This window comes from Chlorocebus sabaeus, chromosome 1, assembly GCF_047675955.1.
Source record: "Chlorocebus sabaeus isolate Y175 chromosome 1, mChlSab1.0.hap1, whole genome shotgun sequence".
Taxonomy (NCBI): Eukaryota; Metazoa; Chordata; class Mammalia; order Primates; family Cercopithecidae; genus Chlorocebus; species Chlorocebus sabaeus.
The window spans coordinates 112,398,860-112,470,948 of NC_132904.1; positions in this window are offsets into that span (position 1 = coordinate 112,398,860).

Consider the following 72,089-nt stretch of genomic DNA (forward strand, 5'->3'; position numbering starts at 1 on the left):
GTAAAACCATAAGACATTTAGAAAAAAATAGGAGAAAACCTAGAGCTAGGAAAAGAGTTCTTAGACCTGATATCAGAGCAAGATTAGAAAAGAAAAAAAATGACAAACTAAATTTCATGAAAATCAAAAACTTTTGCTCTGTAAAAGATCTTGTGAAAAAGTTAAGACAAGCTACAAAGTGAGAGAAAATATTTGCAAACCACATATGCAATAAAGGACTACATTTAGAATATATAAAGAACTCAAAAAGCTCAATAGTAAAAAAAACAAAAATTCAATTAGCAAATGGGCAAAAGACCTAGAGAGACATTTCACCAATGGTGATATACAGATAGAAATTAAACACGAGAAAAGATAATCAACATCATTAATCTTTAGGGAAATGCAAATTAAAACTACAGTGAAATATCACTACATATCCATCAAAATGGATAAAATCTTAAAAATAATGACAAAATTCCATATGATTTGAATGTCCGACCCTCCAGATCTCATGTTGAAATGTGATTCCCAATGTTGGAGGTGGAATCTGGTGGGATGTGATTGGATCATGGGGGTGGACCCCATATGAATGATTTAATACCATCTCCTTGAGCATAAGTGAGTTCTCACTGTATTAGCTCATGAGAGATCTGGTTGTTTAAAAGCCTGGGACTTCCTGCCCTTCCCCTTCCGCCATGACTGTAAGCTTCCTGAGGCCCTCACCAGATGCAGATGCTGACATCACACGTCCTGTACACTCTGCAGAACGGACAACCAATTAAACCTCTTTTCTTTATAAATTACCCAATCTTTGGATCTTTGGTATTCCTTTACATTAATGCAAATGGACTAATACAACATCAAATGCTAATGAGAATGTAGAAATACCAGATCACTTGTACATTATCGGTGTGTATGTAAAAAGGTACCGACACTCAGGAAAGCTCTTTAGCAGTTTTTTGAAAAACCAACTGACAATTACCACACAACTCAGCAACTGGACCTTCTGAGTATTTATCGCAGAGAAATGAAGAGTTATGCTCACATAAAAACCTATACATGAATGTGTATAGCAACCTTATTCATAATAGCCCCAAATCAGAATGAACCAAGATGTCCCTCAATGGTTACATAGTTAAACGGTGGTACATCTGTATCATAGAATATTACTCTGGAATTTTAAAAAAACAAGACTATTCCTACATGCAACAACCTGCATGTATCTCCAAAGAATTACGGTAAGTGAAAAAATTCTAATCATAAAAGGTTACACATTGCATAATTTTCATTCATATAATATTATTGAAATGACAGAATTATTGAAATGGAGAAGAGATTTGTGGTTGCCAAAGGTTAAGGTGAGGTGGGGATAGGGTTGGACATGGCCACAAAAGGGCAACACAAAGTATCCTTTTGGTGATGAAAATTTCTGTATGTTGATTATATCAATGTACACAGCCTGATTGTGATAGTGTACTAATGTTTTGCAAGATATTATCACTGGGGGAAACTGGTTAAAGGGTACCTGTGATCTGTCTGTACTATTTCTTACAAATACATGTGAATCTACAATTATATCAAAATAAAAAATTTAATTAAAAAACATTGTTTAAAACCCCATATACAAAGACCATATATTGTATGATTCTATTTATATGAAATGTCCCAAATAGGCAAATTATATAAATTGGAAATGGTTGCCTAAGGCTGAGGGTGGGAAGAGAAGTGAATATGGGTGGCTACTAGATGAGTACTAGGTGTCTTTGGGGGATAATGAAAATGTCCTAATATTAGATAATGGTGATGGCTACACAACTCTGTAAATATATTAAATATTGAATTGTACACTTGAAGTGTGTGAATTTATGCTGTATAACATGTCTCTATAAAGCTGTGAAAAAGAACGAAAGCTGGAGTGATTATATTAGACAAAGTCAATTTCAGTGCAAAAAATATTACCAGGGCTATTTTCCTTTAGGTTTATTTCATAATGGAAAGCGGGTCAGTTCATTAAGATAACCTAATAATCCTAAATGTTTATGTACCAAATAACAAAGTTTCAAGTGACATAAAGCAAATACTGACAAAACTACAAGAAGTACTGGGCATATCCATAATTATAGTCAAAGATTCAAATATTTCTTTCTCAGTATTTGAAGGAAAAAGTAGAGAGAAGGGCCAGGCCCCGTGGCTTACACCCCTAATCCCAGCACTTTGGGAGGCTGAGGCGGGCGGATCACAAGGTTAGGAGATGGAGACCATCCTGGCTAACATGGTGAAACCCCGTCTCTACTAAAGATACAAAAAATTCGCCGGGCATGGTGGTACACACCCGTAATCCCAGCTACTCCAGAGGCTGAGGCAGGAGAATCACTTGAACCCAGGAGGCAGAGGTTGCAGTAAACCGAGTTCGCACCACTTCAATCCAGCCTAGGCGACAGAGCGAGACTCCATCTCAAAAAAAAAAAAAAAAAAAAAAAAGCAAAGAAAGAAAGGAAAAGAAAAAGGAGATAGAAAGGCACAAAAGGTATAGAATATTTGAGAAGCATTATCAAACAAATTGACCCAATTAACGCTATAGAACACTCTACCCAACAATAGCAGAAGGCAATTTTTTTCAAGTGCAAGATTGTTTCATAAGATGGAACGTATTCTGTACCACAAACAAATATCAATAAATATAAAGGAGCTCAAGTCATACAAAATATATGTTATCAATTTAATTGGATTAAATTAAAAATTAATAACAGAAATATCTCTAGAATGTCCCCCAAATATTTATAAACTAAATAACATACTTCTGCATAACCTGTGAGTTACAGGTAACTCAAGAAGGAAATTAGAAAATATTTTGAACTGAATAAAAGTAAAACACAATCTAACCAAACTGTGGGAAGCTATTAAAGCAATACTTGGTGATGGTGGAGGGGGAAGGTATAATATTTACAGCAATAAATGTCTACATTAGGAAAGAAGGAAAAAGGAAAGTATCTAATCAGAGAACTTAGCTTTCACCTTAAGAAACTTAAAAACAAAGAGTACATTCAACCCAAAGTAAGCAGTAGAAAAAAACTATTAATAAAAATTAGAAATCAATGAAATAGAAAACAGAAAAATGGTAGAGAGAATCAATAAAATCAAGATCTGCTTATTTAAGAACATCAATAAAATTGATAAAATTTAACCAGGCTGATTAATAAAACTAGAGATTAGACAGATTAACAATATAAATAATGAGAGACATTGCAACTGTACAAATTCCACACTTGTTACAGAGTAATGAAGGCATATTATAAACAATATGCCAATACATGCAAATAAATTTAGGAATTTAGATAAAATTGATAAACTAAAAAATTCAAATTACCAACTCTCACTAAAGAAGAAATAGGTTGTCTGGGCACGGTGGCTCACACCTGTAATCTCAGCACTTTGGGAGGCCAAGGCGGGTGGATCACGAGGTTAGGAGTCCAAGATCAGCCTTGCCAAGATGGCGAAACTCTGTCTCTACTGAAAATACAAAAATTATCTGGGCATGGTGGTGGGGGCCTGTAATCCCAGCTACTTGGGAGGCTGAGGCAGGTAATTGCTTGAACCCAGAAGGTGGAGGTTGCAGTGAGCCAAGATTGCGCCACTGCACTCCATCCTGGGTGACACAGCAAGAATCCATCAAAAAAAAAAAAAAAAAAAAGAAGAAGAAGGAGAAGGAGGAGAAGATGACGAAGATGACGAAGACGAAGACGAAGACGAAGACGAAGAAGAAGAAGAAGAAGAAGAAGAAAGAGATAATCTGAATTTCAATCTATTCAAAAAATTGAACTTGTAGTTAGAATCTTCTGACAAATAAAAATTCAGTACCAGATAGGTTCATTGGTGATTTCCACCAAATATTTAAAGAAAAATAATACAAATTTTATACCTTCTTCTAGATAATTGAAGAGGAGAATATACTTCTCAACTCATTCTATAAGGTCAATGTTACCCAGTTACCAAAATCAGACAAAGATATTACAAGAAAAGAAATCTTCAGATCAATATCACAGATTAAACAAATTTTAAACAAATTTTTGGAAAGTTGAATTCAACAATATATTTAAAAGGTAATAATTATGACTAAGTGGAATTTAGTCCAGGAATTCAAAGTTGGTTTAACATCTAAAATTTAATATGCATTTTAATGTAATTCACTATAGAAACACATTTTGAAGAAAAGCTGTATGATTTAACTGATGCAAATAAAGAATGTAACAAAATCCAACATTCATTCAGGACGAAAATTCACAGCAAAATAAGAAGAGAAGCAGCTTCCTCAACGTGATAAAGGATATCTATAAAAAAGATTAATGCTTTCGCACACACACATCACCAAGACCAAGAACAGCAAAAGGATGTTCTCTTCCATTCAACATTGTGCTGAAGGTTCTAGCCAGTGTAATGAGAATAGGAAAAAATAAAATAAAATAAAAGGAATCAAGATTGAAAAAGGAGAAAAACTTTCTGTACAGCCAGCATGATTGTTTATGTAGAAAATCCAATGAAATCTATGAAAAGCCACTAGAACTAACAAATGAGTTTATTAAGGTTGAAAGACACAAGATAAATATACAAAAATTAAATTTTAATATACTAACACTATACTAACAATAAATCAAAAATAAAAATTGATAAAACAATATTATTTACAAGAACATCAGAAAATATAAAATATTTAGGGCAAGATTTGCAAAAGTTGTGAAAGACATGTATACCAAAGATCCTAAAATATTGCTTAAATACATTTTTAGACACCCAAATAAATGGAAATATACATACTATGCTCATGAATTGGAAGGCTCAAAATTGTTAAAAGTAAAATGTCAATTCCTTGCAAATTCATCAATAGATTCAATGCCATCCCATTTAACATCTCAGCATGCTTTCTAGTAGAAAGTTTTAAACTAATTCTAAAATATTTCTAGAAATGCAAAGAACCTGAAATAGACAACACAACTTTGAAAAAGAAGAGCAAAGTTAGAGGATTAGCATTATCTGTTTTCAAGAGTTGTAAAGTTGTAGTAATGAGAATAGTAAGGTATTCGTGTAAAGATCATTGTGACAGATTAGAGGCCAGAAATAGACACAAACATATATAGAGATAGCTAAGTTTTGACAAGCTTGTAAAAACAATTCAGGGGAAGAAGTTTAAATCTTTTCAACTAATGGTATTAGAACAATTGTATATTCACATGCAAAACTACATATGTTGATCCATTCCATGCACCACGTACAAAAATCAACTCAAAAGGGTAATAGACCTAAATATAAAACCTCAAACTTTTACACTTCTAGAAGAAGGCATAAGAGAAAATCTTTATAACCTTGGATTAGGTAAAGCCTTCTTAGATATAATTGCATAAAAGAACAAACTTGTAAATGGAACTTTATCAAAATTTAACATTGCTCTTCAAAGACACTGTTAAGAGAATAAAAAGACAAGCCACAGACTGAGCAAAAATATTTCCAAACCATATATTTGGTGCAAGATTCATATCTATGCTATATAAATATCTTCAAAAATAAATAATAAGAACATAAACAATGTTATTTAGAAATAGACAAAAGATTTGCCTTCACCAAAGAAAATATACAGAAAGCAAAGAAACATATGAAAAGAAACTCAACATTATTACTCATTAGGGAAATGCAAATTAAAGCCACAATGAGATACCCCTGTACTCCTATTAAAATGGCTAAAATTAAGAAGCCCGAACATACCAAGTGTTGCCAAAAATGTGAAGCAATTGGAATTCTTATACACTGCTGGGAGAATGTAAAGTGGTGCAACTAATTTTGAAAGCAGCATGGCAGTTTCTCAAAAATTTAACCACCTACTATATGATCCAGTCATTCTCCTCTTAGGTACTTACCCAAGAGAAGTGTAATTGTATACCCATGCCAAAACTTCTACACAAATGCTCACAGAAGCATTATTTGTAACAGCCAAAAAGTGAAAACATCCCAAATGTCCATCAATTGGAGAACAGACAAACTGTGGTATATTCATATAATGAAATACTATCAGAAATGAAAAGAAATGAACTATTGATATACACTACAACACAGATGGATCTCAAAATAATTATGCTGAGTGAAAGAAGGCAGACAAAATGTGTGCATATTGTAGCTTCCATTTATATAATTGTAGGAAATGCAAATGAATCTATAGTGACAGAAAGCAGATCAGTGGTTGCCTAGGGACTGGGGGTGGGGGATGCAGGAGAGAGGGATTTAAAGGGGCACAAAGAAACTTTTGGAATTGATAGATATGTTCATTATCTCAAATATACATATGTCAAAACTCATCAAATAGTATAGTTTAAATATGATCAGTATATTGTATGTCAATTATATTTTAATAAAACTTAAAAGGTAAAGGGATCCATGAAGAGATACAGGAGCAGTAGGGAAGATTGTTTCGTCTCTTCCCTTCTCATATTCTACCTTCCCAGTCATAGCCTGGGGATGGTGAAGGAAGAGAAAGAGTGAAGATGAAGGGACACTGGGGCTTGGGCCAGCCCCAGGACAGCCACAGCTTCCCTGTACCTCCTACCTGCTACCCTGTACCCCTCTACAGTCTGTTTCTTAAATTGATGTATGAGAGCTGGCAGGGACCTGAGAGATGATAAAGTCGTACGCAATAGTCAGCAAATGTTTGTCAAACACTGTATTGGTCAAAAAAACAGAACCAATTGCATATATAGATATAGACATAACTCTATATATACGACTCTATATATATAACTCTATATATGATCACATATATATAGTCATATGTTGCATAACAATGTTTCAGTCAACAATTGACTACATATATGACAGTCATTCCATAAGATTATAATGGATATTTTATACTGTACTTTTAGTGTACGTTTTCTATGTTTAGATACACAAATAATTAGCATTGTGTTACAACTACCTGCAGTACTCAGTACAGTAACATGTTGTACAAGTTTGTAGACTAGGAGCAACAGAGAATACCATATAACCTAGGTATACAATAGGGTAAACAATCTAGGTTTGTGTAAGTACACTCTATGATATACGCACAATGACAAAATTGCCTAATGATGCATGTCTCAGAAGGCAACTCCGTTAAGTGACACATGACTATAGACACACACACACACACACACACACACACACACACATATATATATAAAGAGAAAGACAGAGACAGAGAGAGGTGTTTATTAAAGGATTGGTACGTGCAATTATGGAGGATGACAAGTCCCAATATCTGCAGCTAGCAAGCTAGAGACCCAGGAGAGTTGATGGTGTTACGTTGCAGTCAAAGGGCAAAGGGCTTGTTCCAGTTCAAGGCAGTTAGGCAGGAGAGGTGACCTCTTACTCAGCTTTTCTGGTTTATTCAGGTCTTCAACTGATCGGATGAGGCCCAACCACATTAAAGAGGGCAGCCTTCTTTTCTAGTTCACTGATTCAGATGTTAATCTCCCCCAGAAACACTCTCAGAGATACTTAGGATAATATTTGACCAAATGTCTGTGGTCCAGGCAAGTTGGCATAGAAAATTACCCATCATGCTCACTGTGGTGACTCTTGTCAAAGATGTGGGCAGGGCTAAGAGGAAGTGACAAGGGATGGTGCAGCACTGTGGTACTAGCAGTTTGAAGGAGACACTGCCACTCCTAGGCTAGGAGCTTGTGGAAAGCAGCTACCAGCACCCAGACTCAGTGGCTATAGGAGGTGAATGTGAAACTGGGGTAGTGGTCTTTTACAGAGAGATGCAGACAACCCACTGCTCAGTAGGGCGAGAGCAAGGGAAGTCCGTATCTTAACCTCATTCCTCTCCTACTTTTCTGTACTGGTACTTCCCACTAGCCAAGCCAGAGGGAAAGGGAGCCCATTGAGGCAGTCCATACAAATCAACCTCCTGGTGCCCAGAGCAGGGCAGAGAAGGCTCAAAAGTGGCTCAGGAGGGGCCAATGGGAAATACACAGTGCACTCCATTACAGGCGAGGCCATTAAGGCTCAGAGCAGTTAATTTCATAAGGAACAATTAGCAGAGCCAGAACCAAACTGGCTTTTCTGACACTGAGTCCAAAATTCTCCCCAATCTCTCCTGCTGGCAGTCTGCTTTATTCTTCCTCCAAGATGAGTCAAGGGGCCTCTTTGGGACTCAAGGCCTAGCTATTGAAGGGCCTCTAGTTTGATCTGCAGTTTTGATTGGGGCCCTGGGATCTGCATTTCCCTATTGCCCTAAGACCTCCCACTCCTGACCTCTGCCTATTTCACCAAACACCTCTTTTTTTTTTTTCTTTTTTTGAGACAGAGTTTTGCTCTTGTCACCTAGGCTGGAGTGCAATGCTATGATCTCAGCTCACTATAACCTTTGCCTTCCAGGTTCAAGTGATTCTCCTGCCTCAGCCTCCCTAGTAGCTAGGATTATAGGCACGCGCCCCTATGCCCAGCTAATTTTTGTATTTTTAGAAGAGACAGGATTTCACCATGTTGGCCAGGCTGGTCTCAAACTCCTAACCTCAGGTGATCCACCCCACCTTGGCCTCCCAAAGTGCTGGGATTGCAGGCATGAGCCACTGTGCCTGGCCTCACCAAACACCCCTTTTCCCTTTAGTCACTCCAGTTGCTGTATTGTTCCAGTTCCTCAAAGGCACCAGTCTTTCTCCTGCCTCTGAGCCTTTGAACACACACTTCCCTCTGCCAGTAATGTCCTTCCTCTCACTATTCTCCTAGCTCAGTCCTCCTCTTCCTTCTCTTGCAGAGATACCTCCATTACCCATCCACCCACCATTTGAATTCAGCCACTTTCTATTCACTCTTATTGCCCCCTGTTCATTTTCTTCATACTCTTATAGAATGGGTAATTCTATTTATATTTAGAAATGCTAACATTTGTTTCATAACTGTCACTCCCACTGGCTTTTAAGTTCAATTACGGCAGGAACTATGTCTGTTTTGCTTACTGCTGTTAACCCAGTGATTTGCACAGTGCCTGGCATACAGCAGGTGCTCAGGAAATATTTGTTAAATGAATTAAGCAACTAACTGCATAACAAATCTTAAATCCCAGCGAAAGAGAGAATCCATGAGAGACACTAGCCATCGGGGGCAGGTGGGGGGGTGGTTCCTAGACTCAGCTTCCCTTATGAGTAACCTATCACTTTCCAGAAGAGATTTTGGGAGCACCCCTCTGCTTCATGACAGGCTTACAGAATGCCCCCATTAGAGCACCAAACCTTTGGTTTAAGAAAAATTAGGTATTTTGTCCCCTCGAGAAAATGACAATCCCCTCAGGAGGAGTAGAGATTTTAAGCTCATCAGTCACTTATACCTCAGGGTGGATGTTTATTGAATCCTTTGATCCTTTAAAATAAAAGTACGAGTGAAATGATGCCAGGAGGGATGTGGAGGAAGAACCACTACTAAGAAAAAGGAAGGGTAGAGAGTGAGGAGGCTAAGGCAGGCTATGCCTAGATTCAAATTCATTTGACCATTTGTTGAGCACAAACTATGTGGCAGGCATGTGCCTGGTGCTTTGCAGACGTTCTTTCTAATCCTTACAAATTCCAAGAGAAGCAAGAACACCACTGCTATCTTGTCCATGAGGCCCTCAAGGCTCATGAAGGTAAAATAACTTGCCCAAGACCACACACTATGCAAGCAGGAGAACTGGGATTTCAATCTTGATCTGTCTGGCTCCAAAATGCATGGTTTTTCCCTATAACTTGACAATTTCCTCCAAAAATCATGGGATAATCTAGGGAGAATGTCGTAAATTTAACCCTCCCTGTGGCAGGCCAGGATAGACTCAGGCAGATATTCCTTCCCATCAAGAGCAATGGAAGCTATAGCTGAGATCCTTATGTATTTAAAGAGAACAATCACAATGGAAACAACAACAATCATAATAATAGTAACAGTAATAATAATAACAGTAATAGCAGATGCTTATGAAGCCCTATGGCCAGAACCATATTAATGAGACCCTCTCATGTAACCTTCACCTCAACCCCAGGAGATGGGTGCCTTTATGAGCCTCATTTTACAGAGAAGGAAGCTGAGGTTTAGTGAGGTTAAGTAATTTGCCCAAAGTTACACAGCGAATAAGCCAGGAGGCAGGCCCCAGAGTTCAAGCTCTGACTGTTCTATCCCATTCAAGGAGTATAGCTCTTAAACTCTCCATTGGGGTGCTGCGATTTTTCTGTGCAGGGGGCTTCCTTCCCAAGCAGCTGCCCACTGTTTGGGCACCTGGGGCACACCATGCCCCCCCTTCTTCCCTGCACCACCCCACAGCCATGTGGGCAAACACTCTGCCTCTCCCCAGGCAGGGGACGCCCAATTTGCATAACTTAATTAAATTCTGCATTCTCGTTTTCGGAGGAGCAGGCCTATGAAGGATGCTGAGTGCATGGTCTTAAGGCAAATCAACGCAGATGATGAAAGAGCCTATTTCGGTTAAGCAAATTATGAGGAGGCGGGCGATGTCCTCACTCTAATAATTTCCCGTGAATTATTTATATGGAAACTGCAATTACATCGGGCAAAACAGTGTTGTATGCATAAAGCTCACTTAATTACCCAACCACCTGTTGGGACACAGGGTCCTCCGCCAGCCCATTTCTTCCCCCAACAGGTCCTTTCTTTGGAAGGGCAGGGGAACCAGAGACCTGAGTAGGGTGGTGCTGGGAGGAAAACCATGGCTGCAAGGACAGGCGGTGCGACCTCCGCTCAGACCCCAGCCCCCAGCCCCCAGCCCCCAGCTTCCAGCCCGGCTGCCTCTGGTCCAGCCTGAAACGACACTCCCCATTCTCTAGGGCCTGGGCAGTGCCTGGCCCTTTAGTGCCTCTCTCTCATCCCTGAAAAGGAGACAGGAAAGTGAGGAGTAAGAAAGGGAAAAACAAGAGAGGAAGAAACGCACTCCACACCCTTCCCAGCAAACCCTGTAACCAAAGCAAAAGACACTCCTTTCATCAGTGCCCGGTTGTTTAACTGGAAATGAGGGTTGCCATGGCAACCATCCTGTCACATAGTATTTCTTACCACTTGCCAGCGGGAGAGGCGTTGATGTGGAGCGGAGAACTCCGACTGGGTGGGGAAGGCCAGAGAGATGCGGGCTGCATTGTTTGTGATCCATTTGTTGAAACACAAGGTCGCACAGGCTTGTCCCTAACCTGGGGCATCTCAGGTTGCTCTCCTTTTCCAGGATCATGTGGGTGGGGCATGGGAAAACGGCTCCTTCTACTCACCCCCCAGGGGAAAAAAAAATTGTAAATGTCAGAAATTTGATGAAACTGTCAAAAATATATGACATCGCTAATACAATAAATGGTGAAACATATATTCTTTTTTGCTTTGTGACTGTAAAAATTACAAAATTTTCTCCAAGTAAAAGTCAAAACAAAGAAAATTTATGACTACTGGGAGAGGTTGGACAGGAATCACGAGTGTCTGTCTCAAGATGGGGGCAAGTAGCCCTCCTTCAGCCAGGCATTTTAATCACAATTAGTCCAGGGCCCAGGCAGTAGACATGGCTGTGATTTAAGGTAGGCAGAAGTAGTCAAGTATGCTCTAGACTTGGGGGGAGGTGGGGTATGGAGATCAGGGCTGCCTCATAATTTCTGATTATCAAAAGTTACTGGAGATCAAGAATCCCGGCTTCTAACCCTGATCTATTGCTTACTGCTAAGCAACCTTAAGAAACTGATTAACAGAAAGATCTTTTAGTTAGCTCTGAAGTTCAAATACAATGACTGCTTTACTGCCTGATTTACTTCACAATTAATGATACACATAGCAAGTGGATAAAATAATAACTGTATTTAATAGCTTAAAATAATGATAATAGTTCACATGTATGGAACACCACATATATGCCAGCACTATACTGGGCTTTATATACATTTATCATAAATCCCATCTCAGAGACTGAAAAACTGAGACAGAGAGGTTAAGTGATTGGCCCTAGCTCCAAAGTCAGAAGTGACAAAACCAACCTGGAAACCCAGAGTTCTCAGACTCAAAACTCATGCTCTTCCTGGTAGGAGGAAGTTTGGAGATCATAATCCAAGTTTTCTGACAGTCAAGCTCCCAGCCCACGTCTCTACCATAGTTGGTCTCCATCCAGTCTAGGACCGGCTGCTTAACAGGGATGAAATGAAGTGTTTTTTCTCCTTTAAAGATTTACCATGTATAAATGTATGAGAATATTAAAGGCAACAATTAACTTTATTGGAAACCTTATATTCTCCAGCCTCATTAGAGCTGCCAACAAGATCTATTATTAGTATTACTATGCAGATACTGTAATAAAAAGGGTATTTAAAGTGGATGGTTTGGCAATGAAATAAAATAGCTTTTCTCTCTCTTTCTTTTCCTTTTCAAGATATATGTGTGTATCAGAGATGGTCTGGAGCAAGGCAAAAGCCCATGGGACCTGAGGACTGAAGAGCTCATAAAATTTCCCTTTGCCACCATTGCAGACAACTAGGACAGTCAGGTGGGGGCAGGAGCTGGAGGTCATCAGAGCCCTCTCAACCTCTCAGCAGGCTCGCCCCAATACCACTTGGAAGAGAAGGATTTCTGTGAGAGAAGATCCTGTTTATTCGAGCAGAAATGTGCCATAGGGTCCAGCCACTGTCTTTGCACAGTTGCGGACATCTAACCAAATCCTTCTTGGGGCCTTCAGCTTCTTTCAGCTTATCCACTCATCGCAAAGATGGGAAGCGATTCCCCTCACCCCTTCCCCCTCTCTTCCTCTATTTACTACACATCCCGTCCCTAGGTTATGGAAAGTCAGAAAAAAGGGGAGCCTGGCTCCTTGCCTTCTTTACCCTGGCTTGCTTCCCCCACTAGCTCAATTCTTTCTTCTGAACTCAAAGGCTTCCTGGATGAGGTGAGAATTTCTCCCAAGTCGGGGTCAGGAACACAGCGAGCATGGGATGCCTGGGCCTTCCCCCTCCTCAGCCTGCTTGCTTCCATAACACAGAGAAGATGCTGCCCTCCCTCCCAAGGCCACCTGTTCCTCCTCCCTGTGCAGTGGCTGCCTCCATCCCCACTGAGCATCCAGTGATGCCGTTTACTAAGAACCTGGGATGGGCGAGTCAGAAGGGGCAGCTGGTATCTGGTCTTTGACTCACCAGAAGCATCCCTGACCTGCTGAATGGAAAAGTCTCAGCTTAATTGGAGGTTCAGTTCTCCTGTAAGGGCTCACAGAGCTGAGCCCACGCTTATGATTATTACTCTTTTTATTAATGCTAATAGTTATCATTTATTGCATGCCAAATACTGACTCATTTAATCTCCATGGCCACCCTATAAGTTAGGTACTCTTGTTATATTCATTTTGTGAATAAGGAAAGTAAGTTTCAGAGAGCAGATATAATATATCCCAGCCTTCATCATTGCTCACCTGGACCTTTGCAGTAGCCTTCTCCCTGCTGTCCCTACTGCCACTCTTGATGACCTGCAATTCATTCTCCATACAGCAACACCCTATAAATCTATTGAATGTGTCAGCCCTTTTTGTGCCCCAGGGCCTTTGCACTAGTTGTTTCCTCTGTCTCAATAGAATGTTCTTCCTCCATATTACCTCTTTTTCATCATTCAGTCTTCAACTCAAAGAGGCCTTACTTGACCACCTTCACAAGCATGCACCTGCCTGTTCTATACTACACACTGTATCACTACATGTCTAGTACCTAGAATAGTATGTGGCACATAGTAGATGCTCAGTAAATATTTCTTAAGTGAATGTTGATGAACTTATCCAAGGTTACATACTAATCAGAGTTAGAGCAGAGAGTCAAATGCAGGACAATCTGATCCTTAACCACATCATGTATATGTGTGCAGTTTGGGTGTTCAGGAGGAAGAAGAGCAGGACGGGGGCTACCCAGGGCCACTCAAAGACAACTCATCAAGAGACTAAGGTCCTTTACAGAACCCAACTAGAATCTAAGCAGTGGGAAGGCCAGATAAGGACAATGAACCTGAGGAAGGAGGCAAGGAAGAAGGGTTGAGCATGCAGTCCTGGGGCACTGATGGAGAGGTGAGAAAGGCTGTAGACTGGAGGCCAGGGCCACAAGTGAGCACTTCTTGGCTATGTGATCCCCACTCCAGGCTACCAAGACCCACTAATCCTAGATGACAATTACTGCCTCTTACTTTCCCTTCTCACAGAAAAAGAAGACAGGACTGTGGGAGGAGCTGTGGGAAGCCTCAGGACCAATTCTCATGGGCTGGGTACCTGGCTTGAGGGACATGCTATATGAGTTCTCCAGTTCTGGACTTCCCTCGGGGACCCTTTTACCCTGAAATGGCAGTCAAGCTACCTGGGGATTGCTCTTCTGTGCCACAGTACCAGTAAGATTTTACAAACCCACCTACACCCAGGCAACACCAGCTGTCAGTTGTGCCTTCTGCCTGTGACCCAGGGAAGGCTATTCTACCTCTCACTTTTAATTTACAACAAAGTGTCTAACATGCCCGATGGTAATCACTGAGCTCTTACTACTGAGTATAGTTTTGAGCTTTGGGAAGATGGAAGGAATGCAGAAAACACTATCTCTTTTGGGAGATCTATAGTCCACCTGAGAGAGAGGACACACACACAAGGCATACTACTTAACTGCTTAAGAACATGGGCTACATCAGACCAGACAAACTCACATCTGAGTCATCACTCAGCTGCTTCCTGTTTGGGCAATTGCATTCAACCATCGAAGTCTCAGGTCTCCCATGTGTGCATACACAAAGGTGTACGCATCCCTCACAGCACTATTGTGCGAGTGAATAGCAAAGCACTTCATGAGCTTTCTGGCACCCATGTGCTCAATAAGTGAGAGGAGTTGTTGTTATTGTCATTGTTGTTACAGGAAACAACCCACAGGTCACATATTGAGGAGTACACATTCATTCATTCATTCCAAGCGAATATAGCTCATGACTGCTGAGAAGACCCTGATGAAGAAATATCATTGAACGATGCTGTGGGGGCGGGCAGACTTCTTGGAAGAGGCCAGTTTTGAAGCTAGGAGATGACTCAGAATATTAGCATATCAGGAATGATTTCTAGGGCTTCTCAACTTTTCCTTTTCTACATTATGGCACACAGAGAAAATGGTAATATTTGCTCTGCATGCTGAAGTCAATAGCACAGGCTACACGCAGTTAGAGGAGACCCCTCCAGTGGCTGTCCTGACCCACCCAGGCATCTCAAGGGCCAAGGAACTCGCCATCTCAACACACAGGTAACCTAGTTGTGGCTTGGCAATGTGACACAGCAACCTAGTGGGGAGCTCTGATTTAGAACAAGCACATCAATTGACAGATGACAAAACAGACTTGGGGAGGAGAAGTAACTTGGCTGAGGTCACCCTGGGCCAGCACCAAGCAGAGAACCAAAGGCCCTGTGCTATATTGTCTGCTCTCAAAAGATAGGAGGACATCAGGTCATGTGAGAAGGTCAAGGAGCTCAACCCAGGGCAAAGGAGTGGGGCTAAATGGCATTAATGGAAGAGACCTGACCAAGTAAATTCTAAATCTAACAATAGCTAAATTGAGCATCCAGGGTCTCTGGCACTGTGCTAAGTGCTTGACATGCCTTACTTCATTCATTGGAGGTAACGGCCCTGTGAGAGATCACTATGTTAATCAAGTTGTGATGCCAGCTTTGATGGTCACCAGAGGTGCAAAACCAGGGTGGGCAGCTGTCTGCAGGGCCATGCCAGTCACACTCAGCTGGAGCAGGAAGCAAGCTGATCCTTTGGCCTCAGACCTCCAAAGCCAGGGCCAGAGAAGACAGCGCAGACAGAAAGGCAGACCCTGCTCCATCTGAGCTGAAGGAAGCCTCCAATCCCACCCACTCATTCTCTTCCTCTACCTTCCTTATCTGCTGCATCCACGGGAGCAACATGCTTGGCCCGGCCACCTTGCCGTATGCATCTTCTGCAGCCCATCTCCCAGGTGAGGAGAGTGGAAGCATGGCACGCACTCCACCTGCTATTTAGAACACCTGGCCAGGACTCCTGGGGGCACCAGCAGCATGCAGGGAAGTAGCTCACAGACACTCAGTTTAATCAAGGATATGCTTGGCTCACGCTGAGGCCCAAGTCTGGCTTCCTCCATCTGGCTCTGTTAAGGCCCTGGCTGGTTAGATGATGCCTCTTGGACCCAATCCTTGGATGTACTGAGTCATTTCTGGTGAAACTGCCTTTTCAGTTGCCACCTGAAAGCCTTGTGTGCCAGTCTCAGGGCTCTTCCTCCAGGGCCTCTTTGCTTGTACCCACTTAGCCTCCCCTCCCTTGGCTGAGTGCAGCTCTACACGCCCTATGTCCTACCATTGTCTTCAGAAGCCCTCTCCTTCTCATGCTAAGTTCCTGCATTTTCAGGCTGTGTTCTGCCCCTGGCCTTCCCCTAGACTGTGCCACAGGCTGTGTTCTGCCCCTGGCCTTCCCCTAGGTTGTGCCACCTAAACAAACACAGCTATGACTTTTGGATTGCATGGCAGAAATGGGAATAAAATCGGCATTCTTCCACTTGACTCAGGGAGGCCTACTGCACGACCTTGCCCTTGCCTCATTCTCCACCCTTATCTCCTAGCACCTTCTCTCGCACTCTGCTCAACCACGCTGATCCTGGTGGTGGTTGTTCGTTTCTTCAATGATACCAAACTTTCCTCCTGCAGGGCTTTGTGCAGGCTGCTCCCTCTGCCTGGAACACTCTTCACCTGACCCCGGCTGATCCTGCTTATCTAAGCTCAATATAATTGCTTATTCAGGTGAGTCTTTTCTTACCACTCTTTCTAGAGAGTAACACCCTACTCTGCTTTTGTCTTTTGTATCATCACCCAGATATTTTCCTTCGTACCACTTGTAAAAATCTAGGATGATGTGTTCACCTTCCCACACTCCAAGGCAAATTCCTTGAATGTAGACCATGTCTTCTCACTCTCCATTTTACCCTTGGCTCGCATAGTTCTTTGTATATACTAGACATTTATTAAAAAAATCTACATAATGAAAGATTGAATGAGTTACATATCCTAAATTTCAATTCCAACCTCGCTGCTGACTAGCTGTGTGAACTTGGCAAGTCACTTCCTTTTTTGGGACCTCAATACCTCCTCTGTCAATGGGGAGGGAGATGGCTGAAGTCATCCCAAAGGTTCTTCCAGCTCTGCTCCTGCTGCAGCCAGGAGGTAACCTAGAAACCAGTATTAAGAGCACAAAGCACATCTCATCCAAGGAAAGATTTCACTTCCCCATCCTCAAAGTAAGGAACCAATAGGCAAGAGGTACAAAGAATCCTTCCATTATAGGAGAAGTAGCTCACACCAGCATGAACAGCCTGCAATGGAGGCAGCCCTGGGGCTGGTAGGTCTTGGCAGAGGCCCCAAGGTCCCCTGGGCCACAGCGTGGAAAAAGATGGGGGCCTTCAGGAAAAGCAGCCCCAGGCCTTGTCCAGAGCTGGCTGGTGAACCGAGGAAGCCTCTTAGCCTGGGTCCTTGCATTCAACAGAACTCTGTACCTCTGTGAGGGAGCACCCTGGGACCTGGGATAGACACAGTACTTGTCATCAGAAAAAGGAAGCTATTTAATCTGTGTTTTAAATTTTAAATGACTCCATCTGAGACTAACTGCTCCTGCCCCCTCTTATCTCCCAACCCAGCTCTCAATACTTCATTCAAATTCTATTACTGTGCTGACACCCCTCCTGGAGTTGAGTTCATTACAAGGAGTCCCCCACTTATATTTCCACGTAGGTCTCCCCCTCTCTATCTCTGCAAAGCTCCTTGACCCAAATTCAGCAGAAGTCATGCTGGGATACCTCACTCACTATCTAATGGGGATTCTGGGCATCCAACAGGTGAACCCCAACCCCAGTAAATTATCTGAGAGGCTCTGATGTTCTCAGGGCTCCTGAAATTTGGTATCCCATGGCACATACAATGTTTTATCTCCTCCTCCTACAACTCAACTCTTAGAATTCTTTTATCATGCTGAAGTTTGGGGCAGGCGTCAACTGTAGATCTGTGTGTTGGGCCTAGGGTATTGCATAATCTCACAAATAAGTCTCTTCTACATTAGCTCTCTAAGCTTCCAGTGTGTGTCCAACCTCACCACATGGTCCTGAGCCTGCAATGGCTCTATGGGTGCTTGCACCAGCCACCATGGTGTCAAAAAGCTCTGGGGCTTGGGTAGCTTTGACTTTCCAAAGATCTTCCTTTCTCTTCTCATACTTGATCCCCATGGCACCCCCAGCAGCATCCTGCTGTGGTCAAAAAGCCAGGATGAGGAGTTAAGGGCCTGATTCTGTCCTTCCTCAGCCATGAGATCAGGCAGGTCACAGCCTCTGCTCCTCCCTCCATCAAGTGAAAAGGTTGGGCCAAGTGAAGATTAGGTCTCTCGGTACTAATATTGTAGAGAAGCACAGCAAGTTTTAATAAGAGAAGATGAAACTGGGGCTCAAATTGCAGATGTGATTTGCCTGAGATCGCAGGATGGTTGGCTTAAGAACCAACCCTAGAACTCCTCCCTAGATCCCCGTTCTTATTATCTCCATGGGACCACAGGAAGCTCATGGCTACTACACTGGACAGCAAAGATATAGAACATTTCCATCAAGACAGAAAGTGCAATCAGACAGTGCCAGTTTGGAAATCATCTATATCTGCCTTTCTCCCCTCAATTAGATTGGTCTCCTTAAGGGCAAGAACCTCAGCCTCCACATCTTAACACCTCCAGTGCCTGGCCCTGTGGTTGGTATCAAAAGTGCTCAAACATCTATATCAGATGCAGCTGTTTGCTGGCAGAAAGCCTTGCCACCCAGCTGGGAGCTAGGTCTCAAGTTCAGGCGAGGGGACGCTGTGCTGGAGAGTGGGGTCTGTATGGGATGGATCATCCCCAGCCTCGGATGGGGTGGCCAGGAGCCTGGCTGTTGGAACGGAAGGCCTCAGTAATCCATCTATATTCTACAAAGACAGGTGAAGGGAGCACCTGGCACCGAGGGGATCCCAGGTGGGAGGGAGCAGACACCACCCATGAGGGAAGCCAGCAGAGGGCACTGCTTCCTCCACCTACATAGACAGTCCCAGCTGGGCAGCACCCTTGTTAGCACCAGGAGGCAACCCTGCTAATTACCAAACCCAAACTCAGGATTTGCATTTTTATGAAATGCTCACACAGGAGGCAAATCTTTTGCCTAAAAAAAAAAAAATTCAAGATGGATAGGGGGAGAAAAACTCATACCAGTACATACTAATTCAATCTAATCTTGGTCATTTCAGTTTCTATAAGAGAGTGCTTTCATAAAGCTACAAAGTTAACATCCATAACTCTCCAGTTTCCCCAGACAGGATATCTCTGCATTAAGTTTCCCATTTATCTTCAGAGATGGCAAATCATCCATTTATAATGGGATCTAATAAAGCGAGCTCCTGTTGCAGTCCCAGCCACAGGAATGCACCTCAGATCCAGAGACGCTGCTTTGGGGCCCATGATGGCTTCACCTTCTAGGTGTCTGAGTGTGCGGCTGGGGCATCAGCACATGACTTAGTTGTGGTGACATGTGTGTGCTGGGGGGAGGGTGTGGCCTGCCGAAAGCAGCTACCCTACTCCCACCAGCCCCAGCGCATACATCCCCCTGCCAAGACCAATGGAGGAGCTGGGCCGGGCTCGAGACTCGCTGTTTAAGGTAGGCAGAGCTTGCTGTAGGGATGACAATTTGGAAAGGAATAGGGCTTGGCAGGCTGATGCAGAGGCTTAGCTGAGTAGGTAGGGATGATGTCCCACTGTCACAGGTCAGGGTGCCTGGGAGCAGCCCCTGAGATGGATGGAGTTTTGCCAGCAGGGTGTTGAATACGAAGTGGCATGGGGCCCACAGCAGTGGTCAAGCAGGGTAGGAAGTGAGCCTGGGTAGAGGGACGAATCCAGCTTTTTGTAGCCCAAAGGCAGCGTTGGCACTCCACAAGGAGTTCTGGAGCTGAGAAGGGCCACTGGGAGCCATCCTGAATCCAGCCAAGATGGCCAGGCCTTCCTACTCCCACATCAATCTGTCAGTGGATGTGGGCCACCCCAGAAGGGCACAACCCCGGGCACGAGGCCGTCTGAAGTGATCTCTGCAGAGACGGATTGCGGAAGCCTGTCTGCTGACTTTCCCAGCAGCGGGTCAACATGTTCTTCATTGACAGGAGATCTGGGCTGGGCTGCGTACTACAGTGTCCACCACACCTGCTGAACAACGTGTGTCTCTCCCCTTCCACCCAAAAATGTGGTTTTATCGTCTGTACCTGTGTCCTATGGTGCCAGGCCTTGGGGGGTGGCAGACATTGAGCCCAGCTTGCCGTTCACTCAGTTCTATACCCTGAACTTTCTCTGGACAGGTGTCATAATAAAGCCCGTAGACCAGGCCTGATTGGCCCCTGGCTCAATATCTGTGGGAAGCAGAAGGACCTTGGGAGTGAAGGGGTTGGGGGCCCAGCCCTAGCTAGAGCTGGCACAGGCTGAAGGGATGCCAAGATCAGGCAGAGCCACGTGAACAAACCTTAACGCAGGGTTCTGGGTTCAGAAGTTACAGCTCCGCTCTGATGGAGCACAGAAGTCACCGGGCTTATCCCAAAAGGGACTTAGCGGACTACTGTCAAGGCACCTCCTGACCTGGTAGGGAGGCAGGTTTGGCATCTTCTGATGTTTCATATGGGTAGGAAATGTCCTCTGCCCAATCCCCAGGCTGGGACAGGGAGTTCCGGGTTGAATCTGGTGCCATTTCCAAAGTCCAGTAGGAGTCTAGCAGTTCTCAAGTGTTAGAAATGGAAGGAGGGAATCCTCAGAGGTCCCAGCATCCATACAGGGCAGGGATCCCCTTGTCTTCCTTTGGGGTCTCCCAGAAGCAGACATGGAGACCAGGACTCAAATGCAAATCATCCATTTTGGAGGTGAGATCAGGAAACATCAGAAAGGAAGTGGGGAAGAGGTACTGGGGCCGGAAGGCAGCCGGTGAAGGATTCATTATCCAGCAAGTTTCCACTGTGGGGAACCCGCACTTAATCCTGCCGGGAACTCTGAGAAACAGTGGAAAACATTTGCCTCGATGTGATCCCGTCCAAGGGACGTGGGAACTGGGACATTTGTGTACCAGCTCCAGTCAGTCATCACTTGAGGGCTCCTCCCCGGTGGGGCATTAATTCCCTGGTGTTTGCAGTTGATGAATGGGCAGCAAAACAGACTCTGGGGACAGAGAAGGCTCTCGGACAGAGAAATGCAGGTGCTGGCTGCTGAAAGCTGGCCAGTTTGCACTGCAGAAATAAGGGAAGGAAATATGGGCATCCACAGAATCTGCTGTCCCCTCCTCTGCATCCCCAAGTATGCTCACGTTGCCTCTGATCAAACTCTTCCAGAAACAGGGGGCTTACTACCTCACATGACCACACTTTGCATTGCTAAAAAGTTCTAGTTCTCAGAAAGTCATTTCTTAGGTTTAGCAAAAATCTGCTCACTGCCCAGTCTTGGTCCAGTGCCTTCCACTAGAACCAGGGTAGGAATTTTTGTCTATGTTTCACTGCTGTCTCCCCAGCATCTATTTAAAAAAAAAAAAAAGCACTTGGCACGTGTTAGGTTTCGTCAACACGTTTTGAATGAATGAATGCCTGTATGCAGGCTTGGCCCCTCCCTCTTAGGAGTCTACAGCTTTTTCCTGTTTCTAGTTTGCTTTTCCACTTATACCCACGTATTTAAGCACACAGCACCGTAGCTGGAACAAAGCTGAGCTCCAGTGCTAGTACTCACCCATTCAACAAGCAGCTGGTGAACTCCTACCATGTGACAAACACTCTTCCCAAGTGCTCTGGGCTCTGGCTCTCTGAGGCGTAAAGTATTAAGACAGAGGTAGAAGGAAAAACAAAAAACAAAAAACACCAGGGATTGTGATTTTAGGAAAGATGCTAGGTGTTGAGTTCATCAGGCACAACGAGTCAAGGCACACACGTACACACTCCTGCTCACAGCTCACTCACGTATTCCCTTTAACAGAGCTCACTCTCCCAATGTGGACACTGAGGCCTGGCCAGCACTTGAAACACAATCTTCAGAAAAATCAGCCCTTCAACTCTCCCGCCAGATGCTTCAGGAGAAGGCACGAAGAGTGGTTTTCCTCCCAGACCCCAGGACACACTTCCTGTTGCCCATTAGATCTGGAAACTTGGCTCTCAGAGCCCCTCCCAGAAAGAGTCACAGCTCCCTCTGCCATTTGTGTTTCCTTTGAAACGTCTCTGTGTGTGCATTTGGGTGGGGGGGCGGATTAACTCCCCTGACTGAAATATGGCTCAGATGCCAGGAAGAGCAAGCTCGAAGCAGCAAGGCGAGTTAAGCTTTCTGCCTCTAGCCTAGGGCTTAGCGGTGCAGATTACAACAGCAGGTGATGAGCGACGTTAGCCGCTGCTGTGGAGACTGTGAAAATCCTGTTACAGGGCAAAGGCGTTTTAGCTACAGCTCCAAATTTCAAAGAATGATTGAGTTGGAACGTGGCAGGCAGGAGGCAACTAGGGACCAAAATTATTTGACTTAAACTGAGAACCAGGCCTGAGGGGGCCGCTGAGGTACAGAATTCTGGAGAGGGACACGGGCGTACTGCCCCCCTACCCACCATCCCCTGGGTAAAGACTTGGTCCTCTCTCCCCAACAGCACGCCCCTCCCACCACCCTCCTCCCCTCCCCTCCCCTGACCATCCATAAGCGTAAGGAGCTTCCATCTGCCTTGAATCCTGTCGTCCTCACCGATCTGTAAGCCTCTGGAGACAAGAGCCCACGGTGTCTTCAGCCCTGTGGGGTTCAGCACAGCTCCTGGCACATGTAAGTGCTCAATAAAGTTTGTCAAATGATCAATTGGTTACTGCCTCAAAGCTGCATCTTCCTTGCCTTGTTCCACCTGGTTTCCAGATTCCCCCCACCACACACAACTCCCCAACACGGAGCACTCCTGGGAACCCTCATCTTTACACAGACACCCCTGGTTCCTTGAAAAAGAAACAGCACCTGGTTGCAGACCAGAATCCAACCGCAAATGAGTCACTTAGAGCAAGGAAAATATTTGTGAAACCAGGAAAAGAATGAGGCTTAAGTATTTGCTTTACCCTGTTCAATGGGAAAATCATAAAGTCATGGGATTTAAGAGTCTTTTCTAGAGTCTTTGAGTTCAACACCCACCACCACCACCACATCGACCCTCCTACTCCCCCGCAGCCCATATTGGCCTTAAAGGGAAATAGCTTGAAGTGGAGGAAAGCATATTTGGGGTCAGAGGCCATTAGGAATCTAGGTTCAAATTCTAGTTTTTCAAGTCACTTAACCTTTCTGAACCTCTGTTTCCTCATCACTAAACTGCCCACCTTATGAGCCATACACTGAGACAACATCCACAAAGAAACTCCTCAGTGGTTAACCCATAGGACAGAGTAATCCCATAATAATGGCGTTGCTATTGCAGGAATCCTGGTTCCCCATATGCTAAACCTCCATCCCTAAGGAAACTCAGTTTGAGCATGGCCTTATCCCTAAGGAAACCCATTTTATAGAGGACATGAGGTCCTTTGATCTGATTTTATCCTCACAACAACCCTGTGTGAGGTGAGTGATGATTATTCCCTCTTACAGAGTGGAAACTGAGGCTCACAGAAACAACTTCTCCAAGCTTGCTGGACTAGGAAATACAAAGGCTGGAACTGGAACCCATGTAGTGAGGCCAGAGCCCAGAGCTGTTTTCTGTAGCAGAGTAGCCCTCAGACAGGAACAGCTGACTGCTACAGGGAACCCTGTTCCGGGTGAGGACCTATTGTCTGGTAGACAAAGATGATGAGGGTAAGCCTTTCCTCCCTCCCCTCCTCCCTCCCTCCCTTTCTTCCTTCCTTCTTTCCACCATGCAGTGATTAAGCGCTTGCCATCTGCTCAGCTGCTAGTAGTGAATATGTGGGATAGAGATGGTCTGGTCCCTGCTGAAGGCAGCTCACAGTCCAGCTGAGGAAATGAAACAACAATTACACGTAATTTCAGAGCACTGGGTCACATTCTCAGAGGACTATCATGGCGCTTCACGTAAAATGCATATGTGGGATCAGAGGAAAAGAGGAATGGTCCGCAGTGCCACAAAGCAAGGAGGAGAAACGCTGCAGGGCTCTGAAGACCCTGGAATGATGAATAGAAGATTCTAGGAGGCTGCTTGCCTAGGAAGGAGCTGTGTGAAGATGAAACGGGCTGCCTGGGAAGATAGTGAGTTTCCCATCTCTGCAGGTATTCAAGGAGCGTCCGAGTGATTAACTTCAGACCCCTCCAGCCCCAAGACTCTCCAAACTGATAACAATGCCTATTAAAGAGTCCACTGTAAGAGAAGCAAGGGGATCCAGAAAGGTCAGCTCACGCTCCCTCCAGAGAACCCAGAGCTTCTCTGAGCAGGGCGCAAGTCAATCACTCTTCAGCTCAGCTTAATACAACTTCAGTCTTCTCATCTCACATAAGCCATTCCCCCCTCCAACTTCCTGTGCCTGACCCCTCCAGGCCAACATTTAGAGGACCCGTAGCTGCTGCCTCTTCCTCTAAGGGAAAACAAAGGAGAAAGCAGGCAAAGACCATCCGAAAATCCCCTTGTTTGCTCTCCTCTTCAGAGTCTCTGCAGAACACAGGCTGGCTATGTCCCAAACAAACAGGAAGCTGGGCTACACTTCTGCTGTGCCCTTTGCAAAGGCTCCTGTCTACACCTCCTTTGCCAGCAAGGTCTTGCCCTCTCAGAACAGGGTGGGAGGGACTGCAGACCATGAGATGCTGGGGAGGTAGGCCTCTCATTCCTCCACTTCTCCCTTTCCTTGGTGCTGCAAAAATGAAGGCATCTCAGGCTACCTGCTCTGGAGATCCTCCTATGGCAGCTAAAAGGCTTTCATGCATAGGATCCCAGAGCTGGAAAAGGGAGCCCTCAGGAGCCATGTCCTCCAGCCTCTTCATTCACTAGCTACTGAAGATGACATAGCAGTGTCAAACCTGCAGTGACGCCCTTTGCTGGCTGCCAGCTGGGCAGAGCTACATTGTTACTGTTAGAATTATGTTAAAGCTGATTATTGCCCCTCTGCCTTTACACAGTACAGTTCGCAGAGCCTGCATAGGTACATAACAACCCAAGATGTAGCAGAAAGAGGAGGGTTTGGAATACATCAGCGCTGGATTCAAATCCTAGCTTCTGCAGCTGGCAGCTATTTGACTCTATGCTTGTGACGTCAACTCTCCATGCATTAGTGTCCTTGTGGTTAAAATAGAGATGAGACTGACGGGCCCATGCTAGGTGTTTGTGCAGCTTATAGGATAAGATGTATGTTGAGCCTCTGGCATCTAGTAAGTAACCCCCTTCCCTCCATCTTGGAGGCCCCTACTAGGGACTACTGGGCATGGGGAACAGAGATGGAAAGGAGTTTTCTTACTTCCTTTCTCCAGAGGTCAGTCCCAGGATTTTTATTGGCCTTAATCACTGTGATTCTTGTGACTTACCAAGAATGGAGAAGGACAGGGAGGAGGGCTCTTATCCTGACAGCCATTTGTTTTCTTTAAGATAGATCCAAGCAGAGCTAACCAGCATCACCCTCTCTGGCCAGAGCACCCTGATATGTGCCAGCCAAGCATCTGGATGTGCTGGGGGGTGGGAGGGCTGGGCAAATGACCCCTCTGGCCCAGCTGAGGAAAGGGGAGCCAGTCACTGCCCTATGGGGAGAGGCAACATAATGGGAACTGAAGCATCTTCCAGCTGGGGCACCCGGGCCTCCTCCCAGGAACAGTGGGCTGGGCTGGACACTGGGCCCCTTTGAGGGGCTGGCCCTCCCTGGAAGACCAGATAAGGTAGACTAGGCTAAGTGGGGAACAATAGAAAGGAAGGGTAGTGGTTAATTTTATGTGTCAACTTGGCTGAGTCACAGGGTGCCCAAATATTTGGTTAAACATGATTCTGGGTGTTTCTGTTGAGGGTGTTTGGGGATGAGATTAACATTTGAATCAGCAGACAGTCAAAGCAGATTCCCTCCCCAATGTGGGTAGCCTCACCCAATCAGCTAAAGGCCTGAATAGAGCAAAAGGCTGACCCCCTCCCCTAGTAAGAGAGAATATTTTCTGCCTGGTTGCCTTCTGGGACATCAGATTTTTCCGACCTTCGAATTCAAAGCAAAACATTGGCTGTCCCTGGGTCTCCAGTTTGTGGCCTTCAGACTGGAACCTACACTATCAGCCCTCCTGGTTCTCAGGCCTTCAGACCCAGGCTGGAACTTACAACCTCAGCTCTTCTGCGTCTCCAGCTTGCCGACTCACCCTGCAGACTTGGGACTTGTCAATCTTCATAATCATGTGAGCCAATTTGTTAGAATAAATGTCTTTATAACACACACACACGCGCGCGCACGCATACACACACACCCTATTGACTCTGTTTCTAATCCTCACTAATACAGGAAGGATCCTACTCAACACTGGAAAAGATATTTGAACACCCTGAGCTGCCCAACCATGGGATGAGCCATAGTTGGGAGAGGGAGGGAGCAGCCCCAGCCTCGAATGCAGAAAAAAACAGGCCCTATCTGGCATGCATGTGGGTTCCTGACTTGAATGAATCCCAGGCCTCTCCAGTGTGCCTTCCCTATCTTCCTCACTCTGGGGCACTATCCGGCATCCATCAAGGGCACAGTAGGAAGGTGAGTTCTATATTTTCCAAAGACCCTCCCAACTCTTAGAGACTATGATTTTAAGACAGAGACAGGGAGGCTGTGATGTGATCATTCTCCACAGATATGGTCCAGTGCAGTGTCCCCAGAGGGAAAGGAGCCATGGGACATTCGTCATTGCCACAAGCGCTTTCTGCTCTCCCCCGCTTAGACCAATGGCAAGTGAGGTGAGTTCTCTATTTCCTAACCCTGTGCTCTCTTCACACCATAATGCCAAGAGGTGTGTGAATGAGGAGGGAGGAAGACAAGACAGGAAAAGCACACTGGAGAGACCTGGGATTCATTCGAAGCAGGAACTGAGAGAACAGTGTGTGGGTCACCCAAAGGAACAAAGAGAAGGGTTCCCAGGAGCCTTGCCCATCTCCACAATTCAGGGCTACAGTGAGACCTGAGGGCCTCCTGATTACAGCGGCCTGACTTCCCCATCTCCAGCAGGAAATGATGGGAGAATGATAAAGATATGAGGGCTACTCAACCTAGAAAAGAAAATTCTTTTCTTTGTGTACTTTAAATAAAGATTTAAAAGAAAATAGCATTTCTCTTGCTTGAAATGTTTTTGGAATAAACCTATTATGAAGAAAAAGTAGGATAAGTGTTTTCTTCCTGGCTGTGACAGCAAGTTTGGGATGAAAGAATCTAATTGCCACTGGTCTCTCTTCTCCTCTCCTCCACCACTTTCCCACTTCTATGCCCTCCCCACATGCCCCATGCCCAGCAACATCAAAAATATGCCCCTTCTCGCTCTCCAGCTGGCTCTGCCCAGATATCTTCAAGGAGACCTGAAATGAGCAGCTGAAGGCTATGGTTCAGAGACGAGTCAGCCAGGGTGGTGGTGGCTCTAGTGGGAAAGCTGACAACACAGGTGCAGGAATAGCAGTGGGAAGTGGAGCTGGCAAGACATAAGGCGGGGCTGCTGAGCAGAGCCTAGGGTGCCCTGGGTTCAGCCTCAGCACAACTCCTGAGGGGACTCTGCCCACCTCTTCCCCCAGAAAACCCAGCAGATGGTGTCAGTGAAGGGGGACACACTCGAGCCACCAATCTCTTTTGTGATGGATTCCAGGGTGCTACAGTGAGCCAGAAGACCCAGAGTGTTAGGAGTTGAATTGTCTCCCCAAAACTCATATGTCAAAGTCCTAGTTCCCAAGGTCTCCAAATATGGCCTTATGTGGAGATAGGATATTTACAGAGATCATTAAGTTAAAGCAAGATCATTAGGGTAGCCTCTAATCTCATATGACTGGTGCAATGGACTTGGGATGTGTCATTCTTCCAAAATTCATATGTTAGATGCTTAACTCCCAGTGTCACTGTATGTGGGGACAGGGCCCATGAGGAGGTGGTAAAGGTTAAATGAAGTCGTAAGGATGCAACTCTAATCTGATAGGGCTCATGCCCCTATAAATAGAGGAAGAGACACACGCGCTCTCTCCACTCCATGTGAGGACACAGTCAGAAGGCAGCCGTCTGCAAGCTAGGAAGAGTTCTTGACAGAAACTGACCCTGACAACACCTTGAGCTTGGATTTCCAGCCTCCAGAACTGTAGGAAATAAATTTCTGCTGTTTAAACCATATAGTTTGTGGTATTTTGTTACAGCAGTCTAAGCAGACTAATAGAACTGGTGTCCTTATAAAAAGGGAGAAATGTGGACACAGAGACACACACAGAGAGAAGATTATATGAAGAGACACAGGGAGAAGATGGCCATCGGCAGCCAAGGGGAGATCCTGGAACAAATCCTTCCCCTCACAGCCCTTAGGAGGAACCAACCCCGCTGACACCTTGATTTCAGACTTCTGGCCTCCAGACCTGTGAGATAACACAGTCCTATTGTGTAAGTCACCAGTCTGGGGTGCTTTGTTAGGCTGCCCTAGCCAACTCTCATGCTGGGCTAGATGGGTAAACTACAGGTCAGAGGCAGGTAGGATCAGGTTTGCCCTGCATGCAGCCCTCTGCTCTCAAACCTCCCCCTGGCCTGGAGGGGAATGGATTCTCAGACATCAGGGTCTTTCTTTCCTATTGATGTGTCCTGGGTCCCTGGAGTTCCAACTTTCCATCTCATTCGGAGGTGGACTCCAGACAAGGTCTTAGTTTGCTCTGCAAGAAGAAATCATTTTTAATCAGGAAACAGTGACTCTCGGAGAAAGAAATCCATGGAGACAGCGCAGGCCTGGTGCCAGGGAGAAGGCCAGTTGCCAGAGCCCAGTTCCCTGTTTTAATTCCATGGCTCATGGGGGAGGGCATCTCCACCCTGCTGAAGGGGAGGAGAAAGACAGGGGTACTTATCAGCAGAAGCAGATGCCCTCCCAGAGGCCTGGCTGGTGCCCTCCTCTCACTGGGCCTGCCTCAGCACGATGGAAAGCTGGATTGGAAGGAACTGGAGGCAAAAGGAAGGGGGTGGGTTCAGAAGGGAAAGGTGGTGGTCGGCACCAGCAGCCTAGCTGCGCCCTGCCCCTTCTTCCCTCCTCAGTGCCTGCTCCCCCATCACACAAGGAAGGAGTCCCTGACACACAGTTCCAAGGAGAGACAGAGATAGGGCACGGAGTCACATAGGCAGGAAGAATCTGGTGGGCATCCAGAGGAGGCTGGCATGAGAACAAGGGACAAAGATGGCAGTTAAATGCACTCACACGAAGCTGCCTCCAAAGGCTGCCACGACGCTTCAGAAAGCACGTCAGTCCGGCTTTCCAGCTGTCTCTAGACTACACCACCAGCACCTTTGGGCTTCTCCCATAACTAGACATTAACAACAATGCGGCCATCTGCCCCCACCCAGCTGAAATGCTCCCCCCATCAGCCCTGAATGTGGTCCGTGTGATGGTTGAAGAAAGGAGCCCACTCCCAGGAGTGGGGAAGAGGAAGAAGGAACATGGATTTCCAGATCATAGAGTGAAATCCCTAAGCCATCCGGTTGATTTGGGATTCTGGCAGACAAGCAAATCTGCAGAGGGGAAGATGCTAGGGCAGCTTAACAAACAAATTCAAAGCAAAAGACGACAGCATTGACAACAGTCCTCCCCATCACAGGCCCTCTTACAAGAGCTTTGAATTCTCAGCGATGGATCCAGAAGACGGAGCAACAACATCTTAGCCAGTGGTGGCAGCAGCCTGTGTTTGCAGGAGCCAGGCACATCAAGTTCAGTTCCAATAAGTGCACTGAAGAATCTGAAGCTTACCGCAGTGTTTTCAAGGCACTGTGGAAGACAGATAAACTTGGAGTAGGCAGACCTAGGTTTGGATCCTAGCTGCACTTCTTACTAGCTGGGTGACATAGACAACTGACATAAATATCTCTGAGCTTGCTTGATTTTTAAAATAGGGGTTTGAGCATCTACATTATGGGTTTGGTGAGTGGATTAAATGAGATTAGTTCAGAGTCAGGCACACAGTAGGTAGATACTCAATAAATATTCTTCTTACCCCCACCCACATACACTTCCTTCCTTCCTAATACACCCAGCTCCTAGATAAGACTCATGGGAAAGGGTTGCCCTGGCTCTGTTTGAAAATCTCTAGGGCAGAGAACTCACCACCATGCAAAGGGGACCACTGCATTTGGAAAGCTCTCCTGGTCAAAATGTTATTTTGCTTATTACAAAATAAATCAAAATCAGCCTCTTTATAATGCCTCATTGGTCTTCATTCTGCCCCGCCCCGATACACTGTCACAAATAAGCCATACAAAGAGAAAGAATATGCTCTCCCTCACCTTTAATAACAATTCCTGCTATCATATGTACCTTCTGCAATCATACCTCACTCCATCTATTCACTTACTCACCTATTCAACAGATGACCAGCTAACTCCCCCAAGACACTGCGGCAGGGCACAAAGATAATGGTCCTGAATTCATTGTGAACCAGGAATCCCCAGCTGGCTAAAATCTCAGAGTGCCTTTGCAAACTTTTTTCTCTCCAGAGGGACTGCAAAGGGAAGGAAAGGCATGAACTAACTTTTGGCAGTGCCTCTGGAAGGAAGGCCATGCTCTCTACGCCTCCAGAGAATCTGAAGGTTGGCTGCAGAGGAATCATGGTGATCCTAATTTCTCGTTCCCAACAGGGCCTAAACTCACCTTACATGGCAGGAAACCGCTCTTTGCTTTGAGATGAGCCAGCTCAGTCTTATTGGCAAAGCTGTCCCCAAAGTCTCCATAGGAAGTATAATATCACCATAAAGAACTCCTATCTTCTTATATGACTACTTCTCGCTCTTTAAAGAGTCTGAGCTTGCAGTGAGCAAGCCTCCTCCTCTCTCCCCCTCCTTTACCTGATACTATTTTGGCTCCCGATGATTACATTAGGTATAGAAACTGACTTTATGTTGCTAATAATTATACATGCTTACAAAACAGATGGGTCTGGGGATCTGGAGCGGGGAGCGTTTATGGACTCGGAAATGAGATGTTTTGTTGGTAGGAAATGGATAGTTATTTCCAGGTTTTATTGCTGTGTTTTGCAGGACTCTTCTTAAATCTTGTTGATAATACTTTGCCTGTATTGCCTTCCGTGCATTTTGTAAGACTTAGATCATCAATCCTGGGTATGTGGGAGAAATGGCATTAACTGCCTGGAGCAGGAGGGGAAGGCAGAAATGACAGGGACAGGCCGGTGCCACTCAGAAGAGGCCTGCACTGGGGAGTCGAGAGATTCTTCTTACCAATGGAAGACACTTGGTAGAGGGGGGATAGCCCATTAAATATCTGAATTAGAAGGAATATTAGAAGAAGTCACCTGGTCAAGCAGTTAGTGTGGTCCCCAGACTGGCAGGACCATCATCAACTGGAAACTGCTGGAAATGCAAATTCTCAGGCCCTACACAGAACCCTGGGGGCAGCCTCCAGGAATCTGCCTTTCTGCCAGGTGATTCTGAGGACTGCTAAAGCTTAAAAATCACTGATCTTGCTCAATCATGTTGTGTGTAAAAATGAGTAAACTAAAGCCAGGGGGACTAAGGGATGTGCCCCAAGCCACCCAGCCAGTTCATGGAAAGGCAGGGCTAGAACTTACAATTCACCACGTTAGTTCTCTCCCCGAAACACCATGCTGCCTCCTAGGCACCAGGCACATGATCTAGTTAATGTGCTTCTCAAACACTGGGGTGTGTGGAAACCATGTCGAGATCTTGATAAAACGCAGACTCGGATTCAGAAGTTCTGGGCTCTGCATGTCTAACAAGACCTCTAGGTGACAGGCTTAGAGGTCCATGTAGGTCCATCCAGACTATGGCCCCTGTGTCACAACTGGACAGCAAGGTTCTGGGATTAGCCAGTTGTGGGACTTCAGGCAACTCACTTTCCCGCTTCAGCCTCACTTTCTCTATTTGGACAGAGAAGGAGCTCCTGCCTTTTATGTGCCTTTTGCAAGGTAAGTCTGTGCAGCAGTGACTTTGGGTCCACTACTCGGCTCCGGATCATTCTCTCCGGAGCTTTGGTCAGTGGGCCACAGCCCAACCTGTCCTTTGTCTTCTCTATCCTCTCCAGGCTGCCACATTAACTTCAGGAGGGCTGGTCATCTCCCATTTTCTCCAAAATCTACAGGACACACAGATAATAGGCTCCGGGAAAAATGAAATATGTCTCCCCTTCTTTCAAGGAACTCCTGGGTAAAAATCCCAGGACCCGTTCTTGGTCTCTGGTTCGTATTTCTCTTTGCTCATTGGTAGTGAGCTCCTCGTGATAGCTGACCTAAATCCCTCTGGCTTTAAACCCCCCGGCATTTAACTATTCACTCAACAAGCACTTTTTCAGTGTGCTTGTTTTTGAGTGCAAGCACTGGGATAGACACTAGGTAAGTGACCTTCCTCTTCCCTACCTTCTTTTCCCGCATCATTTGGGGCTCCAAGTGAGCTATGTTCAAACCTAAAACCCTAGCCAGGGCCACTTCTTGCTGGACATATTTGCTGAACATCTTCTAATTTCATCTGACTGACTTCTCTCCCTCCCCAAGCAGGTAGACTTGCCTTATCCTCCTAATTGGGAACACCCCATCTCTCTAGCCCCTAAACATATCCATTTGTCAGCTGCCAGCAGGCTCGGCTCCACCTCTTTCATATCCCGTTTCTCTTGGAATCTCACTCCCTCCCCACCAGCTCCCTTTCTTTCAGACAACATTGATAAAGAATAAATCTCTTTCAGAGTATAGAGTAGGCTGGCATGTCCATGGGGAAGGCCCAGCAGACACAGGCAGGATGGATGGCTGGTGGGAGCGGTGCCGTCGGCTCTAATTAACGTATTGTTCTCTGGGCTCCTGCAGGATTATGGATGAGCTCCACAAAGCGGCCCACTTAACCTGAGCATCCTAGTTCCAATCTATTACTTTCTTCACTGGCTTCAGCCTACAGTTTGGCCTGGTGTGGAGGGGCTGGGTGTGGGCGAAAAGCCAAGAGAGCTCAATTTGAGGAGCTCCCCAAATGTACACGTCCAGCTTGCTTCTACCTGATAGGTTAGCCTGCTGGAGGCCTGGGCTTATTCCCCGCAGGAGGCAAAGAAAGTACCACCAGAAGTGCCATGAGGCTCTGATTTGAGATCTCATCTATATAGTTTTGCAGATAGACATAGAGGGTTACCAGCCAGCCAAGAGGTGGAAGCTGCCTCCTGATTGCTGGCTGACAGAAAACAATCAAAACAACTTTAATGCTGGCCTCTAAGCCAAATCTTTCATTTGCATATCACAAAAAGTCTCTCATCTTCTGATCATTTTTTTCATGCATTAACTTTTGTCCAAGGGCTGTTCTATCCAAGGGTATGAACTGCAAGACTCGGCTCTCACCTTCATGAAGCTCACAATCTAGTAAAGAAGATAAGACACATTTGTAGAAGCCCCCAGCACCAAATGAGTGTCCAAGGGAAGTGCTGCATGGAGTACAAGTGCAGTGACGTGAGAACGAAGATGATTGTGGTGTTAAGAGAGGGATCTTAGAGGTGTAAACAGGTAGGCAAGAAGGAGAGCCACTCTGGAATGAGGATCCCCGGGGAAGGAAAAGGACAGGCTGGCAGTAGTATTTGCTGTGCTCAGGGGAGTCAAGGGTGAGTCATCTGGACAGGTAACCTGGGGGCAGAGTAGAAAGAAAGGGCTCCACTGAGGAGTTTGGGCTTTATGGTAGTAGAGGGTCATGAAATTATTGAGCAGAAGAAAGACATGGTGAAAATGCATGTGTATGATGGAGAAGATTAATCTGTCAGGGATGTGCAGGAAGGATTTGAAGAGGAGTTATGTGGTGCTGGGGAGACTAATCATGAGGCCATTGCAGCCTGAAAGGTCTGGAATGATGATAGTGGTGACAATCTTCAATTCATAGGGGAAAAAGGGTGGTGGTACTGAACACCACAGACTTTCAGTGAGGTGTCCAAAGTTACATAGTTAATTATGGTTTGGTCTTGGCATGACTCCTAACCGAAGATCCTTCGCTCAAGGTCATATAATGAGAAATCAAGGGAGCTGCAGCAGCTCCAACTGGTTGTCCTGGCGCACGAGGAGAAGAGGCTATGCGTTCGAGGCCAACCTGGGCAAAATTGGAAAAAAAAAAAAAAAAAGGTGCAGTGGCTCACGCCTGTAATCCCAGTACTTTGGGAGGCCGAGGTGGGAGGCCAAGGCAGGTGGTTTGAGACCAGCCTAGCCAATATGGTGAAACCCCATCTCTACTTTAAAAATGTAAAATTTAGCTGGGTGTGGTGGTGTGCGCCTGTAATCCCAGCTACTTGGGAGGCTGAGGCAGAAGAATCACTTGAACCTGGGAGGCAGAGGTTGCAGTGAGCCGAGAATGAGCCACTGCACTCCAGCATGGGAGACAAGAGTGAGACTTCGTCTCCAAAAAAAAAAAAAAGAAAAGAAAAAGAAAAAGAAAAAAAGGAAAGAAAAGAAAGCAATTCCCAGCACCACCAATATTCCAGGCAATATGGTTATCAACTACACTAAGCTACAATGGCCTAGGCTCACACATGGTTTCAGATGCTCCCCAGAACAGCGGGCTGCAAGGATTCTGCCCACTCCTGACATCACTAGTAGAATTACTTAAGTTTCACCAGGAATGTCTGCCTTGCAGGACAGAGAAGGCTAACTCTCCACCCACCCTACCTCCAACCCCACGCCCAGTGGGGGCCATAGCAACATAGGAGATAGATGGGAGTTGGGGGCCAGGAAGTCCTGGATTCACAATCTCTCTCCCACAACCTCAGAAAAGTTACTTAATCTCTCTAAGGTAGATTAGAGAAGGTAGTGTTATCTACATACCTGATGGGATGGTGGAGAGAATGAAATGAGAGAGTGTACACAATAGAACAGACAGGAACCCACTAAATCATTAGATATTACTGTCATTATCATTACATTCTTATAAACATAAGGGCTTCCAGACCTAGAACATACATCAGGAGCAGTGTTCTGTTGGTAAAGCTTTATACTTCAAAGTAACATGCTAGAAGGGGAAGGCACAGCCACTGGAATGGAAGACCCAGGTCTGAGAACTGATTCCACCTCCATTAGCTGTGTAATTCTGGGTGTGCTGGAAACTGCCAGGGCTCACCAATATCTGCATTCAACTCTTCTTCCTGGACTACATTTCCCAGCATCCTTTGTTGTTAGCCATAGCTGTGTGTCTCTATTCTAACCTATGGAATATGAAAAGAGGTGATGTGTGCTGCCTCCAGGCCTGGCCCAGAAAAAGCATTCCACAAACAACCCTCCCCTGCTGTTCTCTATTGATCAGCCAAATCAAGAAACTCCAAATACCTTGAGGACAGCAGAGTCACAGGCAGAAGCAGCCTGGGTCCCAGACCCTACTGCATCAAGCAGAGCATCCCTGCTGACTCCACTGAAGAGAGCATACTTGAGAAACTCTTACTGAGCTAACCCACTGAGATCGGGGGGTGTTTGTTACAGCAATTAGCCAACCCTGACTAATACACTTGGCAAGTTGCTCACCTTACCTAAGCCTCAGATTCCTCATCTATAAAATAGGCCCTTTAGCTAATACCTGTCCCATTTTTATTACAAGATGATTATGATGATAGAAACGGTGTAATGAAGGAGGAAGCATTTCTCCAAACAGCCCAGGATTCGCAAATGTCCATTATTGGTACTGTTGGCATTGAGCAGTCCACCACTAATGTCATGTCATGAGCCCCTCATCCAGCTCACTTGTGCTTTGAGCCCTGAGTGTGAGTCAGGACAGAGGCTCCAACAGGGATGGGCATCACAGTTAGCTATCTCCTCCTACTTTCTTCTGGAGAAAAGATTCAAGTACTTTACCTACATCCTCATGCTCCCATTTCCCCATCCGTACACAATGCACATCCATAGAGATTTCCTAACTCCCCTGAATGGACCCAAGGCAGGTACCAGATTGGTCCTGCTGCAGCCATTGTACCCTAGTCTGGGATAAGGAAGGTACCCCTCAATCATCTTTACTGTAAAGAAGTCACAGGGGGCTGCCACCCCATGTTTGATTCTGTCATTGCAAAAGTCAAGAGGGAGGCAAATCATCAAGTACCCATGTCCTCATGGCAGGAAGCAGAAGTTGAGAGTGGACACAGGTGACTGAAAAGAGACTAGCACTGCTCAAAAAGGCACCCATGCAAAGGAACGTGAATATGCACCTGTGTGCATGTGTATACATGTACATGTTTCAGATGTGTCAGTATGTCTGCATGTATTTGAGTGGTACGTGTAGATATCTGTGAAAATCCATTTGAGATGTCCAAACACATGGGTTTGAGTGTGCATGTTTATGAGGTGTGCTCACGTGTGTTTGTGTGCTCTTGAAGACTGTGTGTTTCTGTCTATGTTGATGTGTTTGAGATGATCACACACGTGTATGTGTCTGAGAGGTGCATGTGTGTATAACTGCATGAGTGTGTTTGAGATGCGTGCATATATGTATGTGCCTCTGAGGGGTGCCTGTGCATGCACCTATGTGGATGTGTGTAAAGTGCATGCACTCATATGCCTGAGGAGTGCATGCGCATACACTTATGCAGATGTGTTTGTGGTACAAGCATACACATGTGTGTTTAAGGGGTGCATGTTCATGTATATATGTGCATGTGTTAGAGGTGCGTGCATTTGTGTGTGTTTCAGGGGTGCATGTGTGTACCTATGTGGATGTGTCTGAGTGGGGTGTGTGTGTGTACTCTGTGGAAGTGTCTGAGGGGTGTGTGTGTGTGTGTACTCTGTGGAAGTGTCTGAGGGGTGTGTGTGTGTGTGTGCTCTGTGGATGTGTCTGAGGTGTGTGTGTGTGTACTCTGTGGGTGTGCCTGAGGGCTGTGTGTGTGTACTCTGTGGAAGTGACTGAGGGATATGTGTGTGTGTGCTCTGTGGATGTCTGAGGTGTGTGTGTGTGTGCTCTGTGGATGTCTGAGGGGTGTGTGTGTGTACTCTGTGGAAGTGTCTGAGGGGTGTGTGTGTGTGTGTACTCTGTGGAAGTGTCTGAGGGGTGTGTGTGTGTGTACTCTGTGGGTGTGCCTGAGGGCTGTGTGTGTGTACTCTGTGGATGTGTCTGAGGTGTGTGTGTGTGTGTACTCTGTGGAAGTGTCTGAGGTGTGTGTGTGTGTGTACTCTGTGGATGTGTCTGAGGTGTGTGTGTGTGTACTCTGTGGGTGTGCCTGAGGGCTGTGTGTGTGTACTCTGTGGAAGTGACTGAGGGATATGTGTGTGTGTGCTCTGTGGATGTCTGAAGGGTGTGTGTGTGTGTGTGTGTATTCTGTGGATGTGTCTGAGGGGTGTGTGTGTGTACTCTGTGGATGTGTCTGAGGGGTGGGTGTGTGTATGTACTCTGGATATGTCTGAGGGCTGTGTGTGTGTACTCTGTGGATGTTTCTGAGGCGTGTGCATGTGTGTGTAGTCTGTGGATGTGTCTGAGGGGGGTGTGTATGTGTACTCTATAGGTGTGTCTGAGGGGTGTGTGTGTGTACTCTGTGGGTGTGTCTGAGGTGTGTGTGTACTCTGTGGGTGTGTTTGAGGTTCTCTCATTGTGTGTTTGTGCATATGAGTGTTGTGTCTTAGACAGGAGGTGACAGTGGAGAAAAGGTGTACGGACCACCTTTCTGTAATTCCTTCAAGTCACTCCTAGAGGAGGAGGAACTACATCCTCAGGGAACAGCATCACTGTTAAGAATATTCTCCTCCCCCTTCCTACATCTTTTTCTTGGAAATTTTACAATACGAACTTCTTCCCTCCAACCCCTGAAAAAGGCAGAACCATTTCCTTATTCATCTGCTCTTTCATGCATTCACTAAGTATTTGTTCTGCTCCCACCTGCACCAGGCCATGAGCTAGTCTCTGGGCTCCAGCACCCTGGGCCCCTCAGCCCATCCAGCGTCTCCTTTCCAGCCCTGGTTGAGTGAAAAATGTATGAGAAAATTTTCTTAGAAACAAAGAAGCCTGGGAGGCCAGGTTAGTGGAAGAGTGGGGTAGGGAGGAGGTCTACAGCCCCTCCTGGGCAGCGAGGGGAACAGAGCTGAGCCAGCTCTCAATTCTCAGCCCTGCAGGAGGCCAAGGGAGAAGCAGCTCCCAGCATGGCGGGGCTGCCAGGTTAGTAACAAGCCCCTGACACAAGGGGTTTGCACAGGCGCACAAATGAAAGAAAATCAGAGGAGATGAAACCATACAAATTTCGGGTAATAGAAAGAGAGGAAAGAGATGTGCGTATGGCCTGGGTCTCGGCTCAGAAAGGTCGATTCCAAGAAGAGGCTGCCCAACTTTATATTACTTTTCAGAAAGCCAGTGAGCTGAAAAATAACTCTCACCTTTTTTTTATATTATTATTCGGTTTTTTTCAGAGCTTCTTCTTCACATTGTTTTGTGCATCTCAGTTGTTCATTTCTCCCTGGCCTGATTTCATTTGGAGATTTGGCCTGGAGCCTGGAGGGGAAGATGGCCCTTTATTTCAAATTCTCGGCAGCCTTTGCTGGATCTGCCCAATCTGGGCGGTGGGGGTGGAGGGGAGAGGGCCAACCCCCTTCTCTTGTTCACAAGAGTCTGTGTGTTGTTCATGGTGGACACAGGTATGCATGAATGTGGGCGTGTTTGAGTGGGCCTGAGGTTCCTGAAAAGGCATGCACGTGTGTTTGTACATAAGTGTGAATGTGCCCACTGAGTTTGCGAGTGTGAAGGAATCCGTAAGCATGCAAGTGTGTGTGTTTGAGGTACTCTTAAGTATGCATATGTGTGTGAGGAGGACTTGTCAACACACATGTGTGCATGTGTGTGTGTGAGGTAACCGTGAGCGTGCATGTGGTAGGGGAAGCATGCATGTGTGCATGTGCGTGAGTGTGTGCGTGGACCCATCTCCCCCTCCAGGTGGGAGGGACCTAGTGTAGCTAGGTATTCTGTTTCACTCGAGTCTACAGTGGCAGTAACTGGCTCCCTCACCTTTCACCAAGCTTGGCGAGGCGCAGATGTTGTTTGAACCAAGGAAAATGTCAGCCCCCAGGAGGAGCCCAGCTTTAACTTAGAGTGAGCCCCTAGGAAGCGTGGCAGTGTATTCCGGGTATTGTGCTTTGGATCCATTTGCATTTGCTCTTTCCAGTAACTAAGGGCTGGTGGGTGGTGTGAAGAAGGGGGGAACTTTTCCTAAGAGTCCCCTGACCCTCCCAGCTTCCCGAGGCCCTGGTGAGCTGGCACCAAAGGATGCCACGGAATAGCAAGAACAAGAGCCCTAATGAATCCCCACGTCTGGACACCCCAAGCCAACCCAGAAGGATTCTTCTAGTAGCCTGAAGAGCCGGCTACTGGGTTTCAGGTGAGAGACCTCACAGCAGAATCTGGGTGCTCCAGGTTAGTCACAGTTCCAGGGCAGACATATATGGAAAGTGCTCCTGGGGTTCAAGACTGAGTGTTTTATGGGGCAGGTGGCAGAATGTCTGAGCTTTGCTGGAGCCAGCAGAGGAGAGTATACAAGTGCCTTCCCTTCCTCACTGCCAGCATAAGCCTTCTCCAAAGCCCCAGACTTAGGGGCGCTATGTGATGTCCAACCCCTCCCAGGGGGCAATCGATGCTGTACAAGAGGACAGCACTTACCAAGGTCCCCTTGGAAGGGAACTGCACCTCCAGGGCCCCATCACCCCAGGGACTGGGATTCATTAGGACCACCCCACTATTTAAGCAGATGGGGAAATGCTGGCTCAGATAAGCTAAATTACTTACCTGGAGGCACACAGCCAGTAAGCAGAAGAGCCGAATGCAAACTCTGCCTGAGTCTGTCTCATCAGAGGCAACTGATATGCAGGGCTCACTCCTAGACCAAGCAAGCTGGGAGGAGACAGAGCTCAGGGAGAGTAAAAAGGAGAAATGCTTTAAGCTTGAATTTTACCAGGTCACAAGCAGACCTGGGCCCAGCCCCAGGGAAGCCCAGTGGCTGGTGAAACAGGACCTTCAGCGGGACTGAAGTCACTGGCATCTCAGCTGCAGGAGGCCCACCAAGCTGCTTTCCAGTCTAATACTCAGTTGCTGTCATCAATCTATATCCACTGAGTGCTGAGGGAGGCAGTGGGGGGTAATGAAAATATTCTGTGTGACCACGTTCAAGTCACTTAAACTCTCAGCATCTGCAAAACGGTGATGCAGACGGAAGCCTCATTCACAGGGTTGGGGTGAAGCTGAAATTTGCTGATAGGTGTGGAAATACCTTATGAGTTTCCAGGCACACGGCAGACTGGGTACATTTCTCTTCTGCTTCAGTGGGCCATCGTGGCCCAGGGTGAGTTTCACTAGTGATCCCCTCTCTGCTCAGCCTCTGCAAACCACTCACCAACATCATCACCATCAGAAGCTGGTGGGGAATGGGTGGCAGCCATGGAGGTCAACTCAGTCAAGGTGATGCCCTGATGTGGGCAGTCCCTGGTCCTTCAACTCGCTTTGCTGATTCTATCGTGTTACCAGCCAGGAAACCTCGCTCCCTCTCCTCTCTGTTCAGGACCAGAAGTAACCGACGGCTACATCATAAAGGTTCCAGTTTGCCCTCCAGAAGGTCTCAAGAGAGAGGATGGCCCAGGAAGCCCACCTTTCCCTTAGCACCCTGGACCTCTATGCACCAAATGTGACTCTTCCATTTGGCAGAAATCCCCTAATCATAACTGACATTTTAAAGCTCATTATCATTGAAAAGCATCTTTGCAGCATAGCAAGATATTCGGGATATGGGTTTGGGCTGCAAAGAACTTGGGTTAATTTGGGTGGTGTTGGCCTGTTCCCTGCTATGTAAACTGACTGCAGTGATTCCCAACCCAGAGGGATGGTGAAAGAATTAAATTAGGTAATAGATGAATTCATGTGACCCAGCAGCCTAATTAGTCTAAAATGAACATGATTAGCACTAGCTGTGTGACCTTGTGCACATTACTTGAACCCTCTGTGTCTCCATTTCCTTACCCGTAAAATGAGGCTAATAATAGTATCCACCTCATAGGGTTAAATGAGTATTAAATGAGGATTAACAGAGGATTACGTGAGTTAATATTTATAAGGCACTTAGAAGAGCACCTGCCACATGGTGAGTGCTCGACTAATTATAATCATAATACTTACTAGAATTGTTGTTGCCATCACAACTACCCTTTGAAATAAAGAGTGTTGCTATTCTATTTCACAGATGAGGAAACTGAGGTTAGGGGGCTCAGTCTCTAGCCCAGGACTTGCACTGTAGACTTTCTGGTGCCAAGTGAGGCTTCTTCACCCTCCCCTTCTCCGGTGGCTTCAGTGGCTTTTCCTCTATGGGAGACTGTCGAGGAGGACTCTGCCTCCCTCAGTGTTCCTCACAGCCCCGCCAAGACATCCTCCCGCTGCCACCTCCTGCTGAAGCCACTACCATCCAGATGGATGCCTGGGTCAGGCTTCCCCTCAGGGAGACAAGGACATCTGCTTTCTCCCCAACACGGCAGCAGCCTCAGACGAACGGGTCCACCAGGCTGGCTTGGAATGACTCCTGCGCCAGCCGTGGTTTTCTAATACCCTCATATCAGTAACAGTCCTCTGGATCTCCGTCCCTTGGCGGATCAGAGGCTGGAGGGTCAGAGCTGACACTGCGGGCGTACACAGGTGTCTGTTGGGGTGGGGAAGGTGGAAATGTGGGGGCTCCTCTTCCCCAATCACCCCCAGGCGCTCAGCTGCAACTGGAGCCCTCGGTGAGGGTCTACATGACACAGCCCCTTCAAAGGCATCTCCTGGAGGGGGTGGGTTGGGGGTCCTTCCCCAGCCGCCCCCACTCACCCCCAAAACACATGCGGGCACGCACACACACACCACACAGACGTACACAGCGGAAATGATCAAGCACAAAGAATCCTCGTGCTACTTTATATGGCAAATAATTGAACCGTACCCTTGTGGTCTCAGTGAGGAATTTCATCCATATTCATGCCTCGCGTTTCCTGTGGAAACGAACACGCCAGACATTCCAGCACAACGCAGGAGCAAGAAATCTTAAGCACTAATTCAACGTCTCTCCATTCCCCATTCCCGGCTCCGGCTCCGGCTCCGGGGAGAGCAGATTTAGATAGTGTCCAACCAGCAGGGAGGCAGCGCGTTCGCCACGGAGCCTTGTCCATCCTTCTTTGTCCCTGCTCTCCCTTTCTCAGCCTTGTCTCCTTTCTCCTTCCTTTACTCTCCCGCCTTCTTCTGCTGCTTCCCCTGCCTCTCTTCTCTCCTGCTACTACCCTATTACCCCTGCTCCTGCCCCCTTCCTCGGTCCTCTCCCCCAGCCTTCCTCCTGCCTGCGCTCCCTCCGCCCTCCTCGGCCTCCCAGGCCTCCTCCTCCAGCTCCTGCAAAGTTCCCGTCGGAGCTCGAGTTTCACTTTTCCTGGTCTGGTTTTGATGGGGAGGGGGTGCGGCCCGGGTGCTGGGAAGCCGGTTTGGCGAGTGCGTGTCCATGAATACCAAGCATGTTAATAGGTTAAAGTAAATCTAAAGTAACATTTGAAAGCAGAGAGATGAAAGCAGATCACAGGCCAAAGATCAAACAATCTAGAGCCACTTCTAAGCCTTTTACAGCTGGAGATTATTAGCATTTGAAAGTGAAGAGCATTAGAGGGAGAGAGGGAAAAAAAGTTGGAAAGAATTTTTGTTGTGGAGATAAAAACTGAAATAAATGACAGTGGAAAGGGAGAACTAGAAAGAGGCTGACTTATTTTAAAAATCACATTAAGACAGTGGAAGGGGGGATACCTGTCGTTATATTTTTAGCTCATCAACCAGCATTGGGCTTAGTGCTGAGTGAGGCTGGAGGCTGCCCCGCCTTCCTCTCTCCTCCTCCCTTCCTTGCCTTCTCTGGAGGAGGTGTCCAGTTCTGCCATACTCTCTCTTCCTTCCAGTGGTGAGACAGAAACCCCTGCTCTGGGTAGCGAGTGTGGCAAGGACGAGGGGACAGGCACTGGGGCTGAAACCAGGCCCTTCCTCTTTGCTGCCACCAGGACCTTCAGACCACCCCCTCTGGGAGCTGTCCAGACAATCTTTATAATTCTAGAATATTTGAGTTGGTGAAACCAAGAGGTTATCCACCTGTGAGGTTATCCACCTGTGATTCTTTTTCTGCGATCACAGGCATAATCCCCTTCCCAACCACAACGGCAACCCCCAGATCCCACCCAGCCTCCTTATTTTACAGAGGAGAAGACTGAGGGCCCCGCCTCCAGTTCAATAACGTTATTAAATAAGAGAGCATATAAAGCCTCCCAGCTGCCGTACTTTTAATTTAGCTGATATCTATTTCCTAAGACCTCATATGTGCTGGGCACTCTGCTAGGTGCTGGAACAACCATGCTGAACAAAACAGGCAGGGTCTCCATCTGTGAGGCTCTTGTAGGCTACCGGGGGAAGCAGATAACAAATAAAAACTTCAGGTGAAACAATGGGAACGAATCCCAATCGTTTATCACAGTTCCCTCCTGAAATTACACTAACATGAGATTCAAGCCACTAAAACTCCATCAGAAAAAAGGAATGGAAGAAATGACAACAGCAGAGGAAAAATGTCTTCCAATTTGGGGAAGATAAAAAGCAAATGCAAATGCAAGAGTGACAGCTCGGCTGGGCACAGTGTTTCATGCCTGTAATCCCAGCACTTTGGGAGGCCGAGGCATGTGGATCACCTGAGATCGGAGTTCAAGACCAGTCTGGGCAACATGGTGAGACCCTGTCTCTACTAAAAATACAAAAATTAGCCGGGTATGGTGGTATGTGCCTGTAATTCCAGCTACTCAGGAGGCTGAGGTAAGAGAATCACTTGAACCCGGAGATTGGAGGTTGCAGTGAGCCAAGATCATGCCACTTCACTCCATCCTGGGTGACAGGGCGAGACTCCATTAAAAAAAAAAAAAAAAAGATTGACAACAGACTTAACAGAACGAAGGATGTTTAAATGGTCAGGTCTGGGAAGGGAGGGGTCTAAAAAAGATGACATGGCCCCTGTGAATCCCCAGGAAACCAGAGGGAGTCAGGGACACTGGCCGTGGCAGAAGGTAGGATAAGGCATTGGTTAGACCTCCAGGTTCCCTTACTCAGCCTATGCAGTCAGGCAAGAACCCTCCTCCTAACCTGGGTGAGTCGAGGGGCAGGGTGGGTGTCTCAGTCTCTAAGGGAAATGAATAAGAGAGGACTGGAGGATGCCACGCCCATTGGCAGGTGAGAGTACAGTACTGGACATAACGTAGGAAAATGAGGCTGAGTTCCACATCCTGGGCAGGGAGACTCTCAGCCCCCTTTCCCAGTTGCACTTTCGTAAAGGGGAGTAGCCAGGATATCACACAACTTCCATCCCTTGCCCCAGGCTGAGGCAAGAGAATTCTTCTCTGAAAAAACAGAATAACCTATGAGAGTAGACAATAGTACTGATGTGGGGGAGTCCTCTGAAGAACAAGTCAGCTCTCTGTCCATTTACCCGACAATGTAGCTCACCAGTCATGGGATGCATTCATGTCCATAGAGCTGCCAATCAGGTTTTTTTTTAATGGCCCACACTCTGAAATATGGACAACTAAGGATCACCAGACATTTTCAGAAAGCCTCTGCCAATAAGACCATACAAACTAATAGGGGGAGAAAAGGAACTCGGAAGAAACAGAAACAAGGTCAGAAGTAGAAAACTTCAAAAACATATATCATAAATACTTTCAGAAAGATAAATGCAGATATTTCACCTGAAGGAAGAGCAGGAGAAAGAAAATAGACAGACAGATGATAGATAGATAAGGATAGATTTATACTACCACATATAAAATCAAAGCACAAGAAAGAATTCTTGGCTATTAAAAATGATTCCAAAATTCAAAATGTAATAAAAGCTTTGAAAGATAAAATAGAGGAAATTTCCCCAAAAGTGGAACAGAAAGAGAGAGAAGGAGAGACAGAGAAAGACAGATAACAGGAGAGAAAATGAGAACATTAAAGCATCAGTTCAAGAGGTCCAGCATTTGACCATTAAGAATTCTAGAAAGATTCAGAGAAAATGGAAGGGATAATTATTGAAGAAATAATAGAAGAAAATTTCCCCGAACTGAAAGATGTTGGTCTGCAGATTGAAAAGGACACTAAAGGTCTAAGACATGATGACTACGTCTCAGACACTAGAGATGACAGGCACCTAAAACCCCAGAAACAGACAAGAGCAGAGCCACTCTCAATAGATTGCAGGGCAGTTTCCCTGCAAAAAAAAAAAAAAAAAAGTAAGTTATAGATTATTTGATGCACTTGCTCATGTGGCAAATAATATTGTTAGAGGTTTTCTGGTTTTCCAGTTCTGTTGAATCACAAATCAAAAAGAATGAGACATGCATTGAAAAGAAAGGAAGCCAAAAACAGGGCAAAAGCATCAAGTTGTACAGGAAAGGAGGCATGATCATTGTATGACACTGTCTCAGGAGTGAACAGCTTTCCTTATTGTTGTATAGGAAAATATTGACTTAATTTTTTAAAATGTGACATCAGTACATTATGGGAAGAAAGGCAGAGCTATGAGCTAAGGCTCATGCCATAATAGGAAGTCAGTAGATAAGGTCAAAAATTGTTTTGTCAAAAAATAGAGTCAAGAGAGACAGAGAACAAGAGAACAGTGGCTGCTTGCTTTATATGGGTAGCAGCTGGCATTTATTGAGAAGGCGTGTGAGGAAACTCTGTGGGCTAATGGTAAAGTTCTGATTTTTGGTGGCAGTTTGGCTAGACAGTTAGATGCATTTGTCTGAATTCGTGGACTGGTACACTTAAGATCTGCACACTCCACTGCATGCAGAATTTACCTAAAAAATTTTAAAATAAACTGCAAGCAAATATGGAACTCTAATGATATGCACAGCAAAGAATTTAGGAATGAAATGGACTCATATCTGCAACTTACTTTGAAATGCACCAGATAATAAGATGCATTGATTAATGGATGGAAGGATGGTAAATTAGAAATACATGTGATAGAACAAATATAGCAAAATGTTAAGTGTAAAAGTTAGGTGGTGGAGGCCAGGTGTGGTGACTCACGCCTGTAATTCCAGTACTTTGGGAGGCCGAGGCAGGCAGATCACCTGAGATCAGGAGTTCGAGACCAGCCTGGCCAACATGGTGAAACCCCATCTCTACAAAAATACAACAATTAGCCAGGCATGATGGCAGATGCCTGTAATCTCAGATACTTGGGAGGCTGAGGCGGGACAATCGCTTGAACCTGGGAGGTGGAGGTTGCAGTGAGCTGAGATCGCACCATTGCACTCCAGCCTGGATAACAGAATGAAGCTCCATCAAAAAAAAAAAAAAAAAAAAAATAGGTGGTAGGTTTAAGGGTATTCACTGCAATTTCTTTCAACTTTTTTATATATTTGAAATTTTTGTAATAAAGTATTAGGGGAAAAAAGTCGAAGTGAGTTGTTTCAATTAAGGGATCTAAATGTAAGAGAAACAGCACAGAGTTAAAGGTGGCTGTCTCTGGAGGGCAGAAAGAGATATGATCAGGGCCTGATGGATTTCCTCAAGCAAAACCTCATGACGTTATTTGATTCTTAAGTTCTGTGTATATATTGATTTTTTTAACAATCTAATTCAAAAAAGAAAAGTGAACTTATTTATTGATATGTATATCAAAACATGAAACCTATTCGCACAAAAGTATACAGTTTCATAATTTGGGAGATGCTATGAAAAACAAGATCCAGGCATCACAGCAGTGAGAGGAATGCCAGGGGCTCCCCAGGACTAAGAATTCTGGAAGGCAACTCAGAGCTCCGTGCAGCAGAAGCAGTGCAGTTCCAAGCAAAAGGAAGAGCAATCACAGAGGCCCAAGGTGGGAACTAAGAGAAGGCCCCTGTGTGCTGGAGGAGGAGGAGGGGGAAGGGGAGGGGGAGGAGGGGGAAGGGGAGGGGGAGGAGGGGAAGGGGAGGGGGAGGAGGAGGAGGGGGAAGGGGGGAGGGGAAGAGGGGAGGGGGAGGGGAAGATGGGAGGGGGAGGGGGAGGGGAGGGGGAGGGGAGGATGAGGAGAGAGGGATGGGGGAGGGGGAAGGGGGAGGGGGAGAAGGAGGGGAGGGGGAGGGGGGAGCAGGGGAGGGGGAGGCTGCGGCAGTGGCGGAGGAGGAGGAAGAGGAGGAGGAGGAGATGAGTAATAATGGACCTTTACACCCCAGGTGACCAGCAGTATTCAGGGCAAAGGGGAGCTCATTGGCCATTTGCTTAGTGTATTTGCTACTCTTTAGTCTTCCACCAGTTTTGCTTTGTTTTTATAAAATCTGTGCCATGGAAACCCAGAAAAGGGGATTCAGGCCCTCATCTGTACGTTCAAATTACAAAGGTTGGAGAAGGGGCAGCAGAACCTGGCTATGGCACGGGAAGCAGGGGGGCTCCTGCACGGGGCTCCCTCTGTCTGGCCCACTATTACCTGCATCCCTTTCTCAGGTCTCCTCTTCCGCTAACCTTGGAGGTCCTGCCGTTTGTTTTAACAAGGGCCACTGTTGCCTCTCACACATCCGCCCACCGTGCAGGTTCATCGCCTGAGGGGGAGTTGGGCATAGAGTCCAGGAATATCTATCTCCTTGCCCTTGAACAACACCGAGGTGCTCATCTCCAGCAGTATTTTGCAGGGTCCCTGTCTTGTCCTGGGTAGAAAGAAGTCGGAGGTGCAGATAGGGCATCCTAGCTCAGACGGAAAGAGGAATTAGAAAAGAGAGGCGTGGGAGGACAGGGAGAAACTGCCCAGTCATGCTGCAAGGCCAGAGTCTTTCAGTCGGGAAAGCAGATGGGACTGGGGCATCTGAGGCCCTCCTGGGGATGGGAAAGTGCTGGGGACCAAGGGTAGGGGGGTCATTTGCCTCTGGGGAAAAGGTTTGGAGGTGCCAGAGCAGGCTGCAGGGGTGCTGAGAGAGCTTCCCACTGGAGATGCCAGGAGTCTGGGGAGCCTAATATGAGAGACAGCCATGCACCTCTGGCTGGCAGATGCCCGCCCCCGGTGACAGTGAATGGCACTGAGCAGGGACGCCCAGGGCTCTGGCACAGAGCCGGCAGCTGCCACTGCAGAGGTTTTTATGCTAATGCCACTTGTCAAGCCGTCAACGCTCAGGGCAGCTGGACCTGGCAGGGAAGCAGCTGGGTCCCCTGGGTTTTGCTTCCCCTGAGCCTCTCCCAGGTCCTCAAAGATGGCCAGCAGGAGCTCAGAGCAAACTCTCCAGAAAAGCTGGAGGGGAGGAGGGGAGACACTGGGGGCAGCCAAGGGGGCTGCAAAGGGGAGAGGGGGCCATTTGACCTCCCCAGGGCTTCACTAGAGGAAGGTCCATCCTCCTCTAAAATTCTACCCATTCTAAAGTGAGATCTCAGCAGCCAGAGTGGATGGTACAACTGCATATTCCCTGTAGGAAAGGAAGAGAGAATTCATTCTAGATCATTCAGTTGAGCCCCAGGGGCCCTGCCTGGGGTATCTGAGGGGAGGCCACACATTGCAGAGATGAGAGCCCAGGACAGGGGAAATAGAGATCTGGGTGCCAGTCCTGGTTCTGTCACTCTTACTGTGTGACCTTGGACAAGTAACTTTGCCTCTGCAGACTTCAGCTTCCTTCTCTGGAAAGCAACTATGGATGGGGTGACTCAGATGCATTCATTTATTAAGCATCTATTCACTGAGTAATCCTCATGTGCCAGGAAGCCTGTTAAATGATGTAGAGATGAACCGACACAGTTCCTGATTTCAGACAGATCGCATTCTGGTAAGGAGAGGGGGACATTCTTCAGATCTAATGGTCCAGGACTTGGGTTCGAGCTACCTAGGAGGTCCCAGGTAAGGGTATGCCTCACGGGATGCGAGCCCAGCATGGAGGTGATCGTATCCGCCCCAGTCAGTGGCAGTGGCCCCACTTGGGCCTGAGGTCTGCGGGATTCCTAAGAATGACTTTCAGAGCAGTGTGGCAGGCAGGATCTGCGGTGAAATCTGCTTTCTGACTGAGCATTGGTAGCCTGTGAAAGCACCGGACTTAGGGTTGGGAGGCCCATCATTAGTTACCAGCTCTGCTCCTCAGGAGCCCTGAGACAGAGGCAGAGTCAAAGTAAGAGTAAGGACTCTTCCTGTGTCGGAGTTTCGGTTTTTCCCTTGGTAAGATGGATCCTATCCATCTTGAGAACTCACTGTTTCTAACGGGCCCAGCTCACTGCTGACTCTTTCTGGGAAGTCGTCTTCTGGGAGGTGCCGCATCCTCAGGAGGGAGCCAGGCAGGGTGCCACCAGCAGGTGCGACCCTCAAGAATGCCTCATGGCTGCAAGGGTACACTTGCTCATTACCCACCCAGCCGCCCACCGACACTCCCTGCAATGTGTGGGCAAGTTTCCTGTAATTGGTTTATGGACGGTTCATTCGGTGTTGTGTCTGGCCATAAAATATACTCACTTAATAGTCTCCAGGGAACTGTGAGGCCTTCCAGGCTATAACTCCCAGCCCCCAGCCCTCCTGCCTGGCGTGACACCTTGTTTGGTGAATCTGATTTGATTTTGATCTTAAATCTGCCCTAAATGTCTCAGAGCAGTAGCCACTGGGAGGGGTGGGAGTAAGGGAGGGGGAGAGGGTTGCTGAGAATTATGACCCAGGCCCATTAGGAAAGGACAACCACTCAGCATAGCCCCTTCTAAATCATACCTGAGGAGACTGCCACTGAATCTGGAGGGTGTGCCGGGAGAGCAGAAGCATGGAGACTCTCACCCTGGCCTGTGTCTCCTCCAGGCTCAGGCCCCCTGCATTCTGCACAGGCCCGTTGAGTAACTGCTATGACCTGGACATTCCTTCAACCCTGCCCAGCAGTTCTTTCCTTGCTTTGCAAGACCCTGAGAGTGGTGCCTAGCAGGTACCGTATCAGAGGGGATGGAACCCCCATGGCGATAAGGGCAAAAAACACCAAGGTTTCAGTCCTCCTGAGAGAAGATGAGAGTCACCCAGGTGTTCCTCTGTGACCCCACCTCTTTTTCTCTGAGGAAGGGGTAGGCAAAGAAAAATGGAGAAGCAGGGTTGCTGCTGCTTCCTCTCCCAGTAGAGCAGGCCACATCTGCTGCTGGCCAGAAGTAAGGTCCCTAGTCATGTCTATGTGCAGAGTGCAGAATGTCTTCCTACTCCAGAGCTATAGACAACTGAGGATCACCAGACATTTTCAGAAAGCCTCTGCCAATAAGACCATACAACCTAATAGGGGCAGAAAAGGAACTTGGAAGAAACGGAGACGAGCTCAGAAGTAGAAGAAAACTGCAAACTCTTGAAGTTTTTGAATAAGAGTTCATGCATTAGAACTCTATCATAACAGCTCCTCATCTAGAAAACGCTTCCCAAACCTCCTTGGAAAAAGTGAGCCCCCTCCTTTTCTCTCTTCTTTTAGCGTTTGGGTCAAAAGACTATTTAATGCAGAGGCTGAGGGCCTGAGCTCTGAAGTCAGACTGTCTAGGTTGGAATCTGGATTCCACCACTTACTGTGTGACCTTAGACAAGTTACCTAACCTCCCTGTGCCTCAGTTTCCTTAACTATAAAGTGCAGATAATGAGAGTGCACACCTCTTAGGATCATGGTGAGAAGTATATTGTAAGAACTTGATACATGTAAGCTGCTATGCTCTTCGTTAGCATTTATTACCTGGCAGGGCGGAGCAGTGGGGAGGGGCTCAGGAAGTCTGCTGAATGATCACTTTCATTAGGCCACGTCTTTTTAATTTTTCCAAGACCTAGGAATAAGTGAATGAATGAATGATCACTGCGCATGACAGTATGAGGGACACAAAGACCCCAAGGCATGGTTTGTGCCCCACAGCACTTATACTCTGAGGAGAGAAACACCCATCACAGAGAGAATGTTTGGTGGCCCGGATCACAGATGGCCACTAGAACCAGCGGTTCTGAGGGGGGAGGGACCAGATACCTGAGGTTTGGGAGGGTCCAGACAACCCCCCACCACCACCATCACAGCTCTTTAGGTAGCACTTAGGGACACTGACGCCCAAAGGGCCACCATGCAAAAGAGCAGGGTACTAAAAATCACTCTGTTTACTCTAAATTCACCCTTCTAAGGTTCTACTTAGAGTTAAGATTTCCTAGGTCGGCTGGGCGCGGTGGCTCACGCCTGTAATCCCAGCACTTTGGGAGGCTGAGGCGGGCGGATCACGAGGTCAGGAGATCGAGACGATCCTGGCTAACACAGTGAAACCCCGTCTCTACTAAAAACACAAAAAATTAGCCAGGCGTGGTGGCGGGCACCTGTAGTCCCAGCTACTCGGGAGGCTGAAGCAGGGGAATGGCATGAATCCAGGAGGTAGAGCTTGCAATGAGCAGAGATTGCACCATTGCACTCCAGCCTGGGCGATGAGCAAGACTCCATCTCAAAAAAAAAAAAAGACTTCCTAGGTCACTTTGATCCCTGGGTATTAACCAATGGATCATTTAGTGTTAGTGGCCAGGGATTCGGAAAAAATCATAAAGCCATGGCTTCATTTTTTTTTTTCTTTAGAACTAGAGGAGCTTTAGAAACCAACTAACATAACTCCCTCATTTTATAGAAAGGCAAACTAAAGCTCAGAGAGATAAATGGCCTTCCTAAGTCTTCTGAGCTCCTCTCCCAAATGTGTCCTTGAGAGCTTGTCATTAGCCCCATTGTTGGTGAGGAAAAACAGGGATAATTTTCTCAGTTTTAGGGGATTGAAATAAAGAATTGACACCAAGATTGGTGAAATGCCTCATCCAGTCACACTACAGACCAGTAACAGAACTAGTCAAACTGGGAGTTCTGACCCCCAGGCAGGCCTCTGCCCAAAAGATCACCTGCTCCCCTCCCTGTCCAACCCCAACTGAACCCTACTGTCAGAAAGACCCCGATCCTATGATCTGTCCATCTGGAGCCTTCCTCCCCGTGGGAGCTGAGCACTGTGCAGGCCAAGATGCTCCCGCTGGGGTGGAGGGAGAGCCCCTACCCTGAGCTCCTGGCCAGAGCTGGCCCTCCACACCCGCTCTGTCAGCTGCCCCTCTCAGCAGAACACACCACAGCCCAAGAAGGAGCCTCAAGTGTCAGGGAGGCTCCAAGCTGGTATCAAGAGGATTTTCATAAACACAACTGTCTGTGTCTGGGCAGCCATGTGGAAAGTTGCAATATAACCCACTGATGTCATGTGGCAGGGGAAACAAGATTTCCAGAGGCAGCGTGCTGCTCTCCCAACCTCCGTGTGGAGCAGAATCCCAGACAGGCTTCCGAAAGAAAGGGAAGAAAAAACCCAGCAACAAATTGCAAAACAAAACCTCGGTTCCAAGGTCTTGAGGGGAGGGGAGGGAAGAAGATGGGGAGGATCTGGAGTCTCCAGAGAGTATGCGGGGTTGGGACCCCTGGATCTCCCTCCAGGGCTCCATTAGAAAGGCATGGGCAGCCTGGGGTGGAGGAGCTGGTGTGCACTCACCTTCTCTGCCATCTAACACCTCAGATCCCTGCACTTTCAGAAAGCACCTTGGTCTTCCTCTTATCTCAGGCAGGATCTGTTCCTAGCTTGGACCAGACACCCACTCTCCTAGTCTTTCAGAACTCTAGCTTTCAGATTTCTACAGCCCATTCTACCAGCAATTCTGGGCTAACATCTAAAGTCCAAGAAAATTCATCCTTCTGCAATTTAAACATAGTTCTGGTCCTCTGGAGAAGTGGGACCCTGGCAGAAGAGGGGAGTGGTATGGAGGTGTGAGGGGATGTCTTTCACCTCCTCTGCTGCTGTCTTGTAGGATATTACTTCATTTCTCCCATCTCTGCTGGCTGGGTCATTTAACTTCTCTGGGCTACAGTTCTCTCATTTTGAAAATGGAAAAGAAGGGAATATACATTTAAGGTTCCTTTTAGCTCAAGAAACCTATTATTTTATGGTTGTTTACAGGTAAGGAGCAGTAGAGTAACACAGATTACATAAAGAATATTTTGTGGCTTTATTAATGTGTCTTGGGAGCTTTTAAATTATAAAAGTAATCATTCTAATTGCAGAAAACTTGGAAACCAAGAGTAAACACTTAAAAAAAAAAAACACCTATTTCCCAAGTACAACCCAGAGATAATCTCCATTAACCTTTTGGAATGTGTTATTTTAGCCTTTAGTCTTTGTATAACCATATATCCATATATTTTCAAAGAAAAATATTATACTATAGTGATACTCTGCAGTCTGTACTTTAATCACTTTGAATTGCATGATAACTATTTTCTTACATCAAAATCCTTCTATAATATGGCATTTTCTTATATTTACACTTTTTCTCATGATTTTTAATATTCAGGTAAATCACAAATGAGAAGAGATGCAGATGGTCAATAAACATAAAAACCATTAAGCATCAACAATAATCAAAGACAAGAAAAGAGATATTGTTTTTACATATCAGATTAGCAGAGATTCTTTTAAAGAGCTGACAAAAATCTAGTTTGTTACCTAGATCAAGAGATGGACACTCTTTTGCAGGGCTGAAGGGTAAGAACCTATCTATCTGGAAGACAGTTTTATGTACCAAAATATAAAATATGCATGATTGTTTACTTAGCAGTTCTATTTCTAAGAATTTACCTCATGGGAATAATTGCTTAAGTATGAAAAAATGTAACTACGAGAATGTTTGTTGAAGCATTATTTAAGTAGCAAAATTTTAGTGACAACCTAAATGTCAATCAATAGGAAAATGCTTCAGAAAGCATGACACATACAAACAGCAAAATAGTATGCAATCATTAAAAATGATAATGTAGCTTTGTACTTATCGACTTGGAAAGATGTCTTTGACATTTTGTGGAGTAAAAAAAAAAATCAGATAACAGAATAGCATGCAAAGTCTGAACCCATTTATGTAAAGTTATATGCACAAATCTGTAGGTGTCTTACAGAAAGAAATGCCTGAAGCATTGCTGGCTCCAGATAGGAGGGGCTTAAAGGCTGCAATCTGGTTAGAACTGGGGAGTGGGAGTGGGGAGAGGATTTGGGGTCTCACTTTGAAGCTGCATTTGCTAACCAACCAATCAAGTTTTTTTTTTTCTTAGAATGCATGTTCATTTAGGATGGCACGGAGGGCCACTGATGCAGATTACGAATACCTCCACCTGCCAACAGATGTTAACCAAAATGTTAATGATGATTATCTCTTGCTGGGCGCAGTGGCTCACGCCTGTAATCCCAGCACTTTGGGAGGCCGAGGCGGGCGGATCACGAGGTCAGGAGATCGAGACCATCCTGGCTAACACGGTGAAACCCCGTCTCTACTAAAAATACAAAAAAAAAACTAGCCGGCCATGGCGGCGGGCGCCTGTAGTCCCAGCTACTCGGGAGGCTGAGGCAGGAGAATGGCGTGAACCCGGGAGGCGGAGCTTGCAGTGAGCCGAGATAGCGCCACCGCACTCCAGCCTCGGAGACTGAGCAAGACTCCGTCTCAAAAATAATAATAATAATAATGATGATTATCTCTTAGAGGTAGAATTTGGGATATTGTAATGTCCTCTTTGAACTTTTAGTTACTATTTAACTATTTTACACAAATATTTTGTAATATTTGTGGTTAGGGAAGGCTCACAGTACTGGTTTGTATTTGTTTTGTTGTTGGTGGTTTTTGTTTTACAATATCCTGATGGCCTATATTTCCGCATCCTGCCTGTCAACCTCTGCAATCTGATTAACTTTTCTCACCTTGCAGTTCCCCTTCCTCCCAGAACTTCAGTTCTCTCCTTCTGGGTTTGGGGTATCTGGGTCACTGCAAACCTACAGGAAGCTCCATACTGAGAGTCTATCTGCATCACAATCCCCACACCTGCCTCCCACCACCACTGTCAGAAGGATGGTGTCCAAAACTCTTCTCTCTGGGCTGACTAAGGGCACTTCCTAGGCTTTGGTTCTTGCTCCCTCACCTCCCTCTGCCACCTTCTTTCAGATTTTCCCCTTGGATTCTGATTCTATCACTAAGCTCTCATCAGACACCGAAGTTCCTGCGATCAATTCTGCTCCCGACCTCAACTCTGTTAATCCTGACAATACCCAACCTGGCATCTGGCCTTGCTTTGTCTTTCATCTTTGGCTTTGCTGCACCCTAGCAGTTTCAGGTCACCCCCCACTGCCCTAGGTGTGACTATGCTTTATCCTACTTGATCCAACAGTTCAAAAAACATCTATTGAGTGCTCATTATGTGCAAGGCCCCTGGGCTGGGTCTTGTGGACATAGAAACTGTGACTCTAGGTCTCTACCCTCGTGGGGAGCTCAGTCTGTCAGAGGAGACTGAGAGATGGCTACTACGCTGGCAGCTGACACTGAGAGTTTCTTATCGCCAGACACTGTTTTAAATACTTTGTGTGTATTACCTTATTTAACCCTCACAATAACCCTATGAAGTAAGTACTATTATTATATGCATTTTACAGACAAGGAAACTGAGGCATAGAGAATAACTTTTCCAAGGTCACAGTGAACTAAATGGCAGATCAGGGATTGGAACTCCTGACTCTCAGACTCTTGGCTTCTTGCATGAGACCCAGACATATAGCCAGCTTCCTCTTTACTGCTCACCAACCCAACATTTTTCTTCTATCTGTGTTCTGGTGGGACTTAGACCCAGCGTCTATTCTCAGTGGCCAATGCCTGTCAGGCTGGCCTCCAATCCTGTGTCCACCTGGACTGAACTAGAAGGCCCTGACTCTATGCCATTTCAGACCTAGCAGGCCAAGTGCCTGGTCCCCATCCCAGTGCACAGTGTTGGACCTGGAGCTTCCCATTGGGTCAGGACTTCCTCCCAATGTTCCATGAGCCTTCAACTGGGGAAAGGACTCATGAACAGTCCCCCATGGTCCTTCTGCTTCCATGAGCAGGACATGTTTTCTGCAATAAAGGTGTTCCAGAAATGCTTGGTTCAAACTAAAGGTTTGTAAATTGAATCCTATTCAGAATATATTGGAATAGCCAGGTAATGATACAGTAGCGCTGAGTGTTTATTATATACCAGGCACTTTGCTTGTAATATTCACTAAACTCTGTAAGGCAGGTACCATTTTTATTATCCCCATATAATCACCAAAGAAACCAAGCCCAGAGAGTTAACAGACTTGCCCAAGGTCACACAGTTAAAAAGTAGCAGAGCTGACTCCTGGCCTGGCGTTTGTCTAAAGACATCACTCTGGTGTGTCTTCTCAAAGTAGTACTCAGTGAATCCTTAGGCAAACAATCTCTTGGAGATATAAATTTTCCAAGTTCCAGTTTCTAACTTTTGTCAAAGAAAGAAAGACCTCATTTCCTTGGCTGTATCCTCAGCCTCTGGGCTGGGGTGAGAGGCCGTCTATGAGCCCTGTTGGATGATGTGTAGGGAACACAGGAGAGGGTGCGCACCACCATCCTCCAGAAGTAGGGACTCTAGAGCTTCCCCTTCCTCCACTGCAGAATGAGCATGGATGTGTGCTCACGCGCATGCATGTTTGTGCACACACACATAGACACAGACATGCACGTGCACACACATGTGTGCTTTTCCAGTCTAGCTCAGGACTGCTCCTTTGACCAGAGCAGCTGCCTGGGCACATAGGCCTGAGCCACTGGGAGCCTGGGCAATTGAGAGCAAGGCAGCTGAATAAAGGCAGCTAATACTATATCTATGATATGCAGCTTTGGTTGTCATAAACACTGCAGCTGAATATTCCCGCGGGGACCTCCTAATGGAGGAGATGGATACACTCCAGAACGACCCCAGGGGCTTCACACGCAGTTCTGACTAAACTCCCTATAAAATCAATCCTGCCTTTCCACCAGTTGTGACAGGGTGTTCTAATATTAATCCACTCTCCTTGTCAGTCAGCTCCCCCAACAAAAGCTTTAATGATCTTTAACCAGGCATAATAAACACTACACATTCAAGCAGAGAATGCCCGGGCCAGGGGAGCCCCCGCCCCTCACAACCTCCGTTTGGAGGCTCAAAGGGGACAAAGGAGACCCTGTTGGCCCCTTCGAGCCGGCGTCCTCTCTCCTTGCAGGATGGGCTATGGAGGACAGTCCCCAGGGAGGACAGGCTGGCTGGGTGGAGGGTGAGCAACCGGCCCTCGGCCCCGTGCACAGGTTGCGGAAGCCGGGTCTCCGCAGGATCCCGGCAGCTGCCGATCTGGACAGACTCCCTGGATGCTGACTGTGCCGGGCAGCCCTGCTTCTGCAACTCTGCCTCTTACTCCTTTATCTTGAGCATCTCCTCTGTGCTTCTGACAGCTCCCTTTTCTCTAGAGGGAAACTGGGTCTGAATGGAGGAGCTAGCAGCCAGGGGAAGAAGTAAGGGTGCCCGGGTTTAGCTTCTGTGCTTATCCCTCTTGGCACCCCAAACCAGCACGCCAGGAGCTTGCACCCTCTCTCTGCTCTCTCTGCTCCCCCGACCTCCTCCGTCCTTAGACTCTCTATGCCTGATAGGGGCCCCAGAGAGGGGTAGATCTGGCATCAGACAGAGTGGCAGGCAATGGTGGGGATGGACAGACAGGTGGTCCCTGGGGTGAGGACCCTGGAGTGAGGAAATACATGGGAGGATGACTTCCACCTCCAAATCCATCTCTGCATCTTCCCTCCACTGACTTTGGGAAGGCTCCCAGGGCTTCTCTCTCACACATGAACCTATTTAGGAGGCCACAGTACAAGCTGTCTGGTCTGAACCTCCCAGCAAACTCCCTCAGGTGACAGCAAGCTCAGAGCCTTGAGTTTGGCCTCTGACTTCAGAAAACAACCCAAACCAGCCTGAGACATTTTTTTTTTTTTTGAGACACAATCTTGCACTGTTGCCCAGGCTGGAGTGCAATGGTGCCATCTCAGCTCACTGCAACCTCCGCCTCCCGGGTTCAAGCTATTCTCCTGCCTCAGCCTCCCGAGTAGCTGGGATTACAGTTGCCCGCCACCACGCCTGGCTAATTTTTTGTATTTTTAGTAGAGACAGGGTTTCACCATGTTGGCCAGGATGGTCTCTACCTCTTGACCTCGTGATCTGCCCACCTCAACCTCCCAAAGTGCTGGGATTATAGGCGTGAGCCACCATGCCCGGCCCAGCCTGAGGTATCTAATGCAGCATACTTGCTGCTCTGGCCCACAGAGGGGCAGCTCAGCAGGGCTCAGAGGCCTCCCTGGTAATGTCCAGCTTTTCCTGCACCCCGAGGGCCCCAGAGAGCTGCAAAATGCCTGGAGAAGACAGAAGTGATTTCACTCTTTCAATAAAACTTAATTTTTTTCACATTATAAATGAACACATTTTGCTTACAAACACGGACAAAAATACAAAAATTAGCCTGACGTGGTGGCTCATGCCTTTGGTGCCAGTCACTTGAGGAGCTGAAGCGGAGAATCACTTGAGTCTGGGAAGTCGAGGCTGCAGTGAGCCAAGATTGTGCCACTGCACTCATGCCAGCCTGGGTGACAAAGTGAGACCCAGTCTCAAAAAAAAAAAAAAAAAAAAAAAAAGACAATATAAAAAGTAGAAGGGGAGGTCATAACCTACATCAACCACTGTTAATATTTAAATGCATTTCTTTCCAATTTTTTTTAGAAGGCTTGAATCAGGACTTTGCCTTTGGACTTGTACCAGAGACCAGTACCTGGTCTTTTGCAAGAGATCCCCTTCATAGGGGAAGGAGGGATTCGAGCTCATTACTTAGGGGGTGATCAGGGCACCTTCCTTAACTCCTGTGCCTCCATTTTCTCAACTACAAGAAGGAGATCATAACAGTACCGATCTTATAAGGTGATCATAAGAATTAAATGGGTTTCCTATACAAAAAGTACTTAGAACAGTGTCCCACATATAGTATACATGAAATAAATATGGTGGTGCTATTACTGATAATATGATTACAACTATTGCTACTACCTTCCCCAAGAGGAAGAGGGGTAGGGACCATTCACCCTCCCTGCGGCAGCTGTGGCTTCTGGGTGTAGCCTAAGGACCCAGCTGTATAACAAGCAGGCAGAACAGTGCTCAAGACAGGATGTTACTCTGGAAGGACAGAAGGCTAAACAACACCAATCCAGGACTCTGACTTTGCTGGGGTGAAAAGAGAAGAGGCATGACTACCCACCCCCATGAAAGCTCTTATGCCCATCTAGCTCTGTGCTGGTGCCTCTGTGGCAAGCAGCTGCTCCTCTCTCTACCTTGTCCCCGTACAGATCAGGAATCCAACACCTCCCTCTTTTCCCCTGTAGCCAGCCCAGGCTGCAGATTGCCTCTATCGCTGAGGTCCAGTGGGCTCCTCCAATAGCCAGGGCTGGCATATGAAGGACACCTACTTGCCCTTTAAGCTTTCCGACTTCAAGCGTCAGATGATCAGAACATCCCTGGAAGGAGCCTCAGAGAGCCTCAAGATCTAATGATAATTACAGCTCATACTGAATCAGCACTTACCATGTGTCAAGCCCTTCGCTAACTTCTTTCCATATATTATCTCATTTAATCCTCACAACAAGACTATGAAGTGAGGAACCATCATGATCTCCATTTCACAGATGAAACCATGGCTCAGAGTGGTGAAGTCATCTGCCCAGGATTGACACCTGCTACATCTGTTACGGAGGCGACTTGAACTTCATCATGGAAAGGCTGTCCTTTTTCTGGAAAACATTGCTATGGACCTTTTCGTTTTCTACCGCTATTCATCTAGGGGAAGCCTGATGCCATTGTTAACCTGAATGCTGAAAAATAAAGTGTTTATTTTGACTATGTAAGCTGGGTATATCTTTTATCTGAAACATAAGAAAAGACAAATGAGAAGGAGAAGAAATGGAAACCCAGAGAGGACAAGTCACTTTCCCTGACCACACAGAGCTAGAAACAGAACCCAAATCTCCCCAATCTTATGTTCTTTCTAGGACTTCCTGTTCCTCCTCTGTCCTCTTCCAGAGGGCAGAAGCCAGAGACCATGTCACATACTTCTCTGGTATTTGCCACGCAGTATCCAGACCAGCCTGGGGCTCACAGTAGGTGCACATTCAGTCCCAGATAGCAAATTGAGGTTAACCCTCTGCAGGAGAGCTAGCAGCACACACCGAGTTGTAGATCCATGCTTCTACCTGTCATGGGTGGAACCAAGCTTGTTGCCAGCCTGAGCCCAGCCTAATGCCACAATTCTGGAAAGCTGAGTCTCCATTCTATGGCCCCTGTTTCTCCACCTTGACCAAGTCCACCTGCTCTTTCTCCTCCTTTTCTCCTTCCCTTTCCTCCCCCTAAAAACACTGCACATTCCCAACCCAAGAAGGTGTCCCCCGAGAGGCTAATAATGTACAAAAAAAATATCCCAGAGAGGGAGAGCTGATTGGATTTTTGGCGATGCTGGTGCCTGATTTCCTCTGGGCCTTGCCTAATTTCTCCCATTCGGAGGCTGGGGACTTCTTTCCCACTGCCTAACAGTGACTGCTTCAGTCTGAGCTGTCCCTGGGACCACAGACTAGAGTCAGGCAGCTCGGACAGGCTTCTTCTAGCAGTGGCATGTCTGGATGGTGGTAACTCTGCATTTTTATTGAGGAAGCAAGTTAATGGGCATGTAAAACATACACAACTTGTCAGCCCGTTAGCTGCTGCCATTGCCACTCCTGCCTCAGGCTCAACTAAATTGCTCATTCACTTGCTCTCTTCCTCCCTCTCCTCGTCTTATGTTTTTTTTCTCTCTCTCATTTTGCTTAGGGTCTCTTTCTCTCCTCCCAACCTGCACCTCCCTCCCTCGCTGAACAGCTAAAGAGTTCCTGGGAACATTTTTATTTATTTATTTTTAGTGATTTTCCTGGGCATCTAGTTCCAGAAATGTCTCAGCCTTGGAAGCTCAGCCGCTTCTGCTAAGTTAATGCTTTGTCTTCTGTCCCTTAACAGGAGGCCAAGGTCCAAGGACAGCAGCAGTGCAGAATGAGCTTCAGCCCAACAAAAGAGGGGTACGTAGCTTGGGAGCATTTTCCAGATGCCGATGCCACTGTCTACATGGACACACCTTTGGTTGCACACCCTGCCTCAACTGTCCGCATTGGCAGCCACACTGGTAGTGTGCACCCACCCTCGACAATCACAGTCCTACACATATGCTCATGACTGTCCATTTCCACAAGCACACTCTCCACCGCTTACATACCCCAATAGCCAAAGCCTGCTTGCACACTTCCAGTGCACATGCACCTCTCCCAGGCCATGCACACATCCCAGATACACTCAGCCTCAACAAGCCATGTCTGCAATGCACACTCTGGCATACACATCCACCATAGGCAGCCCATGTCTGCATGCATACCCCCAACATACATATTCCCTGTGTATATTCCCCCCAAATCCCCGTATCTGTTGAATATTTACACAAACCATCACTCCCACCAGCCCATCTGCAATTAGGTCCTTAATGCATACTTCATGTATATTTGTATACACCTCAAGTACACATGCATGCTATATCCCATTCTACATACTTATATCCCATAAACATAAACCCTTAACCCCCATTTGTATGTCTCATATAAACATCCCACAATATTTTATTGTCTGCATGTTAACATCATATGTATCCACCTAAGACCCCAATTATGGGCCCATGATCATATTTTAACATCTTTTTATCTGCATGCACGTTTCAAATGGACACCCCCAAATACCATATCTACATGTGCATGCATATATGCCCGGCAGTAACACCATGTTTGCCAACATACACCCTAACTCAGGGACTTGCACCTAAACCTGCTATTTCCACATGCAAATGTAGCCATGTATTGATATGATTCCCTCTAATAGACCACAGCGCTATTGAATGCCCACTCTCAATTCAATTTAATTAAACTAAACACTTTAACTAAATCTAAACTAGACTATGAACCCTTACTAAGGATCAGACCTTGTGATAAGTGCTGGAAAGTTGCAAATGAAGAAGAGCAGCTCTTACCCTCAAGGAGATCCCCAATCAGGAAGAGAAACTGAGACACTTACAACAGAATGTGATGCACTCAGTGACAGAAGTATGTACGCACCCAAGCACACACCTTCCGTAGCTCCGAATTTACAGGAACATTCTACATGCACATCTTAGACATGCAAAAGGGGACAGCCAAATTCACAAGCACACATATCCCCGCTCTGTGCCCACATCCCACAGTTTTAACCAGGATCCGTTGCTCTAGTTAAGGCACAGTGGCTTACAGTATCCCCTGTCAGGATCTTCCCCAGGTAATGCTAGAGCTGCCACTAGGGCCAGGATGTTCACATCCAGCCATGGTTGCTGCTTGGATGGAATTTACACTCTTGGGCTGCACACTGAGTACCAAGTCCAGCAGTGACAGGCCCTCAGGTACAGGGAGTGATCTCCCCAGTAGTCGCCCAGCTTCATTCTCAGCCTGACCTCATACAAGTCACAGGCCTTGCAGTTAACCTTTTTGCTTGCTACGGAGGTTGCTGTTGCCACAATGGGGCCAAGGGGTCTCTCCTGCTCACTCTTCCTTAGTTGAGTGGTTGGCACTAAGAGCTCTCTGATATGGTTATTTTCAAAAGCAAATCAAATTCTGGTCTAAATTCCTAGAACTTCGGCCGGGCGCGGTAGTTCACACCTGTAATCCCAGCACTTTCAGAGACCAAGGTGGGCGGATCACGAGGTCAGGAGATCGAGACCATCCTGGCTAACACGGTGAAACCCCATCTCTACTAAAAATACAAAAAATTTTCCAGGTATGGTGGCACGTGCCTGTAGTCCCAGCTACTTGGCAGGAGAATCGTTTGAACCCGGGAGGTGGAGGTTGCAGTGAGCCGAAATCGCGCCACTGCACTCCAGCCTGGGCCACAGAGTGAGACTCTATCTCAAAAAAAAAAAAAAAAAAAAAATTCCTAGAACTAAGGAAGGGTCAAAAAACTATGGGCTACAGGAAAAATCTGGCCTACCATTGTAAATAAAGTTGTATGGGGCATTCATGCCTATTTATTGACATATTGTCTGTGGTTGCTTTAGCACTGTAATGACAGAGCTCAATGGTTAGAAGTAAGACTGTAAAACTTCATTACCTGGTCCTTTACAGAAAAAATTTGCCAACCACGTGTAAAGTGGGAGGCAGTAGCCCCACTCTGGTCTTCTCTGATCATACACCTTAAGAGGAAAACAGAAAGTGTAGGCAGAAGGCAAGGAAAGTAAAGGAATTCAAATGCTGTCTATAACACATCCAACAAATACCTACTGAGTGCCTCTAATTTGCCAGACACTTGGCTGGGCACAGGGTTATAGCAGTGAACAAAACAGAGCTCCTGCTCTCCTGAAATCCTCAGTCTATTGGGAAACACTAAGTTACATCTTATACAAGTGACTAACAATATAGTGAGAACTATGATAATTATCAAGAAGGGGAAAAGTGGGGTTTGTTGAGACCAGGAAAAAAAACTTAGAAGTCCTTTGATGACTGAGCTTAAATGTGTGAGAAATAACAGGTGGAGAGATTGAACAAGTTCTCTGGATACCCCAAGGTGAGACCTGGGACCGGTAGAGCACAGGAGTTTCAGGCAGATGCTGTCTCAATGTGAAGAAGAACTTTCTAACCCTCAGAACTGCCCTACAATGGACTCTAAACCACATGGGGTTGTACGCCCCATATTATTAGGGAAGGAACATCATTATTACAGATGGATAGAGAGAACTGATGCTCAAGATTGGCCAACATGACCTCTGAGGTCCTTCTGCTTTTGAGAGGCTCAGAGACCAGTGTGAGTGTCACCACTGCCTCCCAAGATGGTGCCAGGTTAAGCTCTGCCATTATCTCCCTCCTTCCCAGCATCCCTGCCATGCTGTGGCAGATGTAGGGGCAACCTCTCTTATTAGTTTTTTGTTGTTGTTGTTTTATTTTCTTTTCTAATCCTCGGTGGGGGGCAAGCTCTCTTGATCTGGTTCTTGGGCAGCCATGAATAGCACCTTTCACAGGGTACTATAAGGGTGTCCACCACTCCTCTGGTCATTATGCATTAAACCTTACTGTCCCTGAAAGTGAGTTTCCATACCAGCTGGCTTCTAGAAAGACCCTCAAAACCTTCTCTTGCCCTTTCCCATTGGACCCTAACTTCCTTCTATTTGCTCTTTCCTCTTTAGTTTCAAACTCTTCCAGCCCTGTGTTGAGCCTTCCAGCCCCTTTCCTCTCTGGGCCCTCAGCCACAGCACCATACCTGATCCCACCTCGCAAAGGATTCAGAGGAAGACATCAAAGCTCTGTCCCTTCCTTAATGCAGTATTGTCAGTGTCCACTGCTTGCTCATTCCATGCCACCAGAAAGAGACTGAGCTCCCAGCTCTGGACACTGAAAATATGGAAAGGGACAAGAGAAAGGAGAAGCTGGCAGAAAGAATAAGGCAAGATCCAGAGGAAAAAAGAAAAAAAAAGAAGGAAACAAAATGCAAGGCAGACACAGGGGCAAATGGGGAGAGCCTTAGGAACTCTATGTTTAAGTGGTCTGATAATTAAATGAATAGTGTTTGGTGGGGGAGCCCACCTTTCAAAATCCCCACTGGTGGTAAAGCATATAAAAACCTGAATAGCAAATATTTACTCGGAATTAACACAGAGCAGATTCCATCAGGCAACCTTGGGGCTGTTTCTGGAGTCTTACCTTAATGTCTTGTGTGGCATGGGAGCCCAGGCGGGCACTAGACCTGGCGTAATATGCTAAACAAATCTAATGGTGTGCTTTATTTCCCCCCTCAGCAGAACTCTTAATTATGTATCTTGCAAGTGCACAGAGCAAATGGATTAGCCACGGCAGCTGTTTGCTGCTAGAGCAGCACCCTCCCCAGAAACCTTTGCAAGGAGACCATGAGCCAGCCCCACAGGCTAGGCCAGGAGCTGGCAGGAGTCTGGGAAGAGCAAAGGTAGAGGCTGTTACAGAAAAGGAATCCTCAGCCAGGAGATGTCTGTTTCCTGGCACCCCAGAAGGAGAGGCAGGATGTGATTAACGAGTGTGTGGTAGTGGAGGCCAGGCCAGTCTTACAGCTGCATGGGCTGAGGCAAGCTCTTTGAAAGCTTTCTCTGCTAAGGCCATCTCTCCTGGTCTCCCTCCCAGAGCCATGCCTGAAAGACTCACCTGGCCTACCAGCCAGGATGTTGTCTAGTAGGATGACTCCCTACTGCCCCCTTAGCACCTCCTAGCAAATTGCAGGGACCCATGTGTCAGCACAGCTAACTGTGACTTAGTGGAGTAGATGAGAGGGACTGGGACCCATGGGGGAAGAACAGTCAGGAAAGTTCAGAACTTGGGCTACAGCTGGGGAAGGCAGGCTAACGAAAATCAACAGAAGGTGCTCTAAGGATGTGGGTATAAGGGCAGAAACCCATTTTGAAGTAACAATATGGGACTGTGCTGAAGACTTGCAGATGGGCAGAATACTGATATAAGCTGAACACTGGCCAGGGACAGAAATATCACTGAGACCACCTGACCACTGAACTCAGAGAGGTCAGAAGTGCTGATGTGCATGTGTAAGTGTGTGTGTGTGTGTGTGTGTGTGTGTGTGTGTGTGTGTGTGTGTGTCATGCATACATGCAGTGAGCTGTCTCTGCCTAGGGCATAAAGATCCTTCTCCACAATACCTTTGGTAATGACATCTTGAGCAGGAGAACTCCAAGCAGGCATGAAAGTTACCCTACTCTAATGAGTCCCTGGGATTTTGTACCCAGGACCTGGGTTTGCATCCCACTCGACCACTCACTAGCAGCTTTCATAACCTCTCTGGGCCTCAGTTTCTCCTCCTGTTTTAGCATGTGAAAGATGTACATGATGCCTCAAACTTATCAATAACAATATTTGCATCTGAGTGTCGAATGGTCATTTTACTTATAATGTATTTCTTCAAGTGTCATATGAAGGCTATTCATTGAAATTCATGAAACTGCTTTATAAACTGAAAAAATGCAAGAATAATTCCAACAATAACAGCATTTATTGAGCACTTGCTATATGCCAAGCAAAATGCGAGGTGTTTTACATGTATTATCTCATTCTGTTCTCACAATAATCCTATGATATAGATACTTTTAGTATCCCGATTAGTCAAATGAGGAAATTGAGGCACAAGAGAGGTTACCTAAATTCCTGAAGGTTGCATGACTAATACGTGGTGAAGCCAGGGTTCAAATGCCGGCATCTCACAGTGTTACTGTTACAAGACAGTTGCCTGGAACCGGGGAGCTCAGGAAAGCACAGGAGGCAGCAAGCCCATGCACCGCCCAATATCATAGGAAATCAGTGGCCAAGGCAAAGCTCTAGGTTCCAGGCATGTAAGCAGCCTGGACTAAGGGCGTATGTTACATTCAGAAGTCAGAATCAGGCAAGCTGAGGGCCAGGGCAGGAATAGAAGCACTCTGCAAAAAACAACAAAGCTTTGAAACAAGGCAACAGTGCTTCCCACGCTCACCAGATGGCGCTGTGCAGTGTTCCCAGAAGCGTCTATTTGGTTTCATTCAACCAGAGAAATCATAGAGCACTTAACAGTGCACCAGGCATGGCAGATGGACGACAGAAAGGCATGAAGGCATGGTCCCTGCCCTTGTGTAGCTTACAACCTACCAAGAAAGGTTGATACTACACAATGAATTGCAAGAGTGATGAGTTTAAAGGAGAAAAAGGTTTGAAGGTGTATGTTAGGGTAATGCTAACTGCAAAAACAAAAAGACCCCCAAATGTATTATAGCTCAAATTTAAGAACTTTATCCCTCACTCATGGAACAGAACACAATGAATGCTCCTGATTGATAAGAGCAGTTATCCTCTTCATTTCTTCCAGAGATGGGCTAACAACAGCTCTGCTGTCTCCAACATACATCCCACAAGGACTCCCTGGGGACCACCATCCTAGTCAGCAAAAGGTCACCATCCCAGTCTTAATCTTTTGCAAGAAAGAGTGTGCCCAAAGGTTTTCATGGGCCAGGCCTGGGAGGGGCACATATCCCTTCCACTCACATGCAAATGACTAGACCTCAGCCAGTTGCCACAACTAACTCCATGGGGACAGCTGAGAACCCAGGAGGAAGAGGAGGCCATGGATTTGATGAACTGTTAGCCGACTGTCCCTATGGGCTACAGAGGATCCTTGCACAACACATTCCCTCTGCTTGGAATTCCTCACCTTGCCCAAATTCCCTTCTTTTTACCCAGCAAACTCCATGCCTTTATAAACAATGGCATATAATACTGTATTAGTCTGTTCTCATGCCGCAGATAAAGACATATTCAAGACCGGGCAATTTACAAAAGAAAGAGGTTTAATGGACTTACAGTTCCACATTGCTGGGGAAGCCTCACAATCATGGCAGAAGGCAAGGAGGAGCAAGTCACATCTCACATGGATAGCAGCAAGCAAAGAGAGAAAGCTTGTGCAGGGGAACTCCTGTTTATAAAACCATCAGATCCCATGAGACTCACTCACTATCAGGAGAACAGCACAGGAAAGACCTGCCCCCATGATTCAATTACGTTCCACTAAGTCCTCCCACAACACATCGGAATTAAATATGAGATTTGGGTGGGGACACAGCCAAACCATTTCAAATACTCGATTTTAATTTCTTTCTCTTCTTGGACATATAATCCCCTTCTGTTCTCAAAAGCCCTATAAAAATTGTCACTCATACACAACTTACACTAATGGTGTCTTGAGAAGACAGAAGGTTTTGATCACGTACTGGGCAAATCTGGGCAGATAGCAAATCAAGCAGAAAGCAAGACCTCAGGAGAGGGCTCCAGAACTGAGGCAGGAACAGGAATTCAGAACCACAAGGCATCGGCAGAACACAAGGCCACCCAGAGAACCCTCAAAACTACGGGGGAGAGGTGTGTGGGATGGAAGCTCAGATTATTTTATTTAGGTATTAAGAAGAAAGTGAAGGGCTATTAATAAAATCTGGAGGAAACCTAGGGACATTAATGAAGACTAACACAATATGTTTCACAAATGTTCATTAGATCAAAGACTAAGACACATTATTTATTATTGTGTACCAAGTACTGTACTTAAAAAAAATAAAATAAAATAAAAAAATAACCTTAACAGATGAGATCTTGCTATGCTGCCCAGACTGATCTAGGACTTCTGGCCTCAAGTGATCCTCCCACCTCAGACTCCCAAAGTGCTGGGATTACAGGCATGAGCCACCGTGACTGGCCCTTCCAAGTACTGTACTCTACAACAGCCCCTTAGGTAAGAATTATTATGCCCAATTGACAGATAAGAAAATCACCCCAGAGACAACTGCACACACCATAAACAGGGAAGTTGAATTCAAGTTCAGGTTCTTAACCACTATACTGCCTCCTGCCTAAATGAGAGAATGAGTAGAGAAGGGTAAGAGGACAGTATTGAGTAAGAGCTTGGGACAAGGGTGGGCACACTGGAGATGCAACTGTAACAAGGGATCAAAGTTTCCAAAAGCTGGACTTCCAGGAGAGAGGGCAGCCTCCCAAGGAGTGCACAGGCGGCCTCCAGGTGCCTGTGGGAGGTAAGCTGGTGATTCCAGCTTGCCAGCCACCCCCAGGGGAGAAAGCAAAAGCCTGCTCACCCAGACGGTGGCTGCTCCTCTCTACTGGGGCAGAAGGAAGGGAGCTCTTGGCAATGCTTGACTTGCTAAGCCTCAGGGGAGAAAAACCAGGGAGTTTGTGAGAGCAGCTCCCTAAGGTGCCTCAGGCAGGATGCAGCACTTTCCAGCAGAGAGTGAAATCAGGAAGAAGCAAATCAAGACCAGATGGAGTTAGTGTTCCAGCAAGTGCATGTGGTTTTAGAAATGAAGGAGAAACACGGATTGAGGCCAAATTCAGTCCTCGGGGTTCCACAAACCTGCAGCCTCTGGGGAATCATGCAGACATAGGACATGGAAGCTCGGAGGCATCTTAGAGATCATCTTGTCCGTGCTGCTCATTCCACAATAGGGAAAATCGAGGCTTAGAGAGAGTAAAGTAGTGAAAGGGCTGGGAACATCTCCCAGATCACACAAAGGTAGTGGGCACACAAAGGGCCAGCATGGCTCCCTTCTCCTGCATCGGCACTGCTGAGCTCTGCTAACTGAAGCATTTCAGAGCTGCTGAGGTACAGGTGCCTCCACGCCAGCTCCTCTCCATTTTCCCCCTTGCCCACTACCTCAGTCCCTACTCCAGCCCTATTCCAGGGCCTCTGAGTGCTTTGGTAGCTGGGTGACCCTGGCAAGACACTTAGCCTCTCTGTTAACCCAATTCCTTCACCTATAAAATGAGGGAGGAGAACAAGAAATTCTCTAAGTCCCAATGCTCGCCCTGTTGAGTAGTTAGACCTTTGCCAAACCCCTTCCTGTGACTTCAAGGGCCACGATGTAAGTTCAAAGGCTGAAATTGGGAGAAGTCAACCACGATTGTCCCAGGGGATGCACAGGTCTTCTCCTAGCATTGGTGGGGCCCAGGACAAGGATGCAAACAGAGGCCCACAAACCATAGGTCTAAATATTTTAAAGGTATGAATCAAGATAACAACCTTTGATAAATATATTTATCTTCTGCTATAAATTGAGTGCTTGTGTTACCCTAAAATTCATATGTTGAAATCCTAGCCCCTAAGGTGATGGTGTTAGGAGGTGGGACCTTTGGGGAAATGTTTAGGTCGTAAGAGTGGAGCCGTTATAAATGAGATGAGTGCCTTTATAAATGTGGCCCAAGAAATCTCTTTCCCCTTCCACCATGTGAGGACACAATGAGAAGCCACTATCTGGGGGCCAGAAAGCAGACCCTCCCCAGACACGGAATTTGCCAGCACCTTGATCTTGGAGTTCCCAGCCTCCAGAACCGTAAGAAATAAATCTGTTGTTCATAGGTTACTCAGTTTATGGCATTTTGTTATCACAGTCAGGACGTACTAAGACATCCTCCTACCTTGACAAATACACTTTCATGTATTTGTCAAAATATAAGTGTAAAGTCATGGATTTCTTTTATTATGACTGAAAGTTGGCAAATATCAAAGATAGATGAATTTAATTATTGCACATGTTTGGGTGCTGACAATGTTTGGATGAGTAATAAAACAAAGATAAAATAATTCAGAAACCATTATATATTTACTCCAAAATTATTTTTCTTGCCTTTATTTAAACAGAATCCCTAATTATGTTGTTATAATTAAGATGTTTACATAATTTGTATTCTATTGAGACCAATGCCAACCTAGACAACATTTCTTGAATCGTTGTAGTTCTTAAATCATTTTTTCATTAACTTCAATTGGGAAAAACTTCTCTGCTGAGGCAATAGAAATTGGAAAAGACAATTTAAAGCCATGCTTCTACGTATTCAGAAATGACCGTTGAATTCTACTTGTTTCCAAACATTGAAATGTGGTCACATATGATAAATTATCATTTTAGAAAATATTATAAAATAGTTTATTTTCATCACTGTTTCTGATAGCAATATCTAAATTCATAATGTAGATAGTCTGTGTCAGTCTTGTCACACGTTATACATGTTATATCTAGACATTTAAGAAAAATATAAGTTATTTAATGTTGCAAAATGATTCTCAGTTTGTATATGCAACTATTGCAAATACCATGTTAATTAGTGAATACTTCCAGAACCACGAATTTAAACACAAAGAAAACAAGAAAATAGATGCTCAGCACTGTGGATACTCCATTATGAAAGACTCTGTTGCACCCGTGCTATCTGAGAGGAAGTATTTGACAGGTAATTAATTGGTCTTATATCTAAGCATTCCCACTGCTTCAATCCCTGGTTCCCCACTACCCACTCCAAAGCATTGTCTCTCCTTTGTGGGCAACAGCACAATCCACAAACTTTCATGGCATTCTGACTCAGCTGCCTTTTGTTTCAAGGACATAGGGCAAGAGACATGTAGAAGCACTTCTCTGGGGCCTGAGCAGGGTTAGTCTTGAGCATGGATGCTTAGGGTTAGGGATCACTCCAAGCCAGGGGTGAACACGGGAATCCAATAACAGAGGAACTCATGTGTTCTTAGGGGAGAGGGTCTAAATGGGCCTTTCAAAGTGCAGAGGCCAGGTGAAGTTCTCCCTTTGCTGAGATAAGGATGTTATATTAGAAGTCATTCCAAGTTCTTTTGTAGAGCATGTGACAGCAACCACTACATCCTCTCCTGCCCCATGCGCTTGCCCACCAGTCTCACCAGACTACTCAACTTCTCTGTGATGCACTGTTGCCCCTCTGTGATTCTGTTCATGTGCTTACCTCTGCCTGAAATGTGTTTCCCCCTTTTCTTTGTCCCTACTCAGTAGGGACAGTTTGTACTCAGTGGGGCATAAATCTGATGGTTCTCACACTGCTCATAAAGACATGGCTGAGACTGAGTAATTTACAAAGAGAAAGATGTTTAATTGACTTACAGTTCAGCATGGCTGGGGAGGCCTCAGGAAACTTACAAGCATGGCAGAAAGGGAAGCAAACATGTCATTTTTCACACAGCAGAAGCAAGGAGAAGTGCCGAGCAAAAGGGAGAAATGCCCCTTATGAAGCCATCAGATCTCGTGAGAATTCACTTACTATCACGTGAACAGCATGAAGGTAACCAACCCCATGATTCAATTACCTCCCACTGGGTCCCAACCACAACACGTGGGGATTATGGGACCCACAATTCAAGATAGGATTTGGGTGGGGACACAGCCAAACCATATCACCGACATCTGTTTTTCTAGCTACACCTTCCATCTTATTCTTTGGAATCTCTCATTAACAAACTCATAGACAGACACCTTATACTCCTAGTCACTTTCCTGGGTCTGGAGCCATTAGTGCCGAGAACAGGAAGGGAAATTAGGAGAAATGGCTGGAGTGATTGTAATAACTGGTGGCCTGATCCCATAGGGAAATCTCTAATTGGCTCAGCCTGCTTTCATCTTCTGCTGGTGTTTCTGCCCATGTGATGATTTCTGTGCACAAGATACACATTTTCTT